Source organism: Netta rufina, assembly GCF_964035555.1.
Source record: "Netta rufina genome assembly, chromosome: 2".
Taxonomy (NCBI): domain Eukaryota; kingdom Metazoa; phylum Chordata; class Aves; order Anseriformes; family Anatidae; genus Netta; species Netta rufina.
The window spans coordinates 41,924,490-41,985,437 of record NC_140124.1 but is presented as its reverse complement, the minus strand read 5'-3'; the positions used below and the strand labels follow the sequence as shown (position 1 = coordinate 41,985,437).

The 60,948-nt window shown below is 39.5% G+C and overlaps 1 protein-coding gene across 1 annotated transcript; it reads right to left on the bottom strand.

Annotated features, from left to right (window-relative positions):
- Positions 1-1,713: 1,713 nt before the first annotated feature.
- CMC1 (C-X9-C motif containing 1) lies at positions 1,714-38,359 on the bottom strand. The gene is made up of 4 exons (XM_084281375.1): positions 38,225-38,359; positions 26,992-27,084; positions 3,102-3,192; positions 1,714-2,058 (listed from the first exon to the last, which is right to left on the bottom strand). The coding sequence occupies exons 1-4, from the start codon at positions 38,247-38,249 to the stop codon at positions 1,944-1,946; spliced, it is 324 nt and encodes a 107-aa protein (XP_084137501.1). The 5' UTR covers positions 38,250-38,359; the 3' UTR covers positions 1,714-1,943.
- Positions 38,360-60,948: the final 22,589 nt, after the last annotated feature.

The following is a 60,948-nucleotide window of genomic DNA, read 5'->3' as shown; positions in this document are numbered from 1 at the left end:
GTGTAAGTCCTACCAGCTGTACCAGTCACTGCACTGGTGTTCCTCCTCACCTGCTTCCTGCTAGGCCTGAAAAGAAGGAACACCCACACTGCTGCTGTTCCTGTCTGTAGTGAGCAGTGGTGGTACAAGCCTGAGTGAAAGCCAGGAGAGCAGGGTGCTGGCAGCACAGGGCACTGCCTCTACGAGGATGCTTACCCCAGCCCAAAGCGTGTCTGTCCAGGCTTTTGCCAAAAATGATGAACAAAAACCTCTGAATGGAGAGCCTCTAAGTGTAGCAGGTCTTCCTTCACATTGGAGTAGCAGAACAGTTGCTGTCTTTGAGATATAACTAAATGAGGGTCAGCATCTATCTTAGGATTCCTCTGATGGGGGAAAAAAAATTAATTACAACTAATTGATTTGAAATACTTCTCGTTTGTTTGTTTTCCAAGATGCTTGCACCAAGATGCCAAGAGCAAGTACATGTGTAAGAAACTCTAGTCCACAGAACCCACTAGAGTCCATAGAACCCCTTCTGTGTTGGCTACTTGTAGAGCTGGGTGCCACTTAAGCTTGCCTGGACAGCCAGAATGCTGTACATCTTTTAGCCTTTGTTTCTCAAGCATTCCCTAATCTTCCAGACAATCCGCTATCTAATAGCTGAAGCAGTATTATTGTTGTTATTGTTCCAAAAAAGGGCAAGGACTACACCACAATGTTACTGTAAGTACTTTACATCCATACGTCTCTGAGGTTGGTTTGCATTTCCCACTTGAGTAGCTTTGGAGCAATACCAGTTTTGTGGCAAAACAGTATGCAAAGTAAGTCAAATGAAAAAATGGCAAATATTACTTCTTCAGGCTAATTACTGCTTTTAAAACAAGCCACCGTTGTTACAATGTAACTTTCATCATCATAGTCTTTCCTTACCTGTAAAGAAATGTCTTATTTTGGGGTATCTTTTGAAATGGTAATATGAAGAGTTTCACAACGTCAGTCACTGTACCCTCCAGTGATGCATTTGAGAATTCTCCAGTTCAGCAGCTTCAGTTATACTTTTTTGTATACAAAAGATCCTCTGTATACCTCTCTTTTTGCAGGGACTTTGTTATACCTAATTTTTGCACCAAGATGAATGGATGTTTAAGAACTGACCAGCATCTTCAGTGCATAGTTTATGTACTCATCCATAATAATTTTGCAAGTGTGGTCACTTACCACTTTTGAAAGATGGAAGCGTGTATCATCATCTCCATGCTGAAGAATCAAAGTGGGGGAGGATGCTGCTCTCCATGATTTTTTTAACGTGTTTTCTGCCTTCAGTGTGTCTTCTATTGTCAAGGAAAATATAGACTGGACAACTCCTCTCCTCTGGAGCTGAAGCAGCAAGGCATGGGGCAACCCTCCCTTCTGACAATGCAGAGTCAAACTATGAGTCATAGCACTTGAGAAAGTAAGTAGTATTAGGCACTCATTTTCATGAAAATGGTGAAGCAAATTGGTCCAAGGAGCTTTTCCCTTCTGCATTTGGTGCCCTTCTTGAAAGAACATGGAGAATGTTTCCGTCTACCCTCAACTTTGATGAGAAAATACACCAATTTCAGTATACACCCCATTTAAAACCACTTCATACAGCTTAAATTATTCACCCTGAAATTTTTATGTAGCTTGTCACATACAACTAGATAAAATAACAAACAGCCTTTCAGAATTTAAAGCTTGTGACAAAGTCTCAGGTCCAGAGGGGACCTTTGTAATTTCTCTTGCGAACCATGAGAGCATGCTTTATAGCCTTTATTACAGAAAGTAAAAAATGTAGACCTTGCAAGTTCAGTGATTTTATTTACATCTCATTTGTGGAATTTCAGCTAAATTCCACACAGAGAAGTACTGATGATTAATAAGAAATGTTTAAATCAAGTTAAGTTGGATATAAAATTTGAAAAGTTCATTTTAAATCTTAATTATATATTTGAAGTAATCTTCTGTTTCTTTTTCTTAATTCCAGTTGCTCTGTATTCTTCTCTTTGCTTCAAATATTCTGTTTTGCATTCTTCATAGAATGATGGATCAGAATAGCTACAGGACAAACAAAATACTGTGTTACATCTTGGGATATGGAACAGATACTACAAGAACAGCACCCAAAACTGATCTTCCTTCCACACCCACGAAAGTTGTCTGCTTTCAATAATGTGTGTGTTTTGTTTTTGTTTTTAGGAAGCACAGAAGCAGTGAAACTTATCTTCCTAAAATCTAAATACAGAGCTGGTCTGCATTCTCTTCTAGCAGTGCTCTCTCTTGAGGCAGAGGCCTTTTCATGCTTATGCACTGAAACCATAAAGAAAGCAGAGAAAGGGAAATACTTCTGATATTTGAATAAAGCCAAATTATTCCTTATTATTTGCAGTTAGCTTCCTCAGTATGAGAATCTACTGGATAACATGCATATTTTCATACCTGGACAGCTACTCTGGGTTTAATGGGAACAAGGTTAAGTTTATGGCTTCAATAGTAAACACGTAGGGCCTTGGATCGTTACATTTATTTTACTTGTAAGTTTAAATACATTTATTCAAGCACTAAATACATTTTCCACAGTGCATGCTTGGTTTTTGTGCTGTGTTTTTTTAAACAGGCAGAATTTACCACATGGACGCATAGACCACTGAAACTGAGCAACTCCAGGAAGTTCTTGCTGCAATTGGGCTTGAACACTTTCCTAGCTGCAAAGGTTTTCCATCAATTCCTAACCACCTGAGACCAGCTGCCACTACTTTAAAGGCGTTTCACATGAACTGCTGGTTTAACACGGCAGGACATGCATTCCACCCAAAAACAAACCACCTCTGCCTGCATCAAGCTCAAAAGACACTAACCCTCACACTAAGAAATTCAAGAATCACTTCAGGCTGATGGCAGTGGGGCTAAATTGCGACTCAAAATGAGTCCCAGATCCACTGTGGGTGGCATCAGGTCAGCCCTTCTAATACCTTAATTTCCTAGTGCTGTTTTCAGGAAATTACCACCCAGCTCACAAGCAAAACCCTTTTGAGAGTTAGTACTTAATTTCAGATGAGTACAGCCAAAAACGTAGCAAAACAAGCTGGCAAGGGACTTACTAGCCAACCAGGCAGTCCTTCAGTGCTGTGTTCTCTTTCCGACACTTCACCACCATGAGAAAACCAGTTTCTTTACAGCATTTAGTAAATGCTATGGAGGAAAAAAAAAAGACAATTGGTAGGAAAATATAAAAATATATAAATATTTTACATTATTTCAACTTTATAATTGTTTTAATTAGATACAATATTATCTATAAATATAAAATATATTTATAAACTCTTTGTATGTGTATACTATTCTACTTCCAGAACAAGTCAGTGAGACGCTGAAACACAAATAGTTTGGGGGGCTGGGAGCGGGAAGGAAAGTCATGCTTACGGCTGTTTTCATCTAGGAGTAGCTCAAATATGCCTCATTGTTACCAGCACCCTGTACAGATGTTTCCCTAAGTAATAAGCTAGATAAGAATGAGCTGTTAGTCCTACCAGAAGATTTCAGAGTGTTTTGTTCAAAGGAGCCTACGTTAGTAAGCATCAGGTAGAAAAAGAAAAGCAGAGAGAGAAAGCCAGTTGTCCAAGATCATCCGGTGACCAAGCCAAGAACAAAGTCCAATCTACCGTGTCCCTTTCCAGAGTTCCACCTCCTTCTCCTCTTCCAAGCTCTTCCTGGTAGTTATCGACTATGCAACGAGTTGAGGACAGACGAACATCGCTACATTCTTAAATATCCTTCATAAAACTTACGGCTTTGCTTGCTGCTCCTGGCTCGAGCCTGGGCTCCCCCTGAGCGTGTCTACGAGGCCTGGAGGTGGAGCAGATTTGGCCTCACTGCATCTACCCTCTGCTTCCTTCCCTTCCCCACGTATTAAACTGAATCTCAACCCACGATTTTTATTGCCAGCATATGCCTGTATTAGGCTTTTCATAAATAACACCAGAAAACCCTTAACCTTTTAGTGTCTGCTCAAAGTCTTGGTGACTGTGTGGCATCCTTGCCCTGCCAAAATTGTATCTTGGCAAAACTCTGCGAAAAGTGATGTCTCACCACCAAGTTTGAACATATTACCATTGAGCACTTCGACACACACAGCACCTCACGTTACACACTGGTTGCACCACCACACTCCACTTGAAAATGTACCAGATCAAAGTATGGAAAAAAAAAGGATTAAATTAACTGGTTAATTACTAGTTGGAAAGACACAGTAACCTGTGCTCAAAGATACCTATTAACAACCATGTTCAATTTCTCAGCCCTCCTTTGGTATCTATTTTAGTTTTAGACCCTAAATCACCCTAATATACAATTTTGAGGACACTTCTGAACAGCTGAAGTTTATGAAGCAGCCTAACACTATGGGGAGCATGCTATTAGGTTATCAAAATGTTTCTTCGACTTTTAAAGGTGACTCTAACATTTTTCCTGTTGTTTCCTGGAGCGTTTAACATTGAATGTCCCTACCTCAGCACCTCAGAAATATCATACCTATTATCACATTTCTAAAAATGCCCTTTGTTTCTCTGCAAAAAACATCGGAAGTCTTCGAAAGATCATGGTTCAGCTAGTGACCAGCTTCATTTCTGCTCTCTACAGGCGCTTCCCTTAAGTGCTGTGCTGTTTTTCTGTAGTAATCATTCCTCCTGGAAGCTGTGAAGTAAAAAAACCACCCAAGACAACAGGAGGTCCCTCTCACTTGTTAGCTCAGCAGCCTTGATTGGCTCAGGGCGTGATGTCCCCGTGAACAAAACCTGAGCTGCAGCTGCAAGCATTCCCCCGCTCCAAAGGCCCCGCTTGTGGTGCGCGGTCGGGCAAGTAGAAAGCGCTGCTGCCAAGTGATAAAACTGCTCCCAGCTATCCAGCTTCAGCAGCGCTGATGCCTAATAACGGAGGGAAAAAAAGGAGCAGGTTGAAAGGTATCAGGCATCCCCTTACAAGCACACAAAACTTAAATCATTTCTCTCATTTCCAGCACTTTGAAATCCCTTTGACAGCCATGCGAGGACTGCGGTGCAGGATGGGTTTAGGTGTAAGTGTTTATCAGAAACATGGAGAACGTTGTTTTATTTTTAATTGTGCTCTGCCTTGCTCACAACTCTTTCATGAAACAAAGCAGCTCGCTGTTGATCATCACAAAGTATCACAGCTACTGGCCTGGGGAATAATCTCACCAATAGCACACAATAGCTCCAGATAGCATCTCAGACCAAGAATTCATCTCCATCTCCTTAATCTGACCATCACCACACATTCCTCACTCGGGCAATGCCTGCATTGTAGACCAACACTTCAGGGCGCAGAGCGACACGCCACAAAAGGAGCGGGTACGCAGGATGTGATTACAAACCCATTGTAGCTGAACATTTTAACAGCTACGAGCAGAAATCAGGGCTCTGGGGACCCCAGCCTCGAGCTCCAAACGAGCCCGTTTGCTGATACCGCCTGAGATAGGAAGAACAATTGCTCTCAGAGCAGAATTGATCTTTGAGTAATTGCGGGCACAATCCCACCTTTACACCCTTAGCAAGTAGCTTTCCATGACTCTATAAGCACGTGGGGGGAAACACCATTTTCTTTCTCCTTGCCACAACAGACCCTCAGGTAGCGGTGAAACTAGAAGTGAATTTGGGTCAGCCTGCAAATTCAGTGCAACAACACCAAGAAATGGAGCAGGTTTCAAACAAACAATACAAGTTACCTCCATCATTAGGAACTGGAGTGTTTTAACTTTTCTTCCCAGTATGACAACTGAAATTGATCCACAGCTTTAAAGAGATGAGAAATCAACACAAGCTGAAATATTATTTCCAAGTTGGCAGTGTTTGATTTAATCAAGGAAGAACAATGACCATACACATCGTTCTACACTGCTGGGAGTTATTTGATGCTTTACTAATCCAGACCAACAGCGTATTATTATTTGCACTTACCAGAGCCAGGCATCTCCAGCCAGCATGCTGCAAGTGCTCCCTCCTCTCAACATGCTTTAAGAGACACATGATGGTGTTAACCTCCTAAATACTCGCCCTACCACTGAAAGCTGCTGAGCATGGAAACTCAAGCACAGCGTGGCCTCTACTCAGAGCTGACAGAGCTGATCGGCAGCACTAGCTGAGAAGCAGAACAAGAGGCAGCACAAGCTAAATAAAACGAGGGATGGAGTGAAAACGCCTTGCTGGATGGAAAACATCAGCTTGAGCTCCTCAAAGCTCTTGCAAAGAAAACCCTACCACTCGGCTCCCGTGATTTTCAGGGACAGATGTGAGGGCCTCGTGCCACTGAGGAGCCCTTCCACAGCCCGGCTGGGGAGCACTCGGGCACTGAGAAGCATGGGGAAGCCACCAAGTCCTGACCCCAGCAGCTGCTGACTCCAGGCCTCCACCTGCCCAGCATCAAAGAGCAGCGTTATCCCAGCTCCAGCTCCTTGAGAAAGCAGGGCACAGAAAACACTGGGAAGAAGAGCTGCTCTGTAGGTCCTGGCACATGTAAAGTCACAAGAGAACAGATGTAGTTTTTAAAACCCTTCTAAAACTATTGCTCAAGGTGTCTAAGCCAACTTTGGTTTTGTTTTATTAAAATTTATCCTGTTTGTAAATTCTACACGAATAATGTTGGAGGCACAAAGAATTATTCTTGAATGTTTGCCCCTTATTTAGTATGTTTGATGGGTGATTAAGAACTGCATTAGGTTACAGAGCTCTCTTTTTGTTAAGATTTCTTTGAGAGCTAGAAGACTGACACAGTGAAGAAATTTGTACACAAAAATCTTTACAGTCCTTATAAATCTTTGCTAAAAAATAGTCAGGATTTTAAAAGATTGTTTTTCCCTATTAATTTTGAATAGCTTCCCCCCCTCTAATTCTGTTTTATAACTAGACTACAAGATAGTATGAGAAACAGATGGAAACTGAAGTGAAATTGGGCAATAGTTCACTTATCTCAGGGTAAAGTCTGGATAAATGATTTCCCCATCCATCCAAGCAGGCGGAGAGGCACATGCAATATTCAACACATTAAAAGAGATGATTTTCAAACTTTGAAAGATCGGATGCATTACCAGAAAGTTAGTTACCACAAGGTTGGTGGAGGTCCACCACCAGATGTCCCGGTACATACAATTCTAAATTTAAAGAAATAAGAAATAAAAGGGAGAGTACTGCCCGTTTTTTCTCTTAGAACATATTTATAGGTTCAAGAAGCATTTGCTTCTGTATGATGAAAATAAAAATTTGCAGGAATTTGATTCGAAGGGCCAAGCCATCATCTGACATAACTTGTCACAATTCTGCGACATAAAGATAATGATTTTCTTCCATACCTTTAAACCAGATGCGGTTCAATTCGACATCTCACTGTCTGCAGACGTGTAAACCGGGGACAAGAAGAATGCAACACCGTATGTAAGATGCAAGGGCTCTTTATGTAGCCTACCACCACCCCCTCTAACCCCCACGTACATAGTGGCAGGCTGCTGGTCTCTTCCCTGTGCTGAATGCAAAATGAAGTGGCAGTACCTGCGCTTTGGACTGCTGCAGAAGTTTCAGTTACAAACACAAAGAAATACCTTCATAGAGAAAGCATAATGCTCTATCACAAGCATTAAAAATAATCAGAAAGTTTTGATTTTCTGTGATTTAATAAACGGGAGCAACCAGCAAACAGGCTGTATTTGTAGGGAATTTTTACATAACATTTATTTTTTAAACTTTTTCCTTTTTTAAATCAGGTATTTATGTCTTTAGGCAAATACGAAAGTCTTCCACGTGCAATGCAAGAGAAGAATAAAACGTGTTTGTGAGTTATCACCAGACAAGCAGCAGCATGGAAACTGGTGATAAAACAAAGCTACAGGATTATTATTATTTTTTTAAGTGTATAAACTACAATATGAAAGCTGTTTAAGTTCTTTTTTTTCTTTTTGCAGACTCATAACAACACGCAGCACTTTGCTATTCCCTCATCTTGCAAAGCGTTGTGCAATTAATATGATACTGAACTGCCACTTCTCAATCATTGTGTATCTCTTTTCCACATGTTCTTGTACATAAAATAAATGAAATATTCCCCATTATCAAGATAAATTGATCCTCTCGGGTCTGGCTCTAGTTTATTTAAAGACTTTACAATTTTACTACTTAAGAGAAAGTCCTACAGAGGTGTTATCTCACCATTTATATTTTCTCAACACTTATGATACTGCTATCACACTCTTAAAATAAAAAAATAAAAAAAATAGCTTGTATCACGATCCAGACCAGCCTTATGCTCTACTCCTGGGGTATTTTTTTTCCCTTGCAAAAAAAAGGAAATCGTTTTATCCAGGGTTTGGATCGGTCCTGGAGCTCTACCATGGGGTGGAGAAAAGAATTCCAAGTACTGGAGGGATTTGGGGGTCGATGGTAGGAGGAGGAAGAAACAGTTGTGTTAAAACATAAACGAGGACAAGATTTTAAAACCTATATTTATAAAATTTGTACAAAATCATTAAAGTGACACAAAACTTTATCAGCAACATTTTACGGCGAAGTCATTGTGCTTTTAATTTTGTACTAAATTGTGATTTCTTCGCTTGTTACTTGGAAGATTATTCAGTATGCAGAGGGTAGATCACTGGTGCATTTAATGAGCCAGAGCAAGTAGTAGGATGAACATGAGAAGATTGTTTTACATAGCAGTGTACAAGCTGTTTGATATTTCTAACACAGTACAAAAGAAAGCTTCTCTGTAGATTGATCATGGTTCAGTTAACATCACTGAATATCTAATACCTCCAACTCAATTAATTCTCACCTGATTAAGATCAGTCTGATATTCAAACTAAATCATCTCTCCAGTCAAGTAGAAATCAATATTTCTGATTTTACTTTTAAATTACAATAACAAATAAAATACGTGCATCGTCAGTATGCCAGGAGAAGCTTTCCCATTCTGGTCTACTATGGTTTGCATAACACAGCTGATTAAAGAATTATTCTAATTTGAGCAACAATATATATAAGACTCGGATTAATTTGAATAGAGGGAGATAGCATGAAATAATTAAATGCATCTTATATAGGGCAAAGAGAAAATTGACATAAAATAACCTTGATTCTTTCAAGTGAACCTGTTATCAGATCAAATACTTTGTCTCCACAAATATTCAGCTGATAAAACACACAGTCATATACTTTCCCTTTTCCTGCCCATCACCACCTCCCCAAAAAGCTGCTCCATTTCAGCTTTTCCAGCTCCAGCGTGGACATTCACCACGTTAAAGGTATCTCCTCCTGACCAATCTTCCAATCTTCTCCAGAGCACCATGGAAAACCAGCTTTGTCTTAAAACATACAACGCAGACAGGATCCTCCAATACACCACAGCGTACCCTGAGCTCCTCTACAAAACGCTGAGAAGTCACTCATCTTTAAGAGGTAAACAGACAGCAAGAGAGCTGTCGGGAAGGCAGACAGCACAACTGTGACATGCAGAGGAAGAGTAGTTTCCCCCAAATTAGAAACTGTTTCTCTAAACACGTTGCCTTGGGGAAGAAAATGTGTTACCAATATCCTAGAAACAAATCTGAAGACTCTGCTCCAGGGGACACTTACAATTAGAGACGAGAAGATGACATACTGGATCAGACAAAGGGCCCAGCCGTCCTGCATGCTGTCTTTCTCAGAAGTCAGTAGTAGCTGCTTCAAAAAAAAAAGGTGCCAGAAAGTCTACATTACGGCACAGCATTTTCTCAAGTGAAGTTTCTTCCTAACCCCCTATCGACTGTAAGCTTGGCTTGTACCTTAAAGCACAAACTTCTCACATGCCTTTCAAAACACAATCACTTGCACAGTAGGTCTACACTGACAAGCCTCTGAGGGAAGAGGAAGAAGAAAGATGAAAAATCTTCTCCTAAATACATCTCCTAAATCTTCTCCTAAACACATCATAGGTAATACAAGATCCTGCCTATGGCCAACTGCTCGTACCTGGCAAGAGCACTTCTTTTCTGAAATTAAGGCCTACAAGGGGCTTTGCAAAGGAATCTAGGAAATCAATGGCTTCTTCAAATTCTGTTTTAAAATCCGTGCATAATTTATGTTGTTGTTTTTAAAGATCAGTACCATGACAATTCTGATTATTACAAGGGCATGCAGAGATGCTCCACCACTGTCTGTATCAGAACCGATGCCATTGCTCAGCTGTTGATTTACATTTCTTACAGAAACCGTAGCAGGGATTTTGTTGTTTTTAAACCTATCATTAAAGACTGAATTTATGGAAAAAAGGTTAAGAAACTAGCACCAAGGAGTCATAAAAATCAATAAAGCAGTGCATGACAAAGACATAGTCCCATTTGCACATGATGCAGAGGTTTGTACTTGGGGAACCTCTTTCCCTGTCACTATCCATGCTGTGACATCTAAAATTTGCTCACATTTAGACTGAGAATTGTGGACATTTGTTTGAGGTACAGCCAGAAACCCTAAAGCAAGGCACTGCCCCAAACAACAGTAGGGAAGAACTTCTGTCTGTCCCTTCTTCACAGAAGATCGTTGGGGCCTTTTCTTCCAAATTTCATAATGACCACTAAGAGATGGCGAATGAAACTGAAAAGCAGCAAGTGTAAGAAAGATGCAAATTGTTTCATTTTAAACAAAAACGAAGACAAAGCCAAGTACAGTAATTCAAGCCAGCACGATTAGTACAACAGGAAAAACAGACAACTACTTAAACTGATAACAAAACCATGCCACGTTGCAGTAATTAGAGTTAGAAACAGAGTTGTCAAATATATATATACACGCACATCTACATACATACGCATGTGATCTCATGGTATTTTCAGCAGGTCTTAGTTCTGCTGCTTAGACAAGGACAGGTCAGGTCTCCTCACTGTATCTTTGTGTATCAGTACTGCATGAAACACGTCTGATTCAAACAGCTTTTGTGGGATGCGGGGTGGAAAAGTTATAGTTTTTAATTTAATAGGAACTCCAAATGCACAAATGAAACTCGACCTGTGGAAATGTTTTCTTAAGTAACCACAAAGCCAGAAGAAAAGATTTTTATTTTTTTTAGAAAAAGTGCACCTTAAAATGTAAGATGTCTTTGTTCATTACAACTTCAACAGAACATAGACTTAAACAGCAAACGGAGCTTTGGCAAAGATGACGCCTTGAAATACCTACTCGTTAGTTTGCAGTAGTAGGCACAAACTTGACCCGTGTCTGATCTCTCATCCTGGATTTCCAGATTTGTCAGCTTTTTCTGTTCTTGTTTGTGTTACATCTGTAAGTATACATACATACAAATGCATACGTATGTGTGTTCTGCCCCAGACACAGGACTACAGCACAGCAGCACTGGCAGGAAGTTCTAGCAAGCCAGCTCTGAAGAGCTAAGAGGCAAGCCCTCCTGCCCCTGGCTAGGCAAGACACCCAGAGCACAGCATTAGAGAGAAGAGGGTTGTGTCCTCAGAAAGATGAAGATGGGAGAAATTGCAAGGGCACAGCTATTATGTGTGAGGCTTTACAGTGACTGTGCTTTCTCAGGCAAGAGGGATTTAAGTGCTCAAAGACAACAATCTGCTGGGCAGATTCAGGCAGATTCTTCAAGGCAAGCAGACCTCTTTTTAAATAAATAAATCCTTTTAAGCAAATAAAAAAAAAAAAAAGTTGATGTGATACAGTTTACCTGGGTAAATGATGATTTGCCTACAGAAGATACTTGCTTTAGGAATGTTCTTGTCAAGTGCAAGCACTTCCTTACACACAGGTCTGGGTAACCCCTGCCCAGCGAGCACAGCCACCCAGTTAAACGACGCTGGTTTGTAACAACTGCTTTCTTTAAGACTGCCTTGATCTGATTTTCCTCCCAGCCTGCCGTAAGTATCCCTGACATCAAGCGTTACCGTACCAGGCGCTGGAAGAGGCAGAACTGGAACAAATGCAAGTTCCCCCATGGCTACTGTCTGTCACTGCCTGCTCCTATCTGAACGAGTGCATCCGACGTGAGCAGCGCAGGGCGGCCTCGCCGCTGCTCATCCTCCCTTCTCCTGCAGGAGCTGCTGAGCCACGCAGGGACAGCTGAGAAGTTAGCATCACAGCTGAGTAAAAGCAACAACACCCCCCTCCCTCTGTCCCACAGTGACCGACTCCGGAGCTGAACTCTGAGTTTCAATAAAAAGATGTATGAAGAAGACAGACTCACCGCCGGGCAGAAGCAGCAGTAGTGTCCTTCGACCACACGGTGGAGATAGAGCAGGTCATTTATGTAACTCGCAGGGAGGCTGCTCCACAGCTGTTCCACCAGCTCCAGCTTACAGCAGGCTGTTTTGAGATGCATTTCCCCCCCCCCCAGTTCAATTTGCTACGTTTCCAACCATACGATCTTAACTCCAAGTTCAAATACCGATTTTTACGATCATTACTTCCTCCTCTGAATGAAACACAAAATCCTTTAAGAAAAAGCCAAACTGATTTCAGGCTTTCAGCTGGAGGGTGGGGGCGTACAGAACGGGGCCAAAATTGCAGCCTGCTGCCAAATCCAACAAGGATGCAATATTGAAGAATACACTTGTGCTCCTTACAAGGAGCAAGTGACCTTCCCTTACAGATAACAGTTCTTCCCATGAGCTGTCCCAACCATCATTCCAACAGCTCCAAAATGGGCTACCATGTACTTAATCTTGTTTTGCAGTATGTATTTAGTCTCTTTTTTCTTTTTTTTTTTTTTTTAATTAGTAGCCTTCAGCGTATGCTGGTGTGGAGGTGTGGGAAGCATTTGTGTTGGATGAGGTACATACTAGTCAGTGCTTTAAGGATGACAGAACCAGAAGCACATTTTTTTTGGAAAAAAACTTGTGGTGTTTCTGTATTCTGAATTTTATCCTGAAGACCTTCTGCAATGGTGGCCACATTTCAAAAGAACGTGCATCACTGACTAGGTAGGAAGCCACACCTCCCTATTCATTTCAGGCTTTTAAAGAGCTCAGTCTTAATGTGACAAGAAAGCACACTATCAAAGTTTAGCAAGATCCAGCATTATTTAATACGCTACCTTTATAGATTCGGTCCTATTCAATGCACATCTTTCATTTTCTGTACACTAATACTTGTTTTAAGTATGCTGTCTGGGATAACCAGCTTATTAAAAAGAATTGCGCAGCAAATAATCCAGCCATCATACTCTCCCTGCACCTTTGAAACTGCTGCACAAAGGATGTTTGAAGTGAGAAAGCATCACAGCTCCATGTTTTGCTGGGGTCCCAGAAAACTCTCCATGAGCTGTGAGCACTGCTCTGAGCCTGGCAGCTCTTCCACGCTTCCACATCTTCACAGACTTGCTCACAGGTGTTCCTGCAAGTGACCAAAGCTCTCACCCAAAGTGCACTGCACTATGTGCAACGTATGGGCCCTGCTACAGGCTAAGGCATCAAATGTTTGGGGGTAAAAGGAGCTCACTAAGCTACCTTTGATCTCAAGTAGCAAAGCAAGTTAGCCAGCTGCTGCACAAGGAGTTTGCCACGTGCCCTGCAGGAACAGGGTGAGCATGATTCTCCACTTTATCAGGAATTGTCCCATGCCACACACTCTGCCAGAGCTAGTAACGCATGCTTTCTTCAAGCTTTTCAGAGATGTTGAAGTGAACAGATGAGAGCGATGCTATCCAGAATATATGCAAGATAGGCAGCTTACTACGACCAACTTACAGAGCAGTTGCCATTCTGGAGCAAAGGCTAGAGCAAAAGCTCCAGCTGCGTGCACGCATTCTCAAGCTTGGACGCAGTTTCTTAACTCCACCTATTCTGTCTGCTCCAACTATCTTGTTTCTGATGCAACAAGATTTGAGTAACACAGTCTCACTACTGTTATGAAAGAAACAGCAAAAATAATCACAGAAGTGTGGTTTTACTATTTAGAAAAGCAGCTGCACTTAAAAGTATTTATGTAGCAATTTTATTCCTTAAAGAAGTACTAACAAGGCATCTGCTACAAAACCATTGGCAAATGAAATATTAGAAGGTTATATGAGGAAAACTGAAATGGCTTTCATTTAAGCCACTTTAGTCATGTTTCCTACCGTGGCATGATGATAATTCCTAGGAAATATCATACGCTACCTCAATGAGCAATAAATACTCAGGTTTTGTTAGCTGCTTGCTCAGCAATATGACAAAGTCCCTAACAGCAACAGAAAAGGAGGACAGGAGCTCTAAAAGTTTCGATCACTGGGTTCACAAACATGGTTCCAGTTGCTTTAAGGCCAGACGTGATAGAAGACCCCGTGTGCTAGTCAGGGGAGGCTGAGGACACCAGGAACTTGTACAGCAGCAACACTCAACAGCTAGGATGCAAGCAGGAACTGAGGATCACCCTGAGCTTCTCAGCAGCACCGTTACATCCCTGCGCATCTTTTTGTCTCCCATCTCTGCTTAGGGCTGAAAGATCTTTGGGGCACATCCTAACTTCTCCATAAGGGCAATGAAAATGACCGTGCATACCTCCTCTGCTGATCGGAAATTTTAAGATCAGAATCTGGCCCCAAATCTTTTCTCCATTCTGAACTAAATGAGCTTCACTTGCTGAATGCAGATGTACACATGCCTCCACCACCACCACAGATTTGTCAGCATGTAAGTTTTCCAAAGATTTCTCCCACCTTTATTCTGAAAGAAAAAAACACCCAAAAGCTAGCATATGCTGTATTAATGTAAAACCCCTAGAGGGCAACTAAGCGTCAATTTCAACCTGCATAAATATTCAGCTCCTTGACTAGTTTACAGATTATGTAAACTATTTCCTTCAACCTTGGGTTTTTCCCCTCATTTAGAAGAAATGAATCCTTTTCATTCTCAAATCACATTACTGCTGCCTATTTAGTATAAGTTAATCACAACTGCCCAACCAGAGACTGAGTCCTCAACCCAACAAAGCTCAAACGTGTGTAAGAAAAAGAATAAAGGAAAGAAAACACATGCAAGGGCCTCATTTAAACAAAGACAGAAAACAAGCATATGAAAGTCTGAAATCACTTTCTTTGCATTAAAGCCCTTTAACAATATATCTTGCTTATTATTCAGCCTAGTATTAATTTATTGCATGACATCTGTTTTCTTGTACAGCAGGCTGGTTGCAAGTCACAGATTTAAGCTTATACTGTTGGGATTATTTGCCTGCTTTCTTCTACATATTATGATTTCAGCCTTCTGTATCATAAGTATTTAGGGACAAAAAGAAAAAAAAAAGTGATGAAGCAGGAAAGAAGATGGCAAATAAGTCTAGTTCTGGATAACAGTTTCATTTGTTCTTCAGTCTTCAACCAGAGCTCTGGCCTGCTGCTAGCAGTGAAGAAAAAAAAAGTAATCTGAGCCATAAGAGTCAAAAACCTTCATTCAATCCCAACAGTTCTACCCAAATTTTAAAGTGGTAACTTCTGTGTCCAGCTGAGCCTCATATGTTATGTGGTAGCAGGCATCAACTGCCTTAACCCCTTTTTTCCACCAAATCTTGGTATGAGCTGAAAGGCACTTACTATCCTGCCAGTCCACATCTGCACAGAACCTGCAGACATTTAGGACGTTAGAGAAGGCACAAACAAATCGTTGGGACTCCCAAACTACGTGGAAGCAATTTGAAACAGGGAGGAAAAAATAGCTCAAAGGAATCCTACAGAGATGCTTACAGAGATCGAGGGTTTCTACGTGGCTTTTACAGCAGACCAAATACTCTTACAAAAATCAGCAGCACAACCAGCTGTGTTTTATGCATAACAATGCGATGTCAATACGATGTTAAATCCACGATGTCCATGTCTGTTAAATCTCTTCCTTCTACAGAATTGCAAAAAAAAATATTTTTTGGTTTACATGATTATTCTCTGCCCAGCAATGAACGTCTCAAAAGTTTATGTGCAGTCAGTAACGAGCATTTTCATGAACTTGGTGGCGAAGTGAACAAGATAGATTCCCCAAAACAACTACAAACAATCTGACAGTCATTTTCTGTTTTAGAACTGCTGAAGTTTCACAGTTACTGAACAGAAGCAGCTTTTACCGAACAGCCTTTGCTGAAAGCAGGAGGATTCTTTTCATCCTCACTCCCCAACAAAGGGCTTAAACTTTCTCAAGTTGTTTTAATTGTATAAAATGAAAAAATCCATCACATATACACATAGATGCTTTTTATTTTCAAACTAGTGACAGCAGGAATAGATTTCAGAAGTATAAAATGAGGATGCTTCTATTACAAAAAGCTCTCCAAACAGCGAGCAGAAGACCAATTCAACCCATTGCTGTTATTCAACAGCAATGTGAAACCCTTAGATGTAAACAAGAAAATATTTTAAACCTAGAACATTGGATAGAGCCATAAAGACACCCTTGAAGCTCTGAGTTTGCTTCCTACCCTGTTTAAGACATCAGTAATTAAATCTCTGGTTATGGAACCCCAAACAGTATACGTGCTCCCATTCTATGAAAAATGGTGGCACCTTTCTTTTCATTATCTAGATATATGCTGAAGCCTACATTAAGGTAATAATGCAGAACAATGCCTTTAACAAAACATAAGACCGTTTTAAGCATTATGACCTGACAGAATTTCTTCATGAACTTCCTAGCAGACAGAAAGGATAAGCTTATTTGAACCCACAACAGTCTATCTGCCTGCCTTGCTCTTGCTGGGTCTTGCCTTTTCTACGGTGTTGACTTTTACATCCAAAATTCTTCCAAAAATTATTAAAAGAACATATTGAGAACACAAAGCAAAGAAACAAGGGAAAAAATCAGGACAGATGAAGAATGACAAAGATTATTTACACCAGAAAAAGTAAAGAGTACTTTTCATCACTGGCCTTATGAATTATTTTGACTGGGCTGTCAGATTCACTGTGGAAAGCTACCACCCCAAAGGCAGAAAAAAGTAACGGGCAACAAAATACAGTGTCTGAAGTTGCAGATGGTGGTCAGGCTCTTGTTTAGTAGGCATCGTTTTCTGCAGCCTGAAAGTTCTTCCTGTAAATGTGAATGTCATTTTTAACCCAGTGATACTAACATATTTATTTATTTTTTTTTGTCTGAATTTGCTAAGCTCCTGAAAAGAACCCTGGAACCTCAGGGTCCAGCACCTTCCCTAAGCAGTCTCAGGAGCTCAGCAACAGAAATATTGCTCCAGGATGGTCAATGAAAAATCCTCCTGCCTCCCCCCCCCTTTTTTTTTTTTTTTTCCTCTTTTCCCCTTTTTGCCTTTTTTTGGATAAACAGATTGCCCTATTTATTCCATTCAAAGTGCTGCTTTTATTCAGGCCACTACCAGGAATCTGCCCAATGTCTGAAGGCCTTCACGAGGACATCAGCATTTCAACAGCAGGCTGTGTTCTTTTTTGGTTTGGGATGTTTTATTTTCTTTGCTTTTGTTGTTGTTGTTTTGTTTTTTATATACATACATACGTATTAATAAATGGTACATTTTTACAACATATAAAAACATTTAACTCTTTTCACAAACACATCAGAGAAGTAAAAACCCTGCTCTTTCAAGTGCAAGGTATATTCAGGTACATCAGGAAGCTGGGACATTAAATTACAGAACAAATACAGGTATACTAGACACTGCCACCTTAAAGTGTCTTAAAGTCCAATTCAGCCCTGTATTCCTCTTTCTTAATAAACGTGCTCATCTGAAACCAAGTGTCAAGCCACAGGTGGAAGTACATCTTACACCAGGCCTTCACACTGCTTTTTCAACAACGTTATGAGCATCCAATTATAGCAAAATGTATAGAATATTTCTATCACCAAGAAACAGAGCAAGATTTGGCTCAAACCTGGTTTCAAAGTATCAGCGTGAACTTATACACATATGCAGCCTGTGTGATTTAGGATTTTGAAAAGGACTACTTACATAGTCTTAAGACATGTTGATCTGGAGGCTTCAAGGGCAGCTGGCTTACAAAAAAAACTTAGTTTATGTTAAAGAAGGGAAAAAAGAATGAAAAAAATACTTTCATGAAATTCTGGATGAAGTGCAAGACATTATGTATAATAAATACAAGGAAGTCCTGGACTTGGCTATTAGAATTGAAAAAAGACATTTCAGGCTTCAAGAAACCTTTGTGTAAAACTCTTTTCAGGAAAAAGGTAAGAAGGCAGATCCCTTAATACCATAACTAGTCTCCAAAATCACCTACTATTTCAATTCCTTCCCAGTATTCTGGATATCCAGAGAATTTGTTTACCCCACCACAAGGGTGCTCTTCTACACTATCATCTCTAAAATTCCTAATTTAAGTTCCTGTCCCACTCATTATCCCATAAGAAGGACTACCTTTCATCCTTTGATACCTTTTAAATCATTTGCAGTATCATCTCAAATACATCTAGCACACAGCAGCTACATTGCTTTTCTTGCTCCCTGATCAGAAATTTAAAGCCTCATCTGCACCTCTGACACTCTGTACAGCTCTAGTGTTCCTTGTCCATCCCCTTTCAGATCCCCTCACCAGCTCTGCAGCTCTTGATTCCTCACGCAAAATACTTCTCACCTTCTGTCATACAATTACATTTCATGTAAAGGTATCTATCCTGATCTTAGGCAGCACGCATTCCAAGTGCTCTTTTCTGCAACATTCCTTTCTTCTTGTTTTTGAGAGCATTAAACTGTTAAAAGTAAAATTCAGAGGGTTACAATAGAGCACAAGTGTCTTATGACCCTTTGTTATTGTAGCCTTATTTCTCTCTCAAGCAGACCTGTAAATAGAGCACTCTTCAGCACACGTTTCTCCTACTCTTTTTCTATGCAGCACCACACAGACAATTATTGGAAAAAAATTACAACAGCAACAAAACTCAATTTGGGAGCAGGAAAGAGGGGGATTATTTTTGTTGCCATTATTAAAAAGACCAGAACAGTAACATACAAAAATGTAGTTTTACTCAGCAACAGGCAACACAGTTTCTACTTAAAACAAAGTTATGCCTTGTCAGTGATGTTACCACAGGATCCATCATCTACTATATCAAAGAATAAGTGCCTGATGGACAACTCACTCCATTTAAATTGAGCAATCTTTAGAACTACCATTCCACACTGAAAAAAGAAGGTGAAGATGTTTTTTGCCCCACAGCAGGAAAAAAGTTAGAGATTTCATTAACCACATTGTGATGTTTCCACAACAAAAAAGCATGAAGAAGATTTAGAGCACCACACCTTGTTAAGGGTACGTTTGCTAGCTGAACTGTATTTCAACTTTAACCTGTTTTCCCCTATTGCCTGATAAGGCCAATGAGGCCGATGCCTCCTGTCCCCCTTTGTTTTTGGGTGAGCTGACTCATAATATTCCATGCAACGGTGCATACAACAGGTAGAGTTCTTCAGCCTGCAGGAAATAATGGAGACCAGAACTCTAATTCTCACAAGGCACTGCCTCATAAGACTCAAAGCCTGTTAGATGCATTTGCAGCTATCATTCTGATTCCCGTTTCGCTCAACTAGTCTTTCCTTTTTTCGTGATTCAGATGAGGAATTTTCTTTGGCAAATACACTTGCCAACTTCATGGGTTTTCCAATGAACAAGAACAGTGGACACAACTCTTTCCCCATTGCATTGCCCCAAATACCATACACTCTTTACAAGGTCAAAACACCGCCTGTAGGCTCTCTGAAAGCTCACCATTTATAGGTTCGTAGTTCCAAATTCAGAGCAGCTACTTTTTGACGCAAAAGCTAAGTTCTGTTTTCCACTGCTGAACCTAATGCTATCTGCACAACCCATTCTGACTCTGTTTTCTGTGCAAAAGTAACCCCAGGGTAATATTCATAATTTATATACAACTTAAATATTTATACACATGCATAAGGAATATAGCACGACCTCTTGAAGTATTAGAGTTATTTACACAAAGCGCTGTGTTACTGTTGAATGAAGATGCTGAGGGGGGTTTATATTCCAGGTGTAGAAGCAGCAGCAATGAGGAGAGAAGCGAGGATCCAGATGGGACGGGCAGTTTGTCAGGGGGTCTGATATGGCTAAAGGGTAGAAACAGCTGATAAAAAGGATTTGGACCTTAGTTCCGAGTCCAACATTTCCAGCCATCCAAGAAAGGCACGAAAGGACAAAGAATTGTTTTTCTCATTTCTGCATACACAGGTGAAGTACTTCCAATCTGCACGTTAAAACATTATCTACCCAGTGTCTGAAAGAACACTTCTCTTCCTGAAACTGTATTCCTAACTTCACACCCCAACAGAATGCCTTCATCTCCTCAGAAGAGCTGCAAAAGAAGCTATCCTATTGTCCAAACTCCAGTTGTTCCCTTGGTCAGTCCCCCTCACGGGTATTATTGCCCATGTGCTACAACAATCAACAACCGTGGAGGCATCCTCTATTTAAACCAGCATTTGTTAATATTCTGTAATTAATCTACACTATGTTAATACATTTATGCCAATAAATATATTGAAGGGGAAAACAATTTAAAATTGAGAAACCAATAAAATGTCTAACTGGAGAAAAGCCAAAGAGTAGACAGCCAGATCACAGATAACACATCAAGGTACGAGCTCTGAGCTACCAACTTTAATATCTATACCTAAAAATCTATAACAGGTAAGATAATCAAAATTAAGACAGTGCTTGTAGGATGTGGCAACCTGGCTGAAATTGATATTCATTAGAGTACTCTTTGCATGAATAGGAGCATTTGGACTCTGTGGTCTTTATCAGAGCCCCAGCTGGTAATGGTTGAAGGTTAATGCCTTACCCCATTCTGTTCAATTTTCTGTCCTAATTAGTCCTCCAAATCTATAGCTGTGAGCACCAAGTGTCTGTGCTCAAAAGAAACTAATTAATGCTAGCAAATTAGATCAAGTCCAAAGATCCAACAGCCAAACTCTTAAATGCTCCTTGTTAATAGGAAGTGTAGCTGTCAATAACTGCTGTTGGTGGCTATAATGAGGCCTCTTTCTTTCATTGAAAGTGATTTCATTTCTCTTTGTCCCTGTAAAAGCTGTTCCATTCCCTAATAAAAAAATAAAAAACCCTACACAACTAAGTTGCAGTGGTAAAGCTAGCAGTCTGACCCATTTCTTGTGATCAGCTGGGTTGAAATGACATGGGGGGGTAGGGGGAAAGGAAAAAAAAAAAAAACAAAAACAAATAGGGTAAGTTCCCTCCCCAGACATTTTCTTGGAAGTCCTAACAGTAGTTAGAATACTTCCATTTCCACCACCAAGCCACACAATATGCTCCCATATTTCTTTTCTATGAAATCCCCTAAATTAGCTTTGGCTAGCTAATGCTGTAAGGATCATTCATAAAAGACCAGGAGATCTGGAACTGTAATTTCCATAGAGCTGTTCTCTCTGCTCGGTTTGTTGGAGCAAAGCTCAATATACCATAATCCCTCCAGAGACTGCATTAATTCACATGGTTAAATGTGATGAGAGTAAATGTTGGAAATAGATAGACCTGCATCTTTTCCCAGAGATAAAAACCATTGGGCGCAGACACAAACATCGTAAGAAATCAGCATCTTACTCTCAGAAACGCTAACCAGGGAAAAACACCTAGTCATTTATTACCACTACTAAGTATAGCTGTACACCATCAAAACACATCATTTAAATAACTGACAACCGCACAGCGTGTACAACAGTAATCTCAATGACTTCAAACAGGGTCACGGGGTCACACACAGTATGACTGTAATATACTTTAAAAAATCATGCACTACAATAATTAACATTGCAGATAATATACCAATGGTGGGTAACATTTTTCTCCCCTTCTCTACCTGCAGTTTTGCTGCTCAATTGAAATGATGTTCTCAAATTAGCCTAACCTTTCTCCAGAAAAATGAAGTTGCAGGTAGTAAGGCAGCATTCTTTTTTCACTCTCCTAGAAGACGTCTCTTCCAGTCATAAAGTTTATGATTACTCCCATGCAGCCTCTCAGGATTTCCAAGCTCTGATCAATGCGTACAGCAGCATGTGTAAGAAAGCTCTGGTGACAGCGGCTCAATAAAAAAAGTTGCCTGGATTTGTCAAGTTAAGTCACTGACTTTTATCAGTTAGTTGATCTTTTTGATTCAGTTTGATACCCCCATATACTTCTAAAATATGTGAATTTTAAAAGGATTCTAAGGACCGTATTTTCACAGTGAGGCAGAGCAGGTGAGCAGAACTCAGTTATGAATAGTGCTTTTAGTTTCAATTTGCTTCAAGAAAATGAGACTGTTCAACATTTTAAAAAGTGAGCTGTTACTTAATTTCCCAATACTATCGCTCTTAGCATCCGCCAGTGTTAACCTCAGAACCACGACTGTAGGTACCAACAGGTTAATCCTCTCCCAGCATTAGCAATGGTCTGCACCAATTAACAGAACTTGGCCTGCATTACAAAGGAAAGTGAGCAATGCCACTGAGTAACATCAAGCTGAAATCTGCTACTTCGCACATTTCATTATCTGCATTCCTTATGTAGGAATATATAAATATGTAACAAGACTTTTTTGGAGAAACATATCTGAAGGTGTGCTTGGGCACTTAAATGTGCAGCATCAAATGTACTTCAATCAGAAATTTCTTTCTTTTTATGGGACTTGATGTGTCAGGTGTAAGGGTCACGGTCCAGAGCAGGTGGCCCCTACGGGGACAGAGATAATGTCAGTGCCAGGACTGTTGAGTAACTGCACGTTATCAAAACTCTGGTTGACACTGGTCATGCTCTACTGTAGAGAAGCCTGCAGTGGTGTTGCATCCCATCATTTTCACTAAGTATCAACATGAGCCCTAAGGAAGAGAAGGCTAATGGTGAACATGGAGAATGGGAGGAGGGTGACTGCTTGGAAATGTCCTTTTCCAGCCACGGTTTCCAAACCTTTTTTTAAAGCCTTGCCAAGTATCTTAAAGAATATTTGCAGCAATGTGATTCTAGTTGCCCTAATTACGCGCTTCCTACAGACACCAGAAACAACCTAACAGCTTGCTCCAGGGAAGGTCCCCCAACTCAGCTGACCATTCCCTTTTGTCTCTTTCCTATACGGGGGAAAAAAAGAAAAAAAGAAAAACAGTTGCCTTCTTGGCCAGATTTGTTCCTTCCATGACAAACTTCAAATGAGAAAATGAGAAATGGCCTCATTCTTCGTTTATTTGCAGAGTAGTATGCAGGATCAGGTCTTCAATCACACAAACTGTTTTCTTTATTTCGTTGCCTAATAATGGCAAAACCAGGCTTATTTGAACTGGCCTTTCCTGTATCCATCCCGAAAAGCACACAGGTCATTTGCCCACATGCACCCTGGGAACTTGGCAAGTGTAGAGTCACAACTACGTAAGAACTGTAAGTCACTCTTGCTGACTTTCGAATTCCCAAACACAGGCCATTAAACCGTAGCAGACAAGAAAACTTAGAAGAAAAGGTTTAGGACCAAAGCCTCTTGTCACTAGCGCAAGATTGTTTTTTGTCCAAACAAAAAAGAAAAAAAAGAAAAAAAAAAAAAGAAAGATTATGGGGTTTGGGAGGTGGGACAGAATCGCTTTCTAACACATAAAATACACAAAACATTTACAGAAAGCATAATACAAAATCAAGGTCTTGTGACTGATTCAATGATCTGAGTACTTTCTTTTTGCAATCTAAACTTTGTCTGAATTAAGAAATGATTTTATAAAAGCAATGGAAGATGACAGCAGATAAAACACTCCTTTTAGCTACTTCAGTTTGTAAGCAGGTATTTTATATACCAAGTATACACTAATACAGGGAAGTATGTATTTAATATGGCTCTTGATACTGCCTGTATAAGTACACTGAATACGTTACATCTGGGTGTTGTTTGTGTGTGGGTTTTTTTGTGTGTTTTTGTTTTGTTTTGTTGTTGTTTTTACAACACTTCAGGAAAATAGTATTCTTTTTATGATACTCCAGTAAGAGTCCACAATTTCACGTATGTACATCTCACGGATATTAGCATGTTTATGTAATGGTCATGGAAAATTGATTTGTGTTGTTCAGAAAGCATCTTTACCCTCTTAACAAAAGTACTAATTTAGTAATTTTCACTGGAAAAGTGCTTGCAAACCTTAAATACAGAAATTATGCTGCAACTAAGATATACTAAATTCTTGAGAAACATGCAGCACTCACAAGAACTGTACTATGACAATCTGAAAAAAGTTCACACTAAATTTAAATAACCAAAATGAAATATAACCAGTCTCAATTCTTAATTGTTTTTACAAATTATCTTTAAAATGGACACATTTTCATGGTTATTTCATCCCTAAGCTACTCTGTTAAACTAACACTGGAGCACAGCACTGGGTCACCCATTTAACCATGCCAGGGTACCAGCATCACCTCTTGAGTTAACAAACCCTTTTTTTTTTTTTATTTATTCTTTTTATTTTTTAACCCTTGGGGTTTCTTTTCCCTGGATGCCTCTCGAACACGTGCTGGACAGGCTGTCACTACTTGCTTTATTAGCTCTGATAAGCTCTAGGTGGTATAGCTGCAGGCTAAGGTACCGGCCTGTATACAGATGGACCCCATGCTCATGCAGAGACCTATTGAATGTATGGGGGCTCCCCATAGGGCTAGGCAGGAACCTAGCACGAGCAAGTCAATTGTAAAGGCCCGTACTTGTAGAACAGCTTTGTTTCCTACACTTCCAATGCATTTACCGCAATTTCCTAGAGAGAAAAATGAAACAAAGGTATACCAGTAGGAGCTGGTCAAACAAAATTAACATACAGCAGAAAAAAAAACAAACCGAGAACGAGTTAAATGAGCACCTACGCTTTAGTGTAAACAGCAATTTCATCCACGTGCACTCTGTAGCACTCCAACTGGATTTCAGGAGTTTTGATTACTTAATTACACAGCTTATGTTCATAGCTTGTAATTGTTTACAGCACAAGAACCGTAGCCTATTTACTCTGATTAACACCTAACCCTGTGTACCAACAAGACAAATTTATTCCAGGAATAATTTCACAATGGATATGAGAGATGATAAATTCTCCTCTTCACAAAACCATTTAACCTTTCACTTCCCATGGCCTGCTCTCCACCCTGCTATTAAAAGGTAAACAAAAAGACCATCTTTTTTGTAGTATGGATATGAATGTAGATTTTGTTCATCTATTTGATCACAAAAATTGCATAGGAAATATTCAGTTTCCAATTCTAACTTTCACACGATTTGATCAAAACTGGCTTCCAGCTAACAGAAGAAAGGAAGACCAATGCATCCACAAACCTCATTTTTCAGAAGATACATACCTGAACCCTATTCAGAAGAAATGAAAATATATCTATAGTTTTGCCTAACACCACAAAGAAGATAATTATGACAGGAATTTGCTTTAAAATTTACAGAAGCAAAAACAAGAAGCAGCTGCGAAGGTAATCGTCCACAGCCCTCGGTTCAAGAATCTCCAATATAGGTGGCTGTCACAAAACTTTGAAGCTGAAACCAACATCCTAATTTTACGCAAAGAAAATGCATGGGAAAAAAAAAGACTGTTCCCCACCCCAAAAAAAACCCACAGCACCATACAAACATCACTGTGGTCAATCCCAAAAGAAAATAATACAAACAGTACACAAATTATTTTTAACAGAAATCCTGTTTCAAAGATCCACATCCCTCTCATTGCTTTTCTTCACTTTTCCTCCCAACATAAACAGCATTCAAAATAAAAATTGTTCAACTACAAAATGAAAAAGTGTATGAAGGCCTTCTGGCAGCATTGGAAGGTACCTATAGTCTGATCCCACCTCCTTCTGGCAGATATTCCCAACTCTTTTCCTACCTGCCTGAAAATCATTATGACACTACTCCATCACGTCTTTTGTGGACCCCCTAAACAATCTGTTTTAAAAAATGCTGGTCCATTTTAACTGTATCTGTCTCTGAAACATCTGTTACTCAAGGAACAGCCTCACAGTTTCTTCTGTGATAGCTTGAAACCCCAATTCTCATCACAACTGTCCTTTTGCAGCAATGGTTCTCTAGTAACTCAGTTTTCTTTCTCTGTTTCGTGTGCTATTGGCTGTGCATGCCTCATATGCTTATTTTCTGAGGCTATTACCTTTCTAAGATTTTGTTTTATAACCTAGGTAACAGCTCTCTGTCAGATTCAGTTCCCTGTAATTTGTTCACAAGAGTTCAGGGACATTTCCCTAACTTCCTAGGGCTCCTTCTCCAGTAGACGTTCTTTAAATCTCTCTCCAGTGCCCCTTTCAGCTTTAGAATTTAGATGACAAGAGGCACGCGTCCCACTGAAGGCACGCCACTTGTATAGAGTAATTCTGTGCTTTACATTTTTTTCTTTGATCAACACTCTCAGCTAGCCCGTGTGTGTGAGTAGCTCTAACTCCAGAAAGCTTTACATTTCTTCCAGGAATATGTGCACAGTTGAGTGTTGAAGAAGCGTTGATATCCAACTTTACAGAGTTACTGCCCAGTACTCTTCAAAACAAAATGAAAACATGCAGAAGCAGACTGCATCAGCCTGCTTCAATGCCTGTCTAATAACACATCTCCATGTGCAAGTACCATCAAAGCACTGGAGAGGGGAAAGGCTGCATTATAGCAAATAAATCTGTTATAATCAAGGAGACCCTACGTGAAGGCTCATGTAAAACAACACCATTTATATAGGTTTTATGAACAGTACAAGCAACTCCTGTGTTGCTCGGTCACCACAAGGTCTAGATCGAGATGGGGAAAGTTTTCTATCAATCAGAAACCAATCAAGAACAAGTCATTTTGGAAAGCAGTCCGCATAACCAAGCAGTGCAAGCCAACCTGGCAGACTCACACACTGCATTACTGGTTTTGCAGCCAACAGATATGATGCAGATCATACATATTAATTCTCTGACTACTTGTCAAAAACAAGGATTATATTCAGGGCACAGAAGTGAGTACATCTGATCTTCCAATGAATATTTGACTCTTACCTTGCACTTTATCTGAACAAAGCTCCTTGGCTCGGTCTCTCATTATTACTGGAATCAAGACATCTTTTTCTACGTGCCTCAGCTTAGAATTCTCTGCAAGAAAGCCAGAAACAAAAAAGAGGAAAAACTTATTTTTCTATACAAAATAAAGTGAATCTACAGAAATAACGTAGCATTGCTTATAGAACAAATACTGGTATACTCCATCTGTAACCAACCACCACCAGACAACGCTGCAGAAGGACTACACACTGAAAAGCACGAAAGTCCCAAGATTTAAAATTGCTTAGATACAGGTACGAGCATTATCCTGCAAATTTCTGTTCTGTTTAATATGCCAAATGAAGTAAAATAATGGAAAAAATTCTGGCATCACATTCATCTTTCTATCTTACTAATTAAAAGATCTGCATAAAGACTGCACAAAGATTGAGAATTATGCTTAATTCAGGATACTAATATTTTTTTTATCTGCATCATCTTTACAAACTACAGCTTTTTTACTCCTATAATAGAACAGAGAAGTATAGCCCATATTAGAACAGTACATGAAAGTTTTATTACTACATTAGCAATATAGTAAATTAAAGACCTCAGTTCTTTAAAAAAAAAAACTAACCATTTACTTACAGGCAGGGTCTGCAAGCTTTTTCACTGAGAAAACCAACTTCAGAAGAGCAAACACTGAAGCCTGAATTCTACATTTAAAAGGAGAGTTGCAAGTTTGCATTCAGCTGCCTCAAAACAGAATTCATTACTGTGAGTACAACTAGTGGTTTTGGATATACTTATATAACACAGACTGTGTGAAAATGCAGTGCTTCTTTTTTCCCCCCTAAATCCACTCTCTTCAAAACAAAGGAGTGAGAATTTATCAAGCACAGCTTTCCACTTCTTAGGTTCTGATTTAAAAGCCCTTTAAAGGATATTTGTATGGAAAATGGTGTAGTCCAACATCATTACGCTAAATACCTCAATTTCCTCCCCAAACACGCTATTTATTTACCCTTTGATGTTGGTATTACTCTTCAACACAGAATCAGCTGCGGTGCTCACATTAAGCAAACTGTCAGATACACTGTTATTTTGACTGACATTCATCTCACTTTTAAATAGCTTATTTAAAACTTGGATTAAATGAAAGAAAAAACATGATATACTGAATTAAGGAAACATGCAGAATTTAAGTTACCTACCCCTTCCCAAACACCGTTTTTCAGAGTATCTGCAGTTACTTCTAGATCAAAAGACAACAGAGATTTACATTTCTCTGGTCATTTCTAACCCACCACCTTTTAAAGTTTGTTAATGCTATGAGGCTGCATATCATTGAATCTGCAGTATTAACAGAGGAATCTGGTAACAAAACTGAGCTTTCTGATAGCCAATACACAGAATCAGAACTAAAAACGCATCTCCAAGATTTATTACTTGGAATTTCTACAGCAAAAGCACAAATACAGGCTGGGCAGAGAATGGATTGAGAGCAGCCCTGAGGAGAAGGACCTGGGGGTGTTGGGGGATAAGAAGCTCAATATGAGCTGGCAACACACGCTTGCAGCCCAGAAAACCATCCACATCCTGGGATGCATCAAAAGAAGTGTGGCTAGCAGAGTGAGGGAGGTGATTCTCCCTCTCTGCTCTGCTCTCCTGAGACCCCACCTGGAGCCCTGCATTCAGCTCTGGGGTCTCCAGCACAAGGACATGGACCTATCAAAATGAGCCCAGAGGAGGCCACAAGGATGTTCAAAGGGCTGGAGCTCCTCTCCTGTGAACACAGGCTGAGGGAGTTGGGGTTGTTCAGCCTGGAGAAGAGAAGGCTCCGGGAACACCTTATGGCAATCTTCCAGAACCTAAAGAGGTCTATAAGAAAGCTGAGGAAGGACTCTTTGTCAGGGAGTGTAGTGATAGGACAAGTGGTTGTGGCTTTAAACTGAAAGAGGGTACATTTATCTTGAACTTCAGGAAGAAATCCTCCACTCTGAGGGTGGCGAGGCACTGGCACAGGCTGCCCAGAGAAGCTGCGGGTGCCCCATCCCTGGAGGTGCTCAAGGCCAGGCTGGATGGGGCTTTGGGCAACCTGGGCTGGTGGGAGGTGTCCCTGCCCATGGCAGGGGGTTGGAACGAGGTCATCTTTAAGGTCCCTTCCGACACAAAACCATTCCATGATTCTCTGAAAAGAATGAAAACAAAGTGTTTCATGTAGCAAGTTAATTTGCTTTTATGCTAATTTCCATGTCTTTTGCAGCCCCTGTGGGCTGAAAGGGGATGTTAATTTGGTTTGAAGGGAAGTAAATTTGTTGTCAGGCAACTTCTCAGCTAGATAAATTCTCCAGTCCAGTTCACTATATAAATTCATAAAACGGTCCATTAAAGGAGAACCGTGTGAGAGCAGGAACAAGCAGAGGGAACGCTGCAGCTGTCATGAGCATCCCTGGCTCAAATTATAGCCTACACTTTTCTGCTTTTTCTAAACAAGTGAGATGCCAGCTGCCTCTAAAATGGCATTTGACAGTCCCCAACTGTCCTCACCATCACATCAGCATGTAACCAGACAGTGAGCAAACAGCCAGTTCGATATGGAAAACTAACTCGTCATATGCAAGCAAAAAAGGATTTCGCAGCTGGTTTACACTTTGGAGTGACTAGATCCAATTACAATAGTTCGAATTACTTCACGTAACTTTTATCCATCAGTATCTACACTAGCACACACATAAACACAGCAGATCACGGAGAAGCAGCCAGGGCCTGGGAAGGGTGCCTGGGTTTCCTCGCCTGGCAGAGGTCAGCAGCAGCCATGGCTCTGACAGCAGCCGAGGCAGCACAGGGCACCAGAGCAAGGATCAGCCACCCACTGCAGACAGAGGGGAGCAGAAAGGGACACAGCTCAGGACCAAAAAGGAAATGGGACAAGGGCACCCTTCAGACAGGGAGAGAGCCTCCCTGTCAGCCCAAAGAGTCAAAGGGGATTTCTGGGTTTTAGCTGAAGTACCCAATTTGCTGTTTGATTATTCAAAAGGAAAGGGATGTTAAGACATCATGATGTCAGCTGCTGCGCTGGTGTGAACACCAGCTCAACCACAACTGTGATGCTGTTGCGCTCCACGCAAACTCCTGCTTTTTAGTCCCACGTCATCAAACCTGGAGGGGCTGAAAAGGCAGGATGGAGAGGGCACAGGGCAGTGTCCAGGAAGAACCAGAAGACTGCTACAACACTGATTCAAAGGTAATTACAGACCACTATAAAGGAAATGAGATCAGAAGTGGTCTTTATTCTCATTTATAGTTTGTTTTTTAAAAGGAAGTTTGTTGGCTAGGATTGGTTTTTAAGCCCTGAGAAGTACAAGCAATTCAAGTCAGACCTTATAAGGTCTAGGTGGTAGCTTCATGTACCCGAGTGCAACTATATCACCAAATAGGTCTCATGCAGATGTTCAGCTTGGGCAGTACTTCATCTAGTCGTGAATTTCAACTGTAATGTCTAAAGCATTTTAATATTCTTCCCTGATTCTAAGCTGTATTGTGTTGTAAGTATTGTATTACACACAGTGATTTTCATTGAAGGATCTTAAAACACTTTATTGAAGTTGGTATCCCTAGCATTTATACAAAGTGTAAAAGAAAAATAAGGCACAAATATTAATACCAGATACCAGCTAGAAAACTATGTTTACATGTGGAATAACTGTATTGGATAGCAACGTATAAGCACTTGCAAAGAAATCGTCATCGCTAACCAAATCAGCTCTGCAGTAACATTATATGGCAAGAACTTCAAAAGAAACAACACCTTAGAAGCAAGACTTCATCAAAAAACATGAGACAACCATGATGTGAAACCATCAATTCCTTTTGCCTTTTTTCAACTATATTACTATTTCTAGAATAATAAGTACTTCTTTTGATAGCTCACTATTCTGCACAAAGATATTTCTTATTCTAATACCAGATTTGCTACAGACTAGTCCCAACAGAATCTGCATTACAACACACCTACTATGTTGTGTTTTGTTTTTTTTTTTACCTACTGCTTTATTTTCTCTTCAAAATATCAATAAAATTATTCCCAGACAAGCAAGAAATATGTTTTCCTAGTCCACCTTTCTCATTTGAAAGTCGATACCTTTGGTTCTCATCTGCAACCTCCACGCACTTCACCTGGTCTCCCGTGAAGGCTGCTCAAGACGATCCTAGTTTGGCTGCAAAGTGAGACAAGAACACGCTACCCTCTCAGCTGCCAGCAGGCCAAAGACATGTTAGCAGCTGCTTTTCCTCACCTCCCTCCCACCACACCCCAGCCCCTCAAAACTTGGGTATGCTTGTTATAGCAACTTCATTATTTAAGATTCTACCTCTCTCTTACATTCTGTTGAAATTCACTATAACATCAAAAGTGACATGGGAAATATGGATGAACATAAGCTAAGTGAGTAAAGGTTACAAAAATCGGGCTGTGATTAACAATAAAAACAAGATTTTTGTACAAACATACATGGAAGTTAAGCCAGAATCAAAACCAAATGCAGGCTTGCAAGTGTTAAAGCATCTAAGCCACAGGGCCCCTTGAAAATGAGGGTGAGGGTTAGGGACTGTCAACTACTGAACATCCTGAAGGCAGGAAGACATCAGCACACTCCAAAATGCTGCCTCTTCTCACGGGGAAGAAAGAATAGAAGAGAAAATAAAGAACAGGTAAGGAGTATACACTTGCAGTTGCCAAAATACAGAAGGATAGAAACTATAGGAAAGTGAGCGTCCCTCTGAAGGAAAAATCATTCTCCATACCATCTCAGTATAACGTAAAGGATTACAGGTAGGCAAGAGAGATTACGAAACTGGAAGATAACCATATTAAGCAAAACATTAAGAACACTTTTTTTTTCCTTTTTCTTTTCTTCTTCTTTTCACACAAATAAATTTAGCTAATTTCAATGCCTGACACAGCTCTCTGGTTGCATACAGTAAGTATCTAGGGCACAAGAATACAATTGTAGTCATTTTCTGCAGTTGATTAAAACCCTTAGGTGCTTAAACTATTGCCATGGAAGGTCAAGGACCACAGCCATCTGATTCAACAATTTTCAATATTTTTGTAAAAATGGAGAAAAAAAATCTGAAAATACAAGCATTAGTAGGAACCAGAGCATCACAACCACTAGAACAGCAGAATACACATCCAGTTCCTTCTGTGGGAAGCTGGGAAAACAGAAGATGACTGGAACACTCTCACTGCTTTCTAGTCTCTAGCTGCAGGTCCCAGGAAGGCCTTGAGGGAAAAAGGACAACATTGTAGTCCTGTGCAGTAGACAGCAAGCCTGTGAAGAGGACAAGAGGACACTGAAACACAAAGCTGCTTTACTAAAAATAAAAGGAACTGTAGCAGCTTGTCCTATAGAAAACTATAGGCCTCTTGTCATAGAAGTCTATTAGAAAAAGGGGACACAGAAGAAAGCTTTCACTGAACAGCGTCCCTCAAGAAGTTTTATCATCCCCCCTTCCTCCCTCAACACCACTGGACTGATCCTGCTCACCCCTTTGCCACTGCACCTGCTGGGAGTTCACAGCTCTGCTTCTATCTCTCATATGGCCTCACGTAGCAGGGACACAGATTACTCAGAAAAACTGAGAAAAAGTTGAAAACTTGTCCAGATATCTGAAGAAGCCTTACACCTTTAGCAACCAAGAGGAAGTCCGTTGAGCGACTCCAGTAAAAGCTTTTAAAAGATGCATTTAGTTACACACCTTGTAATTTGGATCTCCTTGGTTCAGATCAGCTATGCACACTTTAAAAAAAAAAAAATCTCCAAGTAGTACTTCAAATATTTTAGAGGTTTCAGTAAGAAACAGTTTATACAATGGGCTAGACAATGAGTAACAAGTTTATGGCTGAGATACTGAAGTGCGTTAAACTTGGGAACTTAGTCATTTTTCTATCACTCAACAAAAATTATTTGTGCTGTAAATACAGCGCTCAACATTTTGTTCTAAACCTTTCCTATGAGCTAATTATAAAACGGCTTGGAAAAATATACTTTTATTAATCAAGGAAGTAGCAATGCAGCATTAATTGCGTGCTTAGAGGCAAACATTCCTTTCATCAGACTGTTGGCTCTATAGACTCCAGAGGTTCAATCTTTCCAAAACCCATTTCAGATTTATTTTAGTGCACGCGTAACAGTTGTGTTCTGAATGGGCAAAGCTAATTATAGCTTACTACTCCTCCAGGAAAAGGATGCATTCAACATTTTCATCTCCTTTGTTTTGCCTAGCTTATCCACTTTGGATCAAATAACAGCCACAGATCTTACATTAATTCATGCTAATTCATCTGTGTGTATGTGCATCATAAAAATAGCTACCAAAAAGTCTGTATCATTGAATGTATTATCAACTACTTCAAACCTCAGCTCTGAAACACAAAGTCACATATCGTTGCAGCAAGCAAATTTAGAGATAGACCTATTAAAGTCACGGGCAGAAAAAAATAAGTATTTCTAAAATCTATGATTTCTTCCTCCAAGTGTAGGTTTTGTTATTTTTGTTGTTGTTGTTTTGGCTATTTTTTAAAAATACGTATCTAAATACTTGTTGAAGATGAAATTAATAGTTTAAGTACCCAATCCTATAGCCATGGGTGGTCTCCTGTGCCCTTACTACCAGGAAGCTCATGGGGTCAAAGTGACAAACAGTTTCAGCATACTCCCTTGTTAACTTTGGTCCCACAAAAACATTCAGGATCCTGCTAAAAGCAATGGATTTTATGAGTCAAATACATCCAACGTGAATCTAGTCATGACAGACCAGGCCTGCATATCTTTATGCATACATGAAATGCATAAAGTGGTAGCTTCATTTGCACTTAGGTGTTTGCAAAGGAACTAGAGTCTGAAGTACTGTGCTTTCTGCTAAGGTTTTAGAGTATCAAAGGGCAACACACAGTGATAGAAATGTTATAATCCAAGTGAAGTACGTAAGTGATATCCTGAAACCCTCACTGAAACACAGAAGAGGCTGATCAGCACAGTTTCTCTACAACCACCTTTATTTTTTCCAACTGTGTATGAATAAATTTATTTGTATTTAAGAAGTTACAGATTTTGAGATTTTTCTATCTAATATTCACATCATTTTAAATTAAGATGGAGTACAGGGATGACAACACCAGGGAAAATTTCCAAAGCTTTAACTTCTCACTATTCTATCATCACCTCAAAGTCAATTTTCACCTTTTTCACTGGCTGAATTTGTTATCTTACATTTTGCTTTGGGGCTCATGTGTTCTTGCAATATGGCAGTACTGGATTACGAGAATACTGACAAGGCTGTTTGCTAAAAATGAACAATGGCTATATTGTGGCTAGTCTGTAATATCTAGAAAGAAAAGGAAAAGCAAATCTGACAGCGCACTTATTTCTTAATTACACGTGGCTTCCAAATGCTCATACATCTACTGACTAAAAAGCGAAGCCAACCCCGAAGTTGCACGCACTGTTGTTTTTTGGACGCAGGGAGGTTTGGTTTTTTACATGCCTGATCAAATAGCAGAGCCAGGTGAAAGTCACGAAGATTTAACTACAGATCGGGGCTTACTATTTACTGTGCTGGTTCATTACCACTATCCCAAACTGTTGTGCACGTATCACAGACCTGCCAGTTAGGAAAGGTTAAGGTGGGAGCAACCTACGAGCAAAAAACATCCTAAACCCACCCCAATTCCCTTTTAAAAGCTGCAGATGAAGATTCTAGCAAAGTACACAAACTACATTAGTAGCCCACTAGGTATATGGACTAGCTGAGGATTAAAACAGCCCAGAGCGCCTTAGTTCTACTATTGTAAAACACTTCTGAATGACTCACGTGGTAAACTGATGTAAAATCCTTCTGAGATCCTTCTGAGCACAGCTTCTCATCACTTAAGACACCATACAGCAATATTTCAGCAACAAAACACACATTTTGTACTTTCTGGGACAGCAAAAATTATCACCACCTCGGATACAGCTGGATTCCTGTACACAGGGTTCCACATCTTTCAAGTAAAGCCCAAACATTTGAGCACCTTTTGTCTGAAGTGGTCCTGAGTGTATAAATCCCTACTACCCTATGCCCTTTCTAACTAACAGTAGATGTTGTCTAAGAATTTACTGATTGCTTTCACCTGGTGAAAGAAAGGGTAAGGTCCACAGAAATCACAAACTATCTGAAGAACATAAAATGAATTAAACAGACCACACGAGTTAAACAGTGACCTCAAGAACTTCACAATCATTCATATCAGAAAAAAAGAAATCGGTAACAAAGAACAAAGTAACCTGCACTTGGATGAAGGAGATATGCAGGAAAATCTACCAACCAGTGAAGCACCCTAATCATCAACAGCAGAGATGTTACCCACCATAAGATTTCCTCCCAGCACACTCAATAGCCATTATTTAGTGTTAGAGTTCTATATGCTCCTCTTTTTATTTCATGCAATTCTGAAAATTAAAAAAAAAAATCCTTTTTATTTAAAGAAATCTGCTTAAATATTCAATTCCTTAAGGAGTTTAAGTTCTTCATTTTTTTCAAGATACAGTTGAACAGCTTCTCCGGGTCTTCTGCATCTTCAGATGCAGTTCACATCTTTCATTTCAGGGAATGAACACCACAAACAAATTAAGAACAAGGCTTTTTTAGCAACAGGACTAAATATCATTCTTCTCGATATTTCTTTAATGGAAGTAAGGATTAAGAGAGAAGACGAAACAATGCCCATCTTACTCATCTTTGATTTCTGCACCTATGGATTTCATGAGCAATCAGCGTGTATAAAATTAACGAAATCCTTAAAAACTAACATGACAGATCAAAACACAACAGTGATTATTCAATTTTTCAGAAGTTGTAGAGCATGAGGTGTTTTGACACTAACAGAGACCAAAAGCCTTCTGATTACAGTAACAAAATGATTGCTGATGTTATTCTGGATTTTCAACTCTAAAGAACCCTTTCAAATTATTCAGCATTCTAACGCTCAGCGGAGTGCCCCAAAGCATCATCCATTGCTTAGTTCTTTTCACTGAACGTTTCTCTAAAACGTGCTGCTAAACAGCTTTAGGAAATCACATTTATCCTTTTCCTTCATGTTCCCAATGGAGGCCAAAGACACTAAGAACGTCAAGAAGGTCAAGCCAATTTAACTCCCTTCATGATGGGGTAACTTACATTCTTAATCACCAGTGTTATCTAAGGACATTTAATTAAAAGGTGAGACTGTTCTTCTTTTTACGTATACATTTTTCCCCTTTACTGACTGCCTTTACACTGCTGTATCTTCCATTGCTTCCTCTTATCGTTTGAAGCCATGATTTCACTCCTTCCAGTATACATTTCTAGCTCTTACTGTCCATTTCATTTCAAAACGAGACCCAAGCCTTCTTTTAGTCCTTTCACTGATACACTGCTGCTGTATTTAACTACCTAGATTCCCACATGACCACAAAACAGTCAGAAACACACACTTTATGTAGCATAGGAAAATGATTATGAAATCAGCCTTCGACATGTTTTTAAGAGCCCTAAGACTAATCAGGGTAGGTGCCAAACCCTGTATTGCGTGTCTAAGCTGCTGTCAATAACCTTACTTTTCTCTTTAAGCACTTGTGAGTCCTCAAATAGGGATCCAGATATCACTATTTGAAAATGACAGCTAAAACCAAATGCAAGTTAGAAAGAAAATGGGCTAATATCGCATGATTTCTACTACTGAAAGCTTCATCTTACAATGACAATTTTAGAAGTGCTGCATACAAAAAAAAAAAAGTTCAATGCTAGGCAGCAGCACATTTATTCTTAAGAAGGATAAAACAAAATCAAGTAACAGAATTTTCTCAAAGGACTCATCTACCTATTCATTTACTGGATGTAATCACCTAACAACACAGCTGCAGTTCCTTCCCAAACTGTGGCTGTCCGAGAACTCTTTCCGTATAAATCATGACATAACTTACAGCTTCTATGTTCTGAGCTTCAGAAGACTCCCTGATATTCACTCCCTACTGCCTGGAAAAGCCATGAGAATATCTGCATCTTTTATGACCTTAAAATGGAGCATCAGTCGTGGTAACAATTTACTAAACTGTGATTCTTCCTATTTTTCTCATACATGAGCCAAGAAGCAGTTAACGATGACATTAAAAACCACAGCACCAGGGTATCTGAGTTAACACCTTACTGATACCAACAGGGCAGCTCACACCTTTTGCAGCTATTGTTCCACTTTCCCTACAACCTCACTTAGACCTCTCCGCTTTCGGTTCATGTTCTGAGGTTTTCAGCAGAGCCGTAACAGCCAGGGACCGATGGCTGGGCTGGGGGGAGGTACGTAAGAGATACCGGATAACAAGGTAGCAGATTTAGAGAGGTGTCAGTAAGCAATGCCACTGCTTAGCAGATCAATCTCAGTATTAGTGTCACTGAGCATATACCCAAGGCACACCCTCAGCGGTACCACCACTGCTAAAAGACAACCACAGCGTGGGCCGGGAGGCACACATAATGGCATTACAGGTGCAAATAGGGAAGTAAAGCAGTGCTGTATACCAACACCTGGAGCCATCCTTTTTGGTACACGAAGAACACACAATAGCTTAATTTAAGCTACTGTAATTACTGCAAACCCCTTCCAAAGGACAAGAGGGCGCAGAATTATGCTGCGGATGCACACCCACCAGCTGAAACATGGCTGTAAGTCATACAACATTTCCTTAACTCTGCAAGACGTGAATGCTTAGATGACACTAACACCACCAGCACTTGACCACCACAACAGTGGTAGGGTCTGCAGAACCAGGCCAAGCCATGAGAACCTGGCCAGCATCCTTCAGGCTCCTGAGGAGGAGATGGGGGTAACCAAGGAGCAGCCCTGCCTCAGCTGGGCGTCGTCACCTCCTCACGGCGGGGCCTCACGGTGCAGGACAGGCCCTCGGACACCGCCTGAGGGCCAGGGCCGGGCCCGCGGCCCGGAGCCTGAGGGGAGCCTGAGGGGAGCCCGCGGGGCCGCCGCGCTGCGCCCTCCCCTGAGGCAGCCCGTGTGGACCCCCCTCAGGCCGCTCGTGAAGCACGGAGGGGAGAGGGAGGCCTTTTGGGGGATAGAGGGAGTTTTTTTGGAGGAAAAAGGGAAGTTTTTTGAGGAAAAAAGGGGAGGTTTTCGGGGGGGCTCCCTGCCTGCCCCTGCGGCGGCCGCCCCTACCTGCAGCGCCAGGGGGAGGCTCCATCTGCGCCCCGCGTTACGCCGGCGGCTGCGCACTTTGCGTAGCGAGACCCCGCCGCCGCGCAGGCGCGGAGCGACCCGGCCCCGGCGGGCGGAGGGCGGCGGCGGGAGCGCGCAATGAGGAGGGAGGGAGCGGGGGCGCGCGGGCGCATGCGCGGTGTGTGCGGGGGAGCTGCGAGATGGCCGCCGAGGGGAGGGCGGGGAGGAGGGAGCGCGGGCGCATGCGCAGTGTGCGGAGAGGTGGCTGCTCTGCAGCCCTTGTGGCCTTCATAAAAAGTGCTCCGTGGTTCCCGATGTCTCTGGGACAAAGCTCCTGTGGCTGCTAGTCAAAATAGGAAAAAATAGGGAAATTTGGTGTCCTACCAGAAATTTTGGCAGAATACGCTTACGTTGTCTTGTCAAGATGGTTGGCCTAGTGGGGGGGAGCTGAGCCCCTCTACACCATAATTATTTAGGGTTTATGTTTCCTTTTTATCACAGTTTGCACAGTTCAGCGTAAAGGTTTTCAAATTTTATGTTGTGTCATGGAAATGACTTTTTTTTTTCAAGAGGTTTAAGCCAGACACAAGGCAAGGACCTTGTCACATAAAACACTGCATAGTAAATGCCAGCGATCAAAAGGTCAAAATACGCTTTTGATACAACGTCGAGAAATGAGTATGGGATCCTAGATACCTGCTTGTTTCTAAAAAGATGCAGGTTTTAAGGCAAAATGTGAAGAACAGCATGGTTTCTGATGAAAAAAAAAAAAAGAAAAAAACACAGATTAGGAGGTGTGTTGAAAGAATGCACTTTGGTTTTTGCATAGTGCCACAAGAAGTTTGGTACATTTCAAACCAACTAACTCATCTGTGTATCCATTTGGTCTGCCTGTGTATTGACACATATTGGAAGTACACTTCAGGGTGGAGGAGTAATTTTGGCATCTTTTATTTATGAGTCTCCAATATATTTAACTGACCAGTCTTTCTTTGGTTGTATGGTTGATCACTTTGAGAAATGAAACGTGGAATGAAAAGCTGTAAGAAAGTACCCTACATTCATCAAGCTGAAAACACAACTCCCCAGAAACTAAGAGAAATTAAAAGCAAGGATATATAGTAAGAGATGAAAGTCAAGATTTGTTTTAACAAATATAATCCAAAATTTCAAAGAGCTTCCTCTCTTTTCCTACCAACCTCTTCTATGTTTTTGGCAGACAAGTGGTATGGGAAACCAGTTTGTTTAATCAGTAGCCTCTTATGGAATCACAGAATTGTCTAGGTTGGAAGAGACCTCAAGATCATCGAGTCCAACCTCTGACCTAACACTAATAAGTCCTCCACTAAACCACATCACTAAGTTCAACATCTAAACGACTTTTAAAGACCTCCAGAGATGGTGACTCCACCACTTCCCTGGGCAGCCCATTCCAGTGCCTCACAACCCTCTTGGTAAAGAAGTTCTTCCTAACGTCCAACCTAAAAACTCCCCTGGTGCAACTTTAGCCCATTTCCCCTTATCTTGTCACCAGGCACGTGGGAGAACAGACCAACTCCCACCTCGCTACAGCCTCTTTTAAGGTACCTATAGAGAGCGATAAGGTCACCCCTGAGCCTCCTCTTCTCCAGGCTGAACAAGCCCAGCTCCCTCAGCCGCTCCTCGTAGGACTTCTTCTCCAGGCCCCTCACCAGCTTCGTCGCCCTTCTCTGGACCCGCTCAAGCACCTCAATGGCCTTCCTGTAGTGAGGGGCCCAAAACCGAACACAGTACTCAAGGTGCGGCCTCACCAGAGCCGAGTACAGGGGGACGATCACCTCCCTAGCCCTGCTGGCCACGCTGCTTCTGATACAAGCCAGGATGCTGTTGGCCTTCTTGGCCACCTGAGCACACTGCTGGCTCATATTCAGCCAACTATCAACCAAGAAGATGGAAAAAAAAAAAAAGGCAAATCAAAACCCAAAAAAAGCATTAACATCACATTCTTAGATAACTCAGAAGTCCAAGAGTCTCCCTTAAGCACCATTATACATGTAGGCCTTGTATGCATCTGGAAGATAGAACAAGAGATCTAGGAAAATCACTAGGAAGAATTTTGATCACAACGGCATTTTATTTCTTCTTAATACTAATTTTCCTTAAAAAAAAAACTTTCAAGTTCACAGTTTTGTGGTGTTTTTGTTGTTTTTGTTTGTTTGTTTGTTTTGTTTTGTTTTGTTTCCCTAGATTTACATGATTTTCCCCATATGATAACTCAGTGTTTTCGTTTGAATGTGGACTGTTTCAGCTTGAGGCCACACTAAGAGCCACGTTCTTCGTGATGATACATTCACAGAAATTAGTACAGCGTGATGTAGGCAAAATCTTCCACACGATTGCTTTGGGTCTTACTGATCTAGAGCATTTCTGTTATAGAGCATTAAGTATCTTTGTGATGTTCTGTTTTTAAATCACAAGTTTGATCTCTTTTCTTAGAGTAGAATATAGATATTATAATTGTTTTTTTTTTGCGATATTAAGCTATACCACTTTCAGTTACAGTTTACACACTGATTTGATACTTAAGTGAACAGGGCTGTGAAAATGCAACATACCCATTTATTTTTATTTATTTTATTAAGGTTTTTTGGTCTATGCCACTTCTGCAATGAATGTAAGAGAGATGAAAAAACAGATATCAGCCAATCTGCGAAGTTATGTATTTGCAATGAGAGAATACAAGAAAACATATGATGCAAAATGGAGCTTTCAGCATGAAAACCAAAAAGGAGTGTACACTTAAAACAGTAAGTTGGAATAAATAAAAATGAAATAATTCAAGTTAGTCATCTTTGCTGCTTTTAGTCTCTTGGCTACTAATATTTATATATGCCCTGCAGAATAAGAACTGTGAAGATTTCTTTAAATTGAAGAACTTTGAAACTAAACGTCAGCTCTGAGTATTGTATTCATTTGATTGTTTTCAGGGGCAGGATACTAGGCTAGATAGAACTTTGCTTTGAAGTAGTATTTCTGTTCTTTGATAAAGACAATAAATACAAAGAGAAATGTCCAACAACTTTGTAAACCAGAGAACCTGCCCTGCCCAACGACATTGGGCCTGGAAAGCAAAAACAATTTTTTTTTGCAAATCCGATTTTCACTTGTGATGAGGAAGAATGAAGAACATCAAGAGTAAGAGAGGTCTTCAGGAGAGATAAAGAAATAGAAATGGAAAAAAAAAATACAGAACAACTTTGTTCTGGAGATTTGATGGGCTGAAATAGTTTTGAGTGAGGGAATGTGGAGATGGGTGTCTGATAATAGTCTTACACTCTTTGGGGCTACTATAAAGTATTGGAAATGAGAAAGTATCAGAGAAAGTGTTAGACAAGTTATTAGAAATCATGACAAATAAGTAGAGGAGACTGACATTATGTGGAACAAAAATAGCATAAATAAGGCAGTAAGACAGAAACTGTCCAGAAGGGGCTTTAAATTAAGATAAATAGCTTGTGTCAATAGCTGAGGAGTCATTGTGGTGATAGCAAGGGATGTTACAGTGACTGACTCAAATACACAAAAATCATTTTTATAGCTATTTGAATGAATATAAACAGAACAATTTCCACAGCAAGAATGGAAGAGATTACAATGCTAGAGATGTGATAAAAGCCATGTCAAGAATTTTAGTAGATGGATTAAAAAGCTAAATACTTCGCAAGTACATATTTTGCATGCTTTTATATGCAGAGTAGATGTAGATAAGATCAGCATTCTGTTTAGAGAGAAAAGATAGATTTACTGCCTTCCTTCATGTGGAAGTGACAGTTACTTGAGCTCTGTCTTGTGGGAGCATCTGAGGATATAATGGGATAGTTTCATTAAAAAAAAAAAAAAGGAAACAAAAAAAAAAAAAAGCAGAAGGCAGGATTCTCATAAGCATGAGATCTATCTTGCATCTTATTGCTGGAGAGAGTTTTGAAATGACGTTTGGATAATATCATTTGTGTTTAGTCTTTTAAAATACGCATCTTGCACACGTTTTGCAGCCCTGTGAAGTTATGATGAAACATGGGGCTTTTGCTGTGTAGCTCCTCTGTACAAGTTATTACTATACGCTTCATTTAATTGACATACTTATCCAGAAAACACGCTTAATTGGGACATTTCCTGGGGCACTGGTGTAAGACCCATAGTCTTACATTTCTTAATACACGCGATCGCTACTTAAGAGGCTCATGATGGGACAGTGGCTACTGCTTAATAGTATCTGCCCCTGGTTAGTCAGTGCTGCTTACATCTTCTCTCTGTTACAGTCTCCTGGAACTTGCTTATATAAGAAAATTTTTCCAAGCAATTAATTCCCGCAGGGTAAAATATTGTGTACTCTGGTGAAAATGGACCCATGATGGTGGTCACAATTTTCTGCACTGATGATTACGGGGGGGGGAACCTTTTAATTTCCCTATGGTCTTGACGGACGCTAGAGATAATGGAGAAGTTTGGTTTTCAGCACTTCTTATGAAATTAAAAATAAAAATATAGTCATAAGTAGTGCTGGATTGCAGTTATTTCTGTGTTTCTAAGATTCATATTGTCATTTGATTAGTTAATCGCTCATTTTCAAAGGTGTGAACATATTTTCACACGTCAACCAAGACAGTGTTAACAATGAAACTATAGATAGCAATAGAGATTAATTATCTATCGCACAAGTCTCCGCACCTTGATCTTACCAGATAAAGAGACTCTATCTGTCTGCACACAGGTGTGATTTTTTTTTTTTTTAACTCCAAACAATAGCCTTGGTCAAATGAGTTCAAATGAATATTTTCAAATGGCACATCTTCACCGTGTTTGCTGTTAACATTTCTGATCTTGTTTTATGAAATGTGACTTCCAGTAAAAGGCTGTGATTCTTTGCTATGCTTACCCGTGTGAAATACATTCACTGATAGGTGAGAGATGTGGGGGAGCTTTAAATGAGAATTAACATTTAGAGTCAAAGACGACATTTCCTCCTTAGCTTTTTTCACTGACTGGAGACATCTATTCCAGAAGAGAGACGGAGATGAAGGATGAGTTTGTAGTCTTTTTTTTTTTTTTGTAGTGCATGTTGGAACATTTTATATTTATTCACCCACAGAAAATTAAATGCATATGTGTGTCTGGTTTCTAAATGTTTAAAGATCAGAGGTCTTTACAGCAGAATATACTATTGCATGAAGACGAACCACTAGGCTTGTTGAACTATTTCTATCCTGTCTGATTAATCTCTAATTTTGCTTGTTCTAGCAAATGATACTAGTAGCTTGTAGACCTTGCAGGCCTGTAAAGTCACACATGAGACTCTTGGACTATCTTCACAGTGAAGGCGTTACCTTGGACTCTGTCTTGCTCCAAGACCTGCAGTTGGTGTGTCTCTAGGTGGCAAGCTCTCCGGTGGCACTGCCTATTTTGAGACTCTGTAGCCTGTCTGTTATCACTTCATCAGAAATGCAACCTTTCCCTTCGTGGGGTAGTCCTTTCCACTCATGTGTTAGGGAAGTTGGAAGCATCCAATCAGGGTGACTATTTACCATCATTTCTGTTTGTTGTCCTAGCAAGAAGTCACTGAAGGAGTATCTAGGGAGCTGGCCATCTGCTCAACTAGAAAAACGGCATCAAATAATAATTATGTTTGCCAGCCACCACTAGATCTAATTGCCAGAGTGAAAAACAGTTTGATTCCCTTTCTTTGGCGAAGTCTGCTCACAGCAGCACAATCTTTAATTGCCTTTTGTTTCCTTAAAACATCCTCTTTTATCTCAACAAATTCAGATATACCCCAAAGGTAAAAACCGTAGACCAGGTAGAGATGACTGGACCGGCATCATGATTTTTCAATAACAGTAGCTCAGTAGTGTAAAAGGAAGGGGAAGGTCCACCACTAAAACAAGCCAGTCTCTGTATCTTTTATCATGTGATTTACCCTCCTTACAAGAACAATTACTCTACAGACTATGGTCAGATTGTTTTCTTGTCTAAATACATTCACGGAAATTATAGATCAACTCTTGTATTGGAGGTTTTATTTAGAAACGTATTTGTTACCAGATTTAGGATTTTTGTTTTCTTCCTTCCTACAGTGTGTGCAGTCGTAAGTTTTCTTTCTGTTCATTATTTTCTTTAAAAAGCTACTTAGCAATTCTCTAATTCTGTTGCTTTATACTTTCTTGCTTTATACTTTCTCTTTCTCTCTCTCTCTCTCTCTCTTTTTTTTTTTCTTTTTTTTTTTTAATGACATAAAGATGGGCTAATTCCTTATTTAAAATGTTTCAAATACCATGTTAAATGTGTCTTCTAGGCTACAACAACCACTGCCTGATGTAGTCCCCTGTTTGTGAGCTCAGAGTAGAGCCATCCAACTGTCTTCTTATTGGTACTAACCTGAGCATTTCCTGAACCCTCCATGGACTGGTTTTGATTTGTTTCTTCTTTTTGTGCAGCAGTGGAGAACATCTTCATGGAAGCAAGCTCTGAAGTTCAAAGCTACTCTCCAATCTGTTCATCAGCATACACGTTTTGGCTCCATCCTTAGTGTTAGGGGTTGTTACCAATATATGGAAGGAAACAGAAACTACTAATAGCAATACATGCTATGTAGTCATTCTTGTCTGAGCACTAGCCTTGTTTGTACGAGTTCTTTTTATGTAGTAAACCCTGGCTTAGAAATGCAAAGCCTCTTTATTTCTGGATGATCCTCTTAAGAATTATTATCTGTTTCTTCCGTTCTGGGAATGTTTGCTTCTTATAGGACATGCCAATGTAGGATGACCATTGTGCCTTGAAGTTCAACTGTAAGAGTTGCTTGATTTGTCTTTAAGCCTCAAAAAGCTTTGTAGATAGGGAAACAATAATACAAAAAGGTTAAGCAGTTTGCCCCACATTGTGGAGGAATGGCAGTGGTAGAGTGAAGATGTGAAGATAAACCTCCTCGATTTATAGGCCACTAAAATGGTGTGAGATCAAGCACTACTCATAGTGCAGGAAATTAGGCCTAAATATAATCCAAGGTTCTGCATTTGGTGTAGTGTCATTGGAAATGTTAAGATCTGAGTCATCTGGGGCAGAAAAGAAAGGTGGTGAAACAAAAACTACCTACTAAAGTGCATAGAGAGGGATGCAGAAACAAATGAGAAAAAATGCCATTGCTGATGTGATTCTGATAGAGTTTTTAAAAATCTCTCAGCATGTCTTTTTTTCAATGCATCAAACTCTGCATATTTATCTTATAGTAAATGTATAACCCTATCCATACCCAAATTTGCAGTAGGGTAGTTTTATGTAGTTATCTAGGATGTTGCATATACCTACCTCCTTGCATTACTTTGTTGAGAAGTTGTGTGTTTTTTTGTCTCCTTCTCAATAAAATATCAAAAGCTATCTGAGATACTGTGATTTATGTTCCTTAAAACTTATAATAATTAAATATATTCACTACACTTGTTACAAATTCAAACTTGACACTTAAAGACTGATAAACAGGAAGTGAGTAGAGGAAGATGCTTTTCCTACCGTGACCGATATGATCAAAACATGTTGTTTTTATACAAGCTTTTCCCCTCCCTTTAGTTTTTAGGTGTTCAAGGGTGGTGCAACAATAGTAATGCTGAACACTTAGCGTCTTCGTATTCACCAGTCTGGAAAATTCAATCTGACTTGAACTTTAGCACTGCTCTGCTACAGAACCTCAACTGACCAACACTGCTTCTGTGATTTATACCTGCTGAGATTCGGATGTTATTGTGAGGTAGTATTGGCACCATAACCTGAAGTTCAGTAAGGGGAAGAAGTCTTATGTCCCTCTTTGTGTTCATCCATTGCTTTGGAGATCAACTTCTTTGTTGATAGCATCTTGCCTATGTTGGGCAATTAAACACATGCCTGTTTGTAAATACATGTGGCTTATTGTTGAAAGCAATTAAGTTATTCTTGTCACACATTTTTGAGCTGAGAAATAAATTCTCATTGCAGCAGCAAACAAACATAATTTCTATCCCCATCTCCCTATGTAATGCTCTTTGTGTAGCTGAGTATGGTTTTATAGCTGCGGTACTTTTACCTACTGACATCCATCTCAGTGTTAAGAGAGCACTGAATGCAGAGGGAGGAGATCTGACCTGAACACTCAGCTCTTGACTTACCCCAATATGATTCTGGTATGATTTTAATTATCTACCTTACAGGGACACATACATTGTGAAGAAATAGAGGCTTTCTGCAACTCCAGTTCTGATCGTTTATTGGTGGGGTGGCAGCAAGAGTAAATTGCAGTTAATATGGCAGACTATAGTATCATCTGTAGAATTGTGAGATATGTTTCAGATTGATTAATGTGATGTTGTAATACATAGAATCCAACTTAAAGCTCAGAAGGTATATCCTGGTGATTCCAGTTGGTTTTAGAAGGGCATAAGAGCCTGACAACTTCAACATTTCAAATCATTTGCTACAAAGCATTTGATTAACCTGCTTTACAACAGATGTTCAACTTTTGTTCACAACTGAAAGGTGTGTAAGGATATATAATCTAATGAAACTGGATAGAAAGATGGATACTCACGGGAAAATCTTTGCACAGTTAGTGAAACAAAATTTATGAGATCTTGGAAGTGCCAGGCAGTTCTGAAATTCCAGTGACAATGATAACAATTTTAACTTTTGGCAAACTGAAACTGGCAGTTGAGTGCAAATGCTATGATTCAGGATTTCGTAGTCTATCTCATTGTTCAATTAAATAAATGGTTAAGGTGTGACCTGTATTTCTTGACTTTTCCTAACAAGCTGCAATTTGGGATTATAGATTTTGCATAAGTAGTTCTATTATTTACCTATAATTCTGCATTAGTATGATCATTGTGCATCACTAATGTATTTATTTGTACCAGGAATTGGGATCTGTTCCTTCAGGCATTATCTTCATATCTATTCCAGAAGTCTCATAGTATAAACAACTGGAAAGACATAGCAAGCAGAATTAAATAAGGGGCAAAGAGAGCAAGAAAACATTACAAATGCCATATTTGGTATGAACAAATCTACTACATGTCTGTTAAAATCATACATACAGAATAAATGTGGAATGCAGTGTATGTATTCTGTATATAGGTATGTAAATCTCTTTTCTACCTATCCCGTAGTATTAGGAAAGAAGCATAGCAGCAAAGAAGACATGATTGAACAGTGATGTGTCAATGAAAGTGTAACTAAGGTTTAGCTTTCTGTCGTGGTTTTACATAACCAGGGCTAAGTGTTAATCAGCTCAGAAGAACTGGGATTTTTGTTTGGGCTATTCCAAACTGATTGTTTCTTGGCAATTTTTTACCCCGCTTTTTATAACACCCTGTATTAAATTTCAGTGACTAATTCACGTTTTAGAGAAAAGAATACTCAGTGCTCTAACCTTTCAATAAGGCTCAGAAAGCTAATCATAACATCTCTGAGATTTCCCAGAAGTTCTACAACAGAATATGGGAGAGCAAATTTCCTATTTCTAGTAAATTAAAACTTGAAACAAACAGAAAATGATTCTTTTAAAATTAAAAATTACGTAAATAGCATAGAGAAATAGAAAAGCATTAAAAAAAAAAAAATTAAAACACCCATCCTCACAATCCTTCTGTTTTACTTTGAATGGGAATTTGTAACTGTGACTGAATCCCTTTCCGAGGATAAATCAATTTCTTCCCAAGCATTGTGTTCTATGACACAAACATGTAAATCTTCCTCAGTATCATAATTTGTATTCAGTTAAGTATAAAAAGTTGATTGTGGAGTGTGATGAATCAATTCCCATGCTGGGATAAGCTATAGAAAGGGGAAGCTAAAGTTTGAATTTCATCATTGTCTGATATGGAACAGCAGATTAGGAGTAACAGCAAGATTTTAACCCCCATGTTCTAAAAAAAAAAAAATATATATATATATATAAAATATATATATATATATATATATATGTAATTTCAGAATAACTTTTTTTTTTTTTTTTTTTTTTTTTCCACTTGGCTATTCTGCATACTTTTGGTAGCAATTATAGAAATAAAGGTTTTGTTTGTTTTGAGGGTTCTTTCCCCCTGTTTAGAAAAGATATTAAGATTTGGAAATTTTCATAGCTTGGTATTTGTTTCCTCAGCTAGAAAATTATAGCAAAATGGAGACAGCCAAGTTATCTGGAGAAATCATAACACTTTTGGAAAATCACATTAAAAAAAATATCTTTTTAATGGGGTTCTCATATATCTTTTCTTCCACTGCTATTTCACAGATAAAAATATTTCTTATTCCTTTCTATTGCATCTGTGGCAGCTTGGCCCTTTGTAATGTGCAAGGATCACTTTTTGCCAATTTTAGCAGGAGAAGAAGCAGTATGCTGTAAAACTTGATCTAATACCTCTTGCAAATGGTATTCTTGTTATGGTTCCAGTTTCAAACCCACTGGTACGCCAGTTATGCTGTTGACCAGTATCCGCTAGTTCCAAAATATCATTCACTTTCTACCATGGTTCATCTTCATTTTGTCATATTAGTTGTCTTTCATGCCACCCTTTGTTGTTTGTGAAAGTTTTTGTCTCACACTGATTTCGGCTGTAGGTTTCATTGATAAAGACAAAGCTACTGGGACCATCCTGCATAAGTGCAAGCAAAGGACCTCCAGGAAGGTGTGACCAGTTGTGATGGCAGTTTAAGCCCTACTCATGTTCTTACCATATCTTCAACAAAAACAGAAACAGTACGGATTGCTGCAAAGATATTATTACTTACCTAGCTTTTTATAATTAAAAATATATATTTTTAATAATTTAGCATTAAACTTAAAATGATTGTTCAGGTGATGATTAAGATGTCTATCTACTGAACATAATATGCACTGAATTCTGTATTATGTAGCTGAACTTCTGCCCCAGCTACAGCCCAGCTAGAACAAGACAACTGTACAGATAGAGTTATTTTGCTATCAGTGGAGCATACACTATCCAGTCTATTGATCTTCTATTCAGCAGGCCAAATTCTTCTTTGAGCCTAAAGAATGCAAAATGTCCACTTAAGCACACTTTTTCCTCATAATTTTATTCCATCAGTATAGCAAAAAGCCACAGCGTACGACCGTCTGCAAAATCCGAGTGCCAACCAAGTGAGGCCCCTGCGGGCTTCCAGCTGTGGAGCTCTGGTTGCTTGACAGAGGTGACGTTGGGTCTCCGGGGCCGAGGCCACAGAAGGCACCTTAGGGAGACCTCGTGCGGGTGGTGAACCAGCCCGAGGAAGCTGAGGAGCAGCTGCAGCGAGTGCTGCTCGCCAGCCTACCTGCTGGAGGTACGGGGCCACGGCAGCTCAGCGCCAGGGTGGAGAAAAGCGGCAGAATCTCAGCAGTGCAGCTCTTGCCAGGTTAGGGAATGTGTAACAGAGCAGCTGTTGGATGTGCACTGACAGTTACCACGACCACCACGGCTTTGCTGGCTGACAGCATGTCTCCCAAAGGGGGGTAAAGCATGGGCTACTCTAATCAGATGTTCATTCGGAGAAAAAATGAACTTTCTGTCATTCAAGTCCTCGCGGGTACTGCAAAGAGAACAAAAGAATACAGTCATTAAGAAAAAGTCACTGGCTACTGACCTGCCTGTCAATATGCATTAAAAACATGTGATGTTACTGCTGAGAAACTATCAAATTTGCTTTGAAGAGCAATGCTAATGTCACATATGAAGTCAGAATTGGTGTCGATTTGTAACAATCACGTTGGAAACCAAGAGAGGCTTTTGTTTTCTGCTGTGACGGAGAAATCCTCCACGACAGATACTCGCTGTTAACAGGAGAGAGAATCTGCTGCTGAAACAGGGAGAGAGCAGAGGAGGGAAAAGGCTGTAGTTCATTCTAGGCACAGTCTGGCTGTAGTATATTCCTCACTATGCACAAGAGCAATTAGGCTCTGGGAATTGGCCATAAACCCTGAGAAAGGATGAACACAATGTCACAGTAGTTGCTTCAAAGAGGTGCATTTAGCCTGACTCAGGAAGGAGCTGGAGTCTGCCGTGAAGAGAAAGTGGCAAACAGTAGCATATCTACAGGGCTTTGATTTACAGCACCTCATTGGTCTTAGCAGCAGTACCACTGCAAACCAACTTTTTCTTTTTTCTAGGGAGCATCTGCAAGGCCCTCTTCAGAAGACATGCACACCCCAGTTAGGTTTCTGCAGAATTAAATTGATATCCTGTTTCAGAAAAGTAGATGAGCTTTGTGGTCTCGCTTCAGCTTTTACTGTGTTTGATGTGCTTCAGAAATACCCTTTCTTCTCCCAGCTTCTCACACATGATCAGTCAGAGGACTACAGTAATTCTATAAGCGTTGTGCTGTTCTGGCAAGGTGGTTTTGCCATAAACTTCTTACTGCTTTTTCTTTCTCTCTCCTCCAGCATTTACTTCAGACCACTTATGACTTCCTCAGTAAAAACTTGTTTATGTAGACATGAACAATAGTTGCTAAAAGCAAGTGTTGTTTTTTTTTTTTTTTGTTGTGGTTTGGATTTTTAGCTCTTTTCCTTACATAGTTGTGCATGCGGCTTCTACATTTTTCTCCTATTTTGATGGTTAGTCGGAAGGCCATATAGACATTTGGGCCTTTGGGAGAGATTCTTCCCGTTTTTCACGTGAAAGCAGGTCACTGCTCTTATTGATTTCTGGACTACCAGATGTAGTATGTGTCAATGTCAAGTTTAGGTCTCCTCTTGTGTTGGTATTGCTGATATACAACCCGGTATTTGGGTTGTATGGGGACAGGCCTAGGTGATTTTACAGTTAAAAATATCAGAAAACCAGAAGTGCTCTTCTGTTTTGAACCAACCAATCTTAACATTGTTCAAATGTATTTAGGAAGTTCATTTGTATAATCTTGGTTGCTGTTTTTTGTTTGTTTGTTTGTTTGTTTTTTCCTCTTTGGGTATTTCCAACAAAATCCAGCAAAGGACTTCCTTTTTTACTATTAGAATTAGGCTCATTTCTGGAATGTTAGGATTAGTGTTATACATCCTAGAAAACAAAACAAAACAAAACAAAACAAAACAAACAAACAACAACAACAACAAACATAAAAAAGGGGAGGATTATTCTCTTACAAAACTGATGATTAATGATGACAAAAATATCCATGGGGAAATATGTGAAATTGTTACGGTGTGTAGTAACTAAATGGTGTTTCCTTTAAGATTTGTATAATCTGTCAGAAATACAGAAAACTTTTTAAAATGTTGCAAAACTTTTAGCTAAAAATATATGCATTTCTGTCCAGATCTTATTGCAAATATTTGTCATATGAATGAAACCTCAAATTCTTTTCTGTGGAGTTAAATTGCCTTGCCTAGCAGCACAGGCTGGCACTATGGATGCTTTTCTGCTATAAGATTTGCTGGTAAAAAAAGTGTTCCATTGGTAATCGCATGGCTTTCAAGCTCAGCCCTTTCTGATCTCAGTTTGTGCCCTGTAGGCCTGAGTCACTGGCACTTCAAGCACCTCTCAGTTCCCAGGTGTTTTTTGGAAATACTGCTTCTCTTGTTAGTGTTCCACAATGAGAGATTTGAATGAAGCCACTTAAAGGTGCTGTGCATGATGTTTAATTTTATGTTACAGTCTGTTTTAGGAAAGAAGTTCTGGAAAATCATAGCGTATGGGAAGGAGGGACAGTGCAAACTCAGGTGTGTCACTGTTCCAGGAATAAATCTGTGCTGAACTGCACTACAGGAGCTGGGTAGGAAAGAACTGCTGCAGTCCTGTGGGGGGAAAAAAAAAAAAAAAAAAGGAAAACCACCAGGAAGGTTGGATGCCCACTAACACCCACCACATTATGCAGCACTGAATGCTGTTCTTGCTGGGAAAGCTATCTTCTCCCCATTGAATAGCACTGGATATTTTGCAGCATCCAGAAGTGCAGAGCAACAGAAGGATCTTTGAGGAGAGGATCTCAGAAGAATCCTATCTTTTAAAACTACTCAAACCTTCCCAAGAAATTTAAGAATACAACCCACAGAATAAAGTGGGTATGTTTATTAATGACATTCTTATTTTCTTCTCTTCACTTTCACTCTCTGGAGATTGCAGCAGAAAGCATGTGACCAGATAATTGCCTCTCAGATAAGTTCTTAAATTAACAGTCTGTCCTTGAGAACGTAAGCAAAACTAAGAGTACCTTAAGCAACACCGAACATTTCCAAATGTGTGTTTGGTGGGACATGCAGGTAGTATTTCTTCTAAGCATAAATTATTGTAATGCAAAAAGAAGAGGTATGTTAAACCCAATGCTTTTATGTATAAAATAGTAATAATAATATTAATAAAAAATATATATATTGGAAACCAATCTAGGAATTCATCACTCATCTTATAAGGCTTTTGTCTGAAGTCAGCATACAAGATGCAATGCATTGAATGTCTAGTCTAAAGTTCAGGCACAAGAGAAACTAGTTCAACAATTCTCCAGATATGGAAAGAGAAAGGGACATTTCTGTACAGATTTATTGAGCATGGCTCTAAAATGACAGTCTTTTGGGGCTATAGGAACAAACTTTCTCTACTTGTGCCACATCAAGTGTGGCATATTACATTACCTTCACCCAGAGATCACTTTTTCCAGTAAAAATGGGATAAAGTTGCCAATCAGGTATTTTTAGCATAGCTTGCTGTTATGCTCTTATCTTTAACAATAACTGCCCTTTTTGTATTTCATCCTTCTGATGAACCTTTTCCATATTTGCCAAAGGATTGTAGTTCTTCAGCAAGACATAAAAGTGGCCACATGAAGATTGGTTCTGTAATTTTGAAACTGTGAGTCTAGAGGACAGAGGAGGCAAACTGCAAAGAAAGACGACAATATATGATTTGTACAGGGCATGACACAGCTCTTGAGATAACTTACAGAATTACCACCAATCACTTTGAAGCATGTGAAACCCCTACCCCAGTAGTAATTGCAGTGGCCAGACAGCTCTGTTTTTGTTTTTTTTTTTTTTTTTTAGTGGGGGAGCATAGATTTTCTATCCATCTCACTCCAGCAAGGCAGTCTATTAGGCTAACTCAGCTGGAGGGGAGTACAAAGACACTTTCTGTCCTAATCCAAGCATTTCTGTTCAGTTGTTTTCATAGGCTGTCAAATATCTCCTGGAAGTAGTACTGTTGGTTGCCAAAGTGTCTTATTTTGTGAAAACAGTAATATGTGCAGTCCATGCAAACTGCAAGTGCTCAGGCAAGAATGAGCTTTCATTTCTGCTGCTCAGGTACTTGTGTAGCTTCATGAGTTGGGTTACTGAAGAGTGAGCTGGGAGTCACTGGAGAACTATCATCTTTGAAACTTTACTAGTGCAGATAAACAGGCCTGAGGAACAGCTTTTGAAAAAGTCCTCTCTGGTGCTAGCACTAGTCAGCTTTCTAGGCAACTCAACGCCAATGTCAGAGAAATGCCCTTATTTTTCTCCTGCTCTCAAACAGCTGTGGTGAGTACACATTTTTCTTTGTGTTTTGAAGCCAGGTGCAGTAAGCCTGAATTGAAACACGTGCCCCGGTTATTGCCATACAACTCAGCTAGCTTTTGCCTCAAAACTGTCTGCTCATTATTGCTGATTGCTCAAAGGTGCAGCTCTGATTTAATGACCCTGCATACCTGGATGATGACTCCTCCAGCACTGATTGCACTGATCTCTGAACTACAGAGAAATGGCCATTCATCTCTGGAAAGTTTTGTGGCTGCTCATTATTTTTCTGTAATTGTTTCACAGTCCAATTCCACTGCTGAATGCTTCCTTCATAGACTTAGGAATGTCCCCCTACTGCACGGAGCTGGACGTTGTATCCCTATAACCTTGTATGCATCATTCACTTCTCTTGCTTTCTCATGTTCACTGTTTGTTTCCAATATCTAAGGCTTCTCAAATACAGAAGAGTTGAATGGACTGTCTTTAAGCCGGGAAAAGAGAATTGTACCAGGCAAGTCAAGAGACTAGTGGAGAGGATCTAGGGATTTAACAAAATGGATGGTATTTTTTAAATGCAATATAAAGTTACAGAATGGAGAAAAGCTATTTTAGGACTTCTTCCTTCCCTGTGTTGAGAGCTGGTAACCTGCACTGCTCTGGGAAAACATTCCAGCTGACAGTGGACTGGCCTGAGGAATCAGGGACACTTGAGATAAATACAAGCTTCTTTCTCTCAAACCTCTTAATGTAATTGGTAAAGAGAGTGAACATTTCATGCGTTCTAGTGAGTTTAGAATGACCGTGGCTGTCTGCCAGCATAAATGCACTGATATTTTTTTCTAGTTTAATCCTATTGTGGTGTTACTTTCGGTTTAACTCGTAATTACTCACTGAAAGACTTAGTGATGGAAACATTCAGAGTTGCGAGAGAGGTTATGTAACCTTATCAGTCATCTTCTGTTTGCAGTGGATACTGTGACTTTAATTTTTAGTAATTTGAATTATTTATAGACAACTGGCCAAAGTATGTAGGCTTCCTATCAAAGTTTAACTATTTTTTTTTTTTTTTTTTTAACAAAAATGACTAAGTTATATGAAGCTGATTAGCAAAACATGTGGAAAAATACTTCTGGCAAGAGGCTAGCTTAGGACATATTTTATGGGCTTGTCCAGAGATAGCATGTTTTTGGAAGAAGATAATTAGGGTAGTTAGAAAAATTATAAGCAATTCAGGCTATCTATGTTGAGTGGCAGCATGGGAATAAATAGTGTCTGATGAAAGATGGCACAATTTTTCTTCTTACTTAAATTGTATGAAACATTTTGTCTTTGTGTTGGTTCAAGATAATAATATATGAGGCTAACATTTTTATTTGGTACAAGGGGAGAGAGGTAGAGAAAGAGGAAGAAAAGAATAGCAGAGAGATACCATAAATAATGAGCCATTGGCAAAAAATAATATTTGAAGTCCTAAAATCAAACTAAGTAATATAGGAACCTCTTAGTTTGAATAAGCACACAATATTTTTATAATTTTCCATTTCAAATGTTCGCATTTGGGTGAGGCTAATTTTTTATATTTATTTGGTTCTGCCTCTTCCTTTTTTTTTACATAATATTTGTCTTAAGCATATTATCTGAACTTTGGAAAGTGTACACGAAGTAAAGTGACAGCGGCCATTCTGAGGCTTGCTGAAATTACCTAAATTCGTTGTCCTTTGGATAAGATCATTTCTTGTCTCATTTTTTGAGTATTTGCTTGTTTTCCTAAAGTGCTGAATAGCAATTCTGACCTTCAGTGCAACAAGAATGCTTTTTGACCACTGGTTAGTCATACAGTAGGGAGCAAAATTTGTTTCTGTATGTTTGCTCTTCTGTTGCTGTTTTTTTCCATGATTTGTTTGACAGCATGTTAGAAAGAAGTCTTATCTAGTGGTTCTTAAAACAAAAAACAAACAAACAAAAACCACCACCACCAATGTACCCATGCTTGGTGAGGAAATTGCTACTCCTTATTTGAAGATCCTAACCACCCCAAGTCAAGTCCCCAGCAGTTGGTTGTATTATACACAAATGCCCAGTAGAAAAAGAATCTGTACTACTGATAGTTACCACCCCAGAAACAATTCTAAGCTGCAAGAAAAAGAAAATGGAAAATAACCGAAGCTCCAGACAAATTGGCAGGCTGGATTGTGTAAATAAAATGGCCAGCTAATTGTATTCCCTGGTGAATCCAGTCCAAATGGACCAGACGGGTTGAGTGCATAATAGAACACATGCACCACAGTTTGAAAATCTCTGGGAATACTGAGCTGTCTTGTGCCACCCCTGATGGAGCTGAAATTGTAGTGAACAGAATGCTGGAACCATGTTGTATTATCAGAGGACATGGAACCACTTATTTGAACTAAACACTTAGTGCTGTCATGCTGGTGTGACAGAAAATGGCACTAAAGCACAGCTGAGTGGCTATTTTTGTCTGGATAAATACTCCAGTTTGTCAAGCTCTGTCTTCAGATCTGCTAAAGCACACAGGTAGAGTTCAAAATTAGACATTAACAACTTTACTTTATGTTAGCTCAGGAAGAAATTTCACCTTTTTTTTTTCTTTCATTTTTTTTTCTTCCTTTTTTTTTGGCTAAGCACAATTCCAAATGTCTAATAAATTAAAGTATCTGTGTTCAAATTATTCAAAGAGGATTGCTAAGCTTATGTTTCATATTGTATTCCATAAAAACAAATTCTGTATATATTTACTTGCAGCTTTATTTAGTTAGTTTTTGGCATTGCTGTTAGTGGATGTAGTCTCCAATTTAAAAGTAAGAGAAGGTCTCAAGTAGGTAAATATGAGCATTGTTCCCACTGGTAAAATTATCTGTATGGTGCTTGAGCACTTTAAGTATTTGCTTTTGTGTCCCAGAACTAACTACAAAATGTAAAATATAAAAGAGATGGGAGTTACAGATATCAAGGTTAGAGTCTTACTGTCTGAGCAGCCAGGCTTAAGATAAAAATGGGAGTTCAAGGTTTCCATTCCTGAACTACTAAAAGTCTGAATTTAATACTTGCTTAATACTTCTTTGGAGGCTTGTTGTCATTAAATATGGCTGATGTTGGTGGTCAGGTCAGTTAGGGGAAAACCATAAATTTAGGGTTCCTGATTTCTCTGAAACACTTTCGGCAAGTGTGTGAGGCATGTTCATGGCTCCTGGCACCTGCTCCTTGCTCTGTGGTGAGCTGAAGAGGATCAGTGGGAGGCTGTTGCCAGTGTTGGGTGAGAGATCCAAGAAAGAGTAGATCGATGGTAGAGAAGTACTTTGGGCAAATCTCAAAACACCACAAGGGCACAGATGTCAGTAGGCAGTCTCAGTGCATGGCCAACCTGCGGCCTACCTGCACAGAAGGCCTGTGCTTCCATGTGGGAATCTCTTGGATTCCCAGCAGGACTGTTCCAGTGGAAATTTTTTGTTTGATCAGTAATCAAAACTGTAACTTTAAAAATGGATTTACCTCATAAAACTGGGAGAAGTGGCTAAATAATACTCTCTTATGGTTAATGGGCATCTCTGCCCAGCTTGGGATTGAATCCTACTCATGCTGCCTTGAAGCCAGGAGTGCTATGCCCTGGGAGAACAATGGGAAAAGATTAAAACAACATTTTCCCTCTCAAGTCCCCTAAAGAGAGTGCTGGTGGGTTTTAATTGCACTCTTCCTGGAAAAGAATTGAAAATAGCTTGGTCAGTGAAAAGTAGTTCTCTCTTCTCCATAGTTTTCTTTCTTTTCAGTTGAATACTTCTTTGCTTGACACTGATACGTGTAGTGTAAATAGTAATATCCGAGATGTCAAACTTACAAGTTGAGTACTGCTATAAAAATACGGCTTATTTGAAACCTCTTACACTCACAATTTTAAGAGTTTCTATAAGCCATTTTTAAACTCTTCATGATACTCATACTGATTCACAAGTGTTGCTTCTGAATGTTTAGGTCAAAACATTGGAAGAAGCAGAATATCTTCTAAAAAGTGTTGTTTCTGAATGAGGCATGCATTTTACAGCCAAATTGTGTGTGAGTGTATGTAGGGAAATTTTAACCACTGGTCGGACTTGAGCTGACTTCTGGGAAATCTCTTGCTCATTGTCTGGTAAAAGTATTGCCAGACAGAAATTAAATAAAATAAAACCTATTCATTGAAATGAATAGATTTAATACAGTAACATCTTGGCAGAGATCCGGGACAAAAGGATTTTCCTGAGTTGTGTTTCCCTGGTTTCATTTAAAATCAGATTAATAGCTAAGGCCAAGATCTACCAAGTATTTCTGCGTGCGTTTGGTTAAATGCTCTAGTCTCAATTATTAAAGTTAGAATATACTGGATCATTTACAATTCTTGAATACAACAATTCAGTGCAAAACTTGGCCTTCCTAGTAGCTGGAAAACATACATAGAAAAATACTGAGTTATTATGGGTGTGGGATTATTTTTGTTCATGTCATTGCTCATGGTGTTGGTGAAAACCAAACAGGAAGACAAGCTGAAGATAGGCAGGGAGCAAAGAGGAAGTGTGATGGAGAATCAGGATAATTTGTGTCCATTTTGCTTGTTAGTTTTTTATGTTTAGAATTGGGGAGGATTTTTAAACATCATAAGCATATTTGAAGTTAACAATGACTGTTTTATAGTGATAGCTGTAAATACCTTGATAAATTTAGCTTATGAGAAAAAGAAGACTAGGGGGATTGGGAGAAAATTAAATTAAAGTGATTTAAATTAAAGAAAATTAAAGTGATTCACTCTATATGAACCAATAGACAAATAAATTACAAGATTCAGGAGCTAAAAAACAAAGCAAGTCAAATGAAAATGAGCAGTATGCTCCAGTTTTTAACAAGCTCAGTAATGGATTCAGCATCAATCACTTTTCCAGTCTAAATATTTATTTCCTTGCTTCATATTCTGTAGCTCAAACAAAAATTGTAGTCTTTTTTTGCGTAGCAAGTCAGCCACAGTAGACAGAAAAAATCCTTCAGAATACCGTAGAATCATATAATCATTAAGGTTGGGAAAGACCTATGTGTACAAATACGAGAAACTAATGAAGGGTATGTACAATCTGTAATAGATTACTTACCTATCTAAATCATGAGACCTAACAACATGGTGGAAGTAGAGGTAGATCTGTTAAGAATGCTGAACTCTTGAGAAAATCTAATTGCAGTCCCATCTCAAATATGTATTTTTTCATGCTTCTACATTTTATTTAGGCATAATATTCTCTCTTTAGTCTTTAATATTTTTCTGGGCTAATACATATGCCGTTTATATTACAGTTATAGCAAAAGTTCTGTTGTGCTGTGTATACTATTCTTGTCACTGTGTAGATATGCTTACAGGTAGGGTGGCCTAACAGACCTTTTGCTTTGAGATATAGGAAGACATGCAGTTTGAAATTCTTCCTCGTTGAAGTCTTCTTTGAAGCTTGCTTTTTAAAAAAAGTTGTAAAACAAACAAAATCCATCTTTTTTTTTTTTTTTTTTCTGGAAATAGTGTAGGGAGAAATAAGTATTTTTTCACCATGTTTATTTGTCTGTTTGCTTAACTGTTGCTTTGGTGAGAAATCTACTGCCTTAATGTTTTTTAAAATAACTGCAAATTTTCAAAAATTTTACTATGTACAAGTCTGTTAAAGTTTGGTGTCATTTCAGTAAGTGCATGCATCTAGGGAATGCATACTTTAAACAGATATGTCTTACCATTTTGATTTCTTTCTTGCATGTTCTGTTTCCAAGATCTAGACTGGTACTGAAATAAACTGGAATCTTTATGTCTCTTGGGTGTGTTCATCCCTGGTAGGCACACAGCTCCACTTGGTGCATGTCAGAAAACACGAGGTGATTATTTAAGCAAATCAGAATACAAGACTGTCATGAATTTAGCATCGTTGATTCTTATGATCAGGACAAATGGGCTTGGTCGAAGAATATAGCATATTGACACATAAAAAAGCAAATTGAAGAGCACAAGAGCAGGATTTTTTTTGTCCTGACCTGTAGTTTGAATGTCTGCATATTGACTCATCGGTTTTTCCTTTATTTAGATGATGCATTTACTTATTTATTTTTAAGGAGAAGCAAATGCTAATATTTTGAGCCAGTTGACTTGTAATCTATTTCATAGAGTCCTCTGCTGCTAGGCTGCATCTTGTAACACTGACAGATACCATGTCAGAATTGCTGTATGTTCCTCAGGACAAACCCAAAGCAAGTGTAAACTTCATTATGTATTGTGCTTTGTACGCAGTTTTACACAGCTTTTCCACAGGCTACGCAGACATTTCCAAATGTATTTCCTGAGATGGCTCACTCTTGAATTACATGATGCCAACCTAGAGAATTGACAGGAAGTAATTATTCAGATTCTTCTAAATTTTTAATTTTTAAAGCACATTGTTATGTATTTCCCTACTAGGTAGGGTAAAGCATCTTCTTGGCAATACTGGAATGCCCTGAGGATCCCCAAAAGCCTTTTAGAGAATATTTTATTTACTGTGAGGAGGACTTGAGATAACCCTTTTAGGTGTCTGCAAGATTTTTAAAGTATGGTGAGGACAGATTGGCAGTGGATGCCTTCATCTCAGACTTTACTGCATAGGGTTTACCGTGTATGGTTTCAGGCTAATGGCAATACTGTGAGCATTAAGAGTGTCTTTGTAACATTAATGTTGATGATGTGGGAGCTGAGATGAGGGACTGAGACTGAAGATGATGATCCATGCAAAACTCAGAAGTAAGTTTCTTTCTTTCTTTCCTGCTGCTCTGTGGTACCTAACAATCTTGTTTTACATATTAAACCCCAGGAAAGAGGTGCTAGGCAAAGGCTTAGTGTGGTGCTACTGGTCTGAAGTGATGCCATGGTTAGAGCTGAATATAGTACTGTTTCAGAATTTTGACATTTTCCCTCTTTTCCAAAGCATAAATAAGCAGGGACATATTAAAGGAAAAACAAAACAAAACAAAACAAAACAAAACAAAACAAAACAAAACAAAACTCTGTCACAGATTTAATCAATGTGACATACTACTACATAAATTTAATCATGCAACATGAATGAATAGATTTTGGGAAAAAAATTTATCCAATTATTCTTCATTTCTCAGGATGTAGTTTAAAAAAAAATTTGTTCATGCCATGTTCTTCACAGCACATCAGATTGACATTATTAAAGAAGGAGGAAGCTATAAATCTCTT

Coding starts and splice junctions, on each gene's coding strand:
- CMC1 (XM_084281375.1), bottom strand. CDS start 38,249: ATGGAGCCTCCCCCTGGCGCTGCAG. Junction 3,193..26,991: donor TTGTTCAGATAAAGTGCAAG/GTAAGAGTCAAA, acceptor TTTCCTCCATAG/CATTTACTAAATGCTGTAAA. Junction 2,059..3,101: donor AAGGACTGCCTGGTTGGCTA/GTAAGTCCCTTG, acceptor TTTGTCCTGTAG/CTATTCTGATCCATCATTCT.